The sequence below is a fragment of the Calypte anna genome, chromosome Z (genome assembly GCF_003957555.1).
Source record: "Calypte anna isolate BGI_N300 chromosome Z, bCalAnn1_v1.p, whole genome shotgun sequence".
Classification (NCBI taxonomy): Eukaryota; Metazoa; Chordata; class Aves; order Apodiformes; family Trochilidae; genus Calypte; species Calypte anna.
Genome location: NC_044274.1, coordinates 54,183,847 through 54,255,935, shown reverse-complemented (window position 1 = coordinate 54,255,935; position 72,089 = coordinate 54,183,847).

The window sequence follows — 72,089 nt, the reverse complement described above, 5'->3', positions numbered from 1 at the left end:
TAACCCAATGACAACCAAATCTTGTCTGAAACATGCAGAGGCGATATGGTGAACATAGATGAAAACCAAAAGCAAAAATAGTGCTATTGGTGTGATGCTCTACGTCAACTGCATTTCAGTCAATATCTTTTGCCCAGATAACTGAGGCATCTGGATGAACTGTCACTATTAGAGCAAGCTAACACACACACACACACACTCACACACACAAATGTTTCAGAAGGCTAAGAGAGAGCAGCTCAATGTTAAAATGCTCAGAAGGAAGTGAACTGAAAAAATATTATACCTATCCTGGCCATTTCTTGTTTGCAGAGCATCACAAAGGTATGACTAGAAGGTGTGGAAGTGGGAAAATTATTACCTGGCATATCTCAAAAGAAAGGGCCTTGCTTTACCATATTCATCAGAAGTATTTACCTCCTTCAGTGTGTTTTCAAGCCACTTTATACAGCAAAAGCCCTCCAAGCATGAAACATCGGGTATCACTCCAACATCAGTGACTTCTTCAGGACAGCACAGTGCTTTCTATACATTTCAGCAAGGAAATTTCAGCAAATATAGCTGCATAATGATTTCAGGGGCATTTCTGTCTTCACAGTTGATGGGGAGGACAATTGTAAGGCTACACAAGCTTATTTCCTGCTGTTCTCCAAAAGGCAGAGCTGTTTCTTCCCTTATTAGCTTTCACTGCTCACAGAAGAAATCCCTGAAAGGCTACCAATGGTATGACTGGAAAATAAAACACTGTTTGTGAGTAATAAGTTTGTACTCCAAGAGCTTTGGTCAGTGCCCAGGTATGATGTATAAGAGCAGGACTTATCCTTTTGGGGTGTTAACTGCACCACTCATTTGCATACCTACTGCTAGTGGCATAAATTATGATTATGCCACTCAACATTATCTGTGTCTTTATACAAAACAGCTGAGATAAATTTCTGCTTTTGCCTAGCTCAGTAAATCAATTTAGGACAACAGGTTTTCAGTGTAATTGGCTGCTGCTATGACAAATTTTTGTGTTTCAGAAAGGCAGTAAGAGCTGCTGCTGCTGCTGCCAACAATGAGAAGAGCCTACATGGCCACTTTATCATTATAATATGCTTCCTTCCTGATTTCCTCTATATTCTTCAGTGGAAGAAAAATGGAGAAAAATAGATGTTTTTAATGACACATAGAAGGCACCCCTTTCCAGAATCCTCATTTACAGATAAAAGAAGAGGCTTTTGTGTTTGCAGAAACACCAAAAACATGCTCTTGCAGGCATCTTTAGATTTCCAGAATCCAGTCACAAGCATCTTGACATGCAGCTCATTTTCTAGCAGAAAACCAGCCTGGGCACACACTGAACCTATTCTAGTATGTTGTTTGCATAAGAAGATATTCCTCAGCAAAGGGAACTTGATTTTTTTTCCATGAAACAAGTTGCTGGTTGATTAAAAAATGAGGAATTTAGGTTATTATATTATGCTACTTTATGGTATGCCATTTTTTCTAGGCAGATCTGAAAAAATGTGACGTTGTCTTGTATTACCCTTTCCTATAGGAAACCTATTTATCAATACTAATTTTTTTCTAGTGCCTTCTGAAGGGAACTACAGCAGTCACAGCTATCCCTCAACTAAACCAGACATATGTGTACCCAGTTTCTAAAATGCTTAAAATCTAGAGTCAAATTATATACTGGGCTCATTATTTTGAAAAAGTAATTGGTGCTTCTGCTCTTAGTACTTGAAAGAAATGAAAGTCAGCTCATATTTAATCAAGACGGTTGAGTTCAGTCATGTTTTGAGACCCCAAATAAACCTGATACTAACATAAATTTCATACTAGCAGAAAAACCATCCCAGTTCCAAATAATCTGGCAGTCCAGGTCTAACACATCTAGCCATGGCATTCATGAGAAATTTCATCATTTTTGTGCTAAAGGTGTCTAGGCAGGAAGCAGCAACAGAAGGACACAGACAACAGGTCATTTCATTCTTGTTATCTACTAATTCAGGGACTGTATCTTTAAGTTAGAAATCATGAGGGAATTGCCTTTGGTGACCTCTATATTCAGGTCTATGTCAGTCTGTGAAGGATGGATACATGTGCCTTCATCTGCCCCCCTGACATGGTATCCCTGAATCCTGGAAAACAGTGCAGGCTGACACAGGTTTTGTTTCTTCAAAGTTAATGTTGCACTTCAGTGTTTTGTAAAATTGCCTTGAGAAACAGTTCTTTTTGCTATTATTGTCCTACATCAGACAATGCCACTTCTACTGAGGGGGTGCTGGGTGGCATTTCTGCAGATAATTGTGTGTGTTGCTCTCACAAAAAATGTCCCTAGATTTTGCCTAAGTTTGGAAAAAAGTTTGAATGCAGTTACTGTGAAGCCTGTGCGCTCACCTGCTGGAGTCTGGTACATATTCCTTGAGACCACCAAGGGAATAACATGGCATTCCAAAAGTGCATGCAAACTAAACATGCATCCCTTGGAAGTGAGGAAGAAAATCCTCTACAAGATAGGAGTTTCATACCAACAGATGTGTAATTGACAGGAATCAGATGAATCCTGGTCTGCCTGAAGGTGCTGTGGACAGGACCATATAAAGAAAGCATCCATTTTCCTCCCAAGCCTGTCTGGCTCCCCCCCAGGCCTCCCTCCACCGTGACATGGTCATTCTTTCAGCTTCTCTTTCACCAAAACAGAGAAAAGCTACCAACTCTTTATGCTCATGCAGGTGCATCAAAACACCTGTGCTTACACTTAATTATAGGTAAATTGTGACCAGCAGCATTAGTCCAAGAAACAAAGCCTTAATTTGTGAAGTTGGACACAAAGTGCAACACAGGAGGTTCCTCCTGAACATCGATCGGGAAATGCATTTTTACTGCAAGGGTGACTGAGCAACAATACAAGTTGACTGGAGACATTGTGCAGACTCCATTCTTGGAGATACTCAAAAGCTGTTTGGACCTGTCATGGGAACTGGTTCTAGGTGGTCTTGATTGAGGAGGGGGACTGAAGCAGATGACCTTCAGTGGTCCTTTCCAGCCTCAGCCATTCTGTGATTCTGTGAATCTGGCTGTGCTAGAACAGTGATCTGGCTCACTAACAGAGAATGTCTTCTCTCTTACTAGTGTGACCTTGGGCCTGCCTGTACAACTCAGTGAAAGACAGCCTTTTGATTTGCCATTGTAAACCACCTCCAGCTGCAAAGAGAGCATTGCCATAAATAGATTTCTTTAAAGCATCAGCTTTACACAGCACAACCAATCAACTATTAAGAAAGAAGGTGCAGAAAATCAAGATTAAGCAAAGATAAAGATGTAATTGCTCTTTTTCAGGGTGTTTTTTATGTCCTGCTTCCCATCTGCTGTCAAGAAAAGAACAAGTGAGGGATGACTGAAGGTAATAACCATGTTGTTCTTCAATGAATGTTAAAACAGCAATGGCTAGGCTGTGCAACAGGAGGAGTTTCCTATACATGTGGCAGTTTTTGTATCACTACTCTTATCAGGAGGCATGACACATTGTTTTTTCTCCCTCTATAATAAAATTGCCCATGGTCTACAACAAGGATTTTTTTTTAATAATAAAGAAAAAAAAAGAGCTGCCTCAGAACCTTGTAGGGGAGAGACCCACTCCTTAGAGAATTCATTATGAGTAATCTAGATAGTAGCTCTTCTCAGGTACCCAAGTCTGTCTGCTTTACACTCTGCAGGAGATCAAATATAACAGTTATATTTGACATTTGAGTCAATTTGACAGTTTGAAACAGTTTGAGACATTTGACAGTTGAGTCAGTGGCTCAACAACTTCAGAGCTAGTTGTTGGAGCTACCATGAAAAAACAGCAGAACCCTTCCTAGTGTGCAGATGCACAATTGACCAGTCCCAACTTCCTGTGTCCAGTTAGGATTATGAATATGAGCCTGTTCAACTCCCCCTATTCCACAATGCTCACAAAGTACAGAGAAGCAGCTGGGAATGAGAGCTGACTTGAGATAGAAAGAGTCAGAACAAATTCCTGTCCTATGGCATTATAGCCTGTGCCTCATTGTCTAGATGCCTCATCAGGTGCACTTTGATTTACATCCCTGATAACAATTCCAGGCACTTTTTGGCCCTCTATGAATAGTGCAACAGGGAATGTCAAAAGCTTCTTAAGTATTCCCACTAAGCTCTTCATTCAATCACTTTCTTCCTTAGCTGAACCTGTGGAGGCAAGTTGTGCATTTATTTTTAATATCCTCTGTGTGCATCACTACATTCTCCTGCTCTTTCTAGCCACTGAATAGCAACAATGGTTTTTGTTTTCATTGCTTGAGACTTCACTTCAGCAACCTTCCTGATTAATACAAAGTTCAGTCCATCAGTGTCATCTCCACTCAGTTCTCTGGAGTCCTGAGAAGCAGCAGACTGAATCTAAAGATGGAAAACAGGTCAGGATAGCAATCAGTCAGGACTGAGCTTTTGTTCCAGGAAAACAAGTGGATAGCAACACCTCATCAACTGTTGGAAAGATATTGATCCAACTATGACCTTATGGCAGGAACATTGGGTAGATGTGTGGCAACCATATTAGTAGCCCAGGGGGTCTGGGAGGGAAAATGCATTCACCACTTATCTACCTCTCCGGTGATTATGTGGCATAAAGCAAGGATCCTTCTCCTTCATGCCCATACTGAACAATAGAAACAAGTATTTGCTAGCACAGGGCTGCTTGCACATTAATTTCTTTTTCTTTTTGCTATTTGGAAGCCAAAAGCAGCAATTAGCTCCACTCTGTTTATTGGCAGTTTAATTTTTCTGCTGAAAAAATCTGTGGCAGAAAAATACTGAAACTAGACAAGGCACAGAAAGAGCAGTCTTAGCAGGTGAAGAACCTGTCAGTTTAGCTGGGGTATATTCTAGTTCAATCACAAGCTCTCAAACTACCTGTAGGAAACTGTGCCAGGCCCTGAGGGAAGTCCAGAGACCCCAGAGAGGGACCAGATTCAACAGAGCCCTTTATGTCTTGAGTCCTTTCACCCAACAGAAAATAGTGATTTTGAAACTGCTCACTTCCTTTTTGGGGTCACTTTCCCTGAATACTTAATGATTTAACTCATTGCTGCTAATACTGGCAGACAGTGAATTTCAAATTCTTGTGAATTCTTTTCATGGAAACAGAAGTAAAGCATAAATAAATTTAGATAGATCTATTTCAGTCTGCAGATTGACTGAAGCTAATTTTCAGCAGGACTTTAATAGTTGGTATGCACCATGGGCTGCGACATAACTGACCCAGATTTTCACATGGGCAATGTCATCATGGGACTGAAGCTGTGCTTATTGACCAGTCTAATGAGAAAAAATATCTCTGTGTTACATGAAAAAGTAGAAATTAAGTGAAGGCAAAGCAGTGGAAGCAGTGCCCTACACAAAACATATATACATAACTATACATAACATATATACATAACTATAATGTCAAAGTGTTACCTACTGAACACACATTACTTAAAACTCAGATGGGCTCACTTTCATTCAGTTCACAGCTATTCATCACTGCAAGTGTGAGACAGACAAAAAAACCCAGTAGCATGAACTCAGACAATTAATTTTTCCCTGTGAATTATTTATTTGGCTCAAAAAATAGCCACAGATTTTGCTGTACAAGGAGAAATTTCAAAGTCATTCCACAGAAGCTGCTTACTAATTCCTTGGTGAAGAGAGATCTTGTAGTGAGAGGGTATAAAGCAGAGCCTGAGCTGACTGCTTAAGACACTTCAGGTGAAATGCTGACTTAAATGGGTTTTGCCATCAGCTCTGGAGTCATTGTTTCCCCTCCAGATCAACAGTGATCACAGCTGTCTAATAAACAACTGGCTTTCAGATACTGCAGGCAAACATGTCAATTTTTATACATGCCTTTTCAAAGCCAAAGGAGACAGCTTCACACAGCTGCCTGTGCATATGTACCCTCTGTGTGACACAAACACTTTTTGCAAAACATACTCATGTATTAGGGTCTGATACTGCAGGGCATTGTGCTATGATCCAACACAGCACTTAAATATGTCCTACATTTGTGAATCTAAGCTGTCAACATGGAGTAGGTATTTAAGCATTTAGTAGGACCACAGCAAAGAACCCCCTGCCTTGTAAGATGAGCTCAAACACAATATATATTTTATATATATATGTAAGGAGCAAGACATTTGTGGTAGTTTTGAAAAAAATGAAAACAAAGATTTGAAGGATGACTAAACATAATAGGCCTTTCTGGGGAGAGGGGGATTAATGCAGAAAACAGGAATCATTCCAACACTGATTTTAGATGATGTGCCAGAAACACACAGCAATGATTATATGCTATGTAAGGTTAAAAAAAAAAAAAAAAAAACCAAACAAAAAAACCCAAAACACTAAATTAAAACATGTTATTCAGTCTTCTCTTTACTCTCACACCCTAGTCTGTAAGATTGAGGTTGAAATAATCCAATTCTATAACAATAATTAGGAAGAAAACCTCAAAGGGAAACGTTGTTGTTGTTGATGCTGATAATTATTGTTGTTATTATTCTAAATAATAAAGCATTACTTACAATCATGGGCCATAAGGAGTGATGAGGCATCATGTTACTAGATCAGCTTAATAAAAATGAAAATTTTGCCTTTTGCTTTATAGACAAAAACCAAAAAGCTAAAACCAGACTCTTCACAGCAGATACATAAATTCACTGCTTAGGGATGGATGGATGGATGGATGCCTCCATGCATGGGCTCTGCTTCTACAGCACTATTTATATGAGTAAAATTTTAGACAACGTACCCTAAGGCATCATGCTTAGTGTTTTATTTCAGTCCTTCAGTATTTTTATACTCTAGCTGGGAAACTTAATTTTTCATCCTGACAACTCACCATCTTTGAATATCTGGCCTTGAGACATGTCAAATAGAACTGCATTTTCTCAAGGAAGCTTCTAAGTAGTGTCTTTAGCACGAAACCTAACACAGTGTGTTTCACTGTATTGGGCTTACTGGCCATCATCACAGATAGCACAGACAGCAGGAAATGTGTGTGCAAGCAAGGTGGCAAAACCCCTTTCTGTTTCTGTAGCTTTTCCTGGAAAGAGAGCTAAGCTGGGCTCTCCTGGAACTTCCCTGCTTCTCATGTGCTCTTGGAATTTGGGCAGGTGCTCAGGTTTGGTGTGGTGATTTGAAATATTACCATCACTATGTCTTCATCCTCTTTCCTACATACATTAGCAAAAACTGTGTGTGTCCTGGCCCCATAATGTTAGAATTTAAAAATAGTTAAGAAGAACTTTTCATACAGGGATCTGTGAAATTCCTTCTCCACCCAGTGTAACAACATGGGTAGTCCAAGGGCTACTCAAGTGTCTTACAGTACTACTACTCTGATGTGACAAAAAGCTTCTCTGCACTCTGCAGATCAGTATTTCTCACAGTTTGCTTTACAATTAAGACATATGCTGTTAAGAGCAGTGCTGAGAGAGCAGCTCCTTAATGTGGGGTTCACAAGAAATCTTAAATCCTATAAAAATCAACAATATCATGCTATCAGAAGTGCTGTTGACTATGAATTGTCTTTTATATGAAGACACTTGTTGGGTTTAGGACAGTCTTACAACATGTTACTGGATGAAAAAAAATAAGTTCCTATTTATTGGATCCTTCAAAGGCTTCTCTGAAAAACAAAGACATTTGCTTGCAAGAAGTATGTCTTTTATTAACTGAGTGTCTCTGAGCTGCACCTTCAAAACCAAGCTATGAATTACAAACTGAACAGAAGTGGCTCCAAACCAAACAGATAATTTGAGATGCAGGGATGTAATGACTGCTGAGGAAAAGATCTAGCTATTGGCGTTCATGGTATTCTGCTGCTCTGTAACCCAATTTCAAAACAGCAAATGAACAGAATTAAACAGGAGGGAACAACAGGTTATACCAAAACATCATAATGAGACTGCAACAGCGGGGATATTACAGAAACCAACAATGTGTTAGTCATCCATAGGCATTTGTAGCAGAAAATCTGAGTTGACATGGAATATGCTAATGGAGTTTAAAAACTAAGGAAGTAAGAGTCTGACAGTACAGGTGTATCTATGTTAGAGATACTGATGGTCTAAAGATACAAAAGAGCTGAGGCAGGCCCCATCTGGCACTTCTTTGCTACATACAAACCAAACTTCTGTTATCCGTGCTGTTAAGTTTTATTTGACACAAAGTGTTTCTTGGGCAGACAATGTTAAATTCAGATTTACAGAACTGAAAAAAATATCAGAAGAAATGCAATCCTCTTAGGAGAAAAAAACCTCAAAGATTTCTCTCTATTGATGCTAAAGGCTTGAGTTTCAAGGTTGCAAGAATACAGACCATTAACAAATTTATGCAAAAGAAAGGGATTTGCAGGCAGTTCCTTTTCCATGTCCCTGTTTTCTTCATTATTCTTCCATAGACACTCAGTTGGTTGAGACCAACCCACACCTCAGTCTCCCTTTCTCCAGACTAAACAACCCTAGTTCCCTCAGCTGCTCTTTATGACTTGTGATCCAGAACCTTCACAAGCTTCATTGCCCTTCTCTGAACTCACTCCAGCACCTCAATGTCTTTCTTGCAGTGAGGGGCCCAAAGCTGAATACAGTATTCAACGAGCAGCCTCACCAATATATATCAGTATATGTCAGAATGTGTTCATTACCATTCTAGCCAAGCACTTCACAAAGACAAATGAAAGCAATGCTGTTAGTTCCCCTCTGGTAAATTATTATAACTGACCTGTACAGGAAAATTGGGAATTCGCAGTGCAGAGAAGTGCAATGGCATATGCTGAGTCCCCAGTTAGTTGGCTGTAACAGCTGGGCCACACTGCTGCTCAGAGCATTTTCTTATTTTCCCAGGCACTTCATGTCTGCTCTTCCCTGTCTTGAACACTAGCATATTGTTTCAAATATCTGATGGGCATATTTTCATCATAACCTAATTGCTTTGGTTCTGCAGAGTGTTTAAGAATTTGAGTTTCCTGCTATGCATCTGGAAAAAAATCCAGCTCTTTTATTAATTTAGGTTTTTTTCTTCTCACCCTCCACATGACTTCAAGTAAAGTACCACCCTCCTTGAGCAGGCATTTCAACAGAGTGGTAAACGACCAAAGATCACAAAAGTTCAAGACAAAAGGCTAAATAATTTTAAGGGCCAGCTATTGACTGAATAGATTTCAGTCATTTTTCTCTCAATATGAAACCAAACTGCAAAAGCTTTTTAAAAATGAGCAGAGTAATGTATGTGCATGTGCAACTGTGATTTATGGTGACACAGACAATGGTGACATATTGCAAAGGACCATGACTGAAATTTCATCATAAAAATGATAGCACTGTTTAAATGCTTCCCATTCCATATTCACCCACAAATGTGACCTTAGTGTGAGCAGTGCATGAAATGACAATGACAAGTAAACACTCACATCTCCATCACCAAAGCAACTTCAAAAAGCCAGTCTTTCTTTCCTGCAGAAGCAAATGGGATGCTGGGCTGCATCAACAAGTGAATCACCAGCAGAGACAAAGAAGTCATCATCCTGCTCTACTTGGTGCTTGTCAGCCTGCGCCTGGAGTATTGTGTTCAGTTTTGGTCCCCAGTGTACAAAAAAGGATGTGGACAGACTAGAGAGGATCCAGAGAAGAGCCACAAGGATGGTCAGAGGACCAGAGCACTTGCTGTATGAGGAGAGGTTGAGAAAACTGGGTCTGTTCAGCCTTGAGAAGGCTTAGGAGAGACCTTATCATCATGCTGCAGTACTGATAGGGCAGCCAGAAAAGAAGCAGACTCCCTATTTACAAGGAGTCACATGGAGAAGAGGAGGGGCAACGTGCACAAGTTGCTCCTGAGGAGATTCTGTTTGAATATAAGAGGAAAAAAGTTCACTATGAGGATGGTCAGACATTGGAATGGTCTCTCAGGTGAAGTGGTGGTTTTCCTCACTTTGGCAAGTTTTAAGTCTCAGCTTGATGGGGTTTATCACATAAACAGTATTAGAAAGATCGGACCAGATGATCTTTGAGGTCCCTTCCAATATGACATTCATCAATTCTATGCTTCTATAAGTCATTCTTGGGAAGGACAAAGATCAACAACCATAGCCTGTCCACTTTCAGAGGCAATGAAGGCTACAGTTTATTAAAGCAATGAAGGCTACAGTTTATTAAAGCAAAAGGCCTTTCTGACCTACACTTGAATACGGAAATGGATTTTACTCCACTAAAGAGGTCACTACTTTTTAAGAAAAAGACCACAATTATAGATCTGTAAGAGAACACAGCCTGGCACAAAATATAAGAAAAGAAACTCAAATAAATTTCAGGAAAATGGATCTAAAAATTGCAGCCTGAAGAAACAAGCAAACAAAAAAAAAACCTAATATTGACCTTGAGATACAGATAAACTGTCCCATATATAAAAAGAAACTAAGCTCCCCAAACATCTGCCTATGCTGTACCTATACTAATTATCAATCAGTATCATTCTTCTGCATAAATAAAACTCTAAATCTGTTTCTTCTACTTCTATACCTTTATGTCAGTGTTCCAGGAAATGCATCATATTTAATAAAACTGGTACCTTTTGCTTATGTTTTTCCTGTGTTGTGTAACATGGGGCAGCTAAGCCATTCTCCAAGCAAATTTCTGTGTAGTTCTCTTCATGTTATATGGAGTAGTAATTTTTTGCCTGATTACTAAATACTACGTCATTTTGAAAAAAATCAAATGCCATCAATGTTGCAATAAATATTTGAAATAAAATTTTGTTCAGTGTTTTGCAATTGAAAAAAATATGAAAAAAAATCTGAAAAGAACTGTGCCTCTGAATATGGAAACATAATCCTTTGTGTTATAGCCATGCTGAGAAAAATGCAAGTGAAAAGTAATGGAGAAAAATTATAATTTTAATATTCATCTGCCATTTAACCACTATGACAGATTAATTTGTTGAGAGAAACTTTAAAGATGGAAGTCTGTAATTAAGAGAGACAAAAGGTGGTCACACATTGGAGCATGGTCAGAAAAGTCTTCTTAGTTTCAGAGTAATGTCAAAAAGTTGGATAGATTAATTTCAAAGGGATTTATGAAAGCAATGACACAATACAGCACTCAATAGTTTTTCTGTGTTATTGATGCAAATAGTGAAGTTCTTGAGAGATGCAGAAATAGCCTCTGAACGATGGAGGAGCTTTTTAAAAACAGAATTTTTTTAAAGTCAGTCTTTTTTTTTTTTTTCTGTTATCAATGTCTACTATAAGTAACGATCTTATAGTGTGTTAGGAAACAATGGCAACTCTGAGGTATGGAAGAAACTTCTGAACTCCCGCTATCAATGAGATTAAAGGATGACACCAGATTTTTTTATCTGACAGATCTCCTGGACCCAGACTTGGGAAAATATGGGCAGTTGTAACAGCATTAGACCATGACTATAGCTTTCCCTACATATTTAAATCTCAAAGTCAGTGGATCTAATCAGAAGCATTAGTGTTCAACATCACTAATGCTAATCACCAGAAGAAGCAAAAACATCAGTCCTGCCTGCATGTGCAAAAAGGTTACTCATCATTCCATGTCTGGACAACATTTTCAGAACCAAGTTTAAGATTAGTCCCCTACAACAGGAATTATACATTAAAAGAGATCAGAATTGAAAATTAAAAGCTTGGCCAGTTACAGTTCAAATTCTGAGGCAGGTTTATATTTAATTTGCATTTGTAACTGGACTACTTCTATTCCTCTTGACTCCCTGGCTATTTATCTTCTGAAGACATCTCTGAATACAAACCTAACTGAATTTTTCTCTTGACCTTCATAGCTTGTCAATAAAGTAAGACATTTTCACAGATATAGCAGAACATCCCGTCCTGCCAAAAGAAAATCCCAAGTAAATTAAAGGACTGAAAATCTGGCTCCAAGCCAGAGACAAAACCTTCATTTACCACAATTGAAGAAAAACTCACTCAGGCTGAACGGAGATACTCAACTGCACTGCATCCATCAATGCATTTGCTTTTTTCCTTCTATGTAACAGGAAGAAAGAAGGGTGAAGATACACTTTTATATTTTATGTGGTTTCTGGTGTTATTGAAGGTGTACCCACATCTGAGAGGTGGAAAAGTAGTGGTTTGTACCTCTTAGAAGGTCCTTCACGACACAGCAAGTTATGTCACAAGTCTAACACCAACTACACATGAAAAACCTCTGTGAACCATACAACACATTGCATCAACAAAATTACCTGGAAGTCAAGATGCTCATAATAACTTTACAGTGCACAGACCGTGGGCCTGCTGATCATTCCTGGTTTTCTTTCCTTTAGCAAAAAACAGGTAAATTTTCAAAGACAACAAACAAACACTCACCCTATTTCTCTTACAGCTTCTTAGCAGGAACCTGGACAAACTAAACAGGCTCAGAAGTCCAAGAATACCTACCAGTTATACAGTTTTGAAGTTCCTAGCGAAAGTATTTGGGAAACTTTACTGTATTATATTTTGGGTTTGGTGGGGTTTTACTTGGTTGGGTTTGTTTTGGTTTTGGTTTTAGATTTTTTGGTTTTTTGGGGGTTGTTTGGTTTTTGGGTTTTTTTGTCTGCTTGTTTGATTGTTTGTTGGGTTTTTTAAAGAAGTATAACAAAAAGAATCTAAAAAAGGTTCAATCATCAAGCACAGCAATTTCACCATATACTTATTTCTATTGTAATCTTCAACTCATTGCTAGTAGGAAGCTGTAACACATAAAGAAAATTTTCAATTCCACCTAATCTTTATTCTATTAAAGCATTACTACTCTTTAGAAGGATGCATATGTAAATGTGTATGAGGAGGACCAAAAAATCTAGTTTAACAGTGAATGCAAGTGTTGCCTTTCAGAGTACACACATGTTGAAAGTTTGAGCTATGTACTTTACCAGGTGTCAGGAAACAAATATTATTTCATCATATTCTCTGAAATATCCCAATGTGCCAAGCCACTTTTCAATGCAATTTCAGCTGGACTACAACAATTGCTTCAGAGGCTGTTCTTGTGTTGGCCAAAGTCAATGTAAGTTTTACCACTGACTTCAGTACAGAAGCACATTCTAACGTAAATCAGAATTTTGAGTACCAAATATCAAACTTGGTTCAAATTTATTTATGATCAATTTGCTCATAGTACTTTAGGTTTCTGACATACCAGAGAATAGAAAACAATAGTTTAAACCTCCCTCATCATATGCAAGGCTCAGCAAAACAGGTAAGAAGAAACATCAAGGGCAGGAGTTCTCTCTGATTAAGTTCAAGCATTCATGACCTGCAAGAGACTAGTAGCAACAACCAGCTGTCATAAATAAACAGATGACCAGTGCTCACAAACTTCTGCTCTTGGGCAGTGATGCACAGATACCAGATCCTGCAGAGGGTCCTCAAGAGCCCTGCATCACTTCTGGCTGAAGCAACTGTGGCAAAGCTTCTGATTTCAGCACTGCAGATCAAAAATCAGACACTGTAGCATTAATCTCCACCATCTCCATGGACATATTTTTTGAAAACTATTAATAATGTGGTACCACTATTATTCTCCCACAAACAGCACACTGTGAAACAATGTCCATTCAACAGCATGGACATCCTTCTATAAACAACTTGCTGTCCCCCAAACTCAAAAACACTGGCAAAAGGTGGCAATGATGCAGAAAGTGGTCTAAAGGGACTAGCAGAAACTGCAGATGCTTCACTTTTATAGATAGAGTGGAAGAAGCCACCCACCTCTAAGGTGAGTGAAGCAACATGTGACAGTAAGATACCCTACATGAACCACAAAGTTTATTTTATACCAATCATGTGTTTCCAGAATATGCAGTATTTGACCCTTGAGCATCCATGCTTGAGAGCAGCTGGTCATAATTCACAAAAAAGCCCACTATGAACAGAAATGCTCTTTTTAAACAGTAATGCTGAAAAATTTTAACCACTGAACTGATTCTGCAAAAATGTGTTTGCTGGAGGATGATGTTCTCTGGTAGAAGGAATCAAAATGTTTTTGCTGTCTGGGGTTGGTATGTTTCCCATGGTTATACATTTTCCAGTCCCTCCATGGGCACCCCCTTGTTTTGGGGGAGGAGCTTGCATGCGCTTGTGAGGTTGGAAGCTATGCTGGTGGTGGCATTTGCCTCCAGTAGGGTCTCCCATGCCAGACAGGTGACAACTGAAGGGTCAGACAAAGTGTGTCCTTGGGCAGGATGGGCTCACCAGCCTTCACCCTAGCAGAAGGACAACTCTAACTCCAAACCTGGGCAGATGGAGCTCATTTAGCCCTGTAAGGCCATCCATCTAAGAGAAGGATACTCTAACTAAACCGACGTCCTGAGGACTTCGCCGTCACCATCCAAGGTTGCTGGGCCCTGGCAGATGAACCTTAGGAGTAATGGGTATGACCAGTTCTGTGCACGTTTCACCTCACCTAAAAAAGCCACAGTGTAGGCTGGGAGGGTGAACCCACGCTTGTACAGCCCCTGCAGCAACAGGCGAGGGTTGAAGTGGCAGGGGAAAGGTGCACTGGAAGCTGCAGACCCAACCCTGCATGCAGGTGGCTCAGGACTTTGGTTGTTAGAGACTTTTCAGCTTGCAGCAAGCGTGGGTAGAGCCCTTCTTAAATCTTTGTTCACAAAGCCAAGCCATGATGACATTCTCCAGTATAGGAGGATTACAGTAGAATTAACTGTTCTCCACAATCCTCATACAATGAACTGGCAAACATGAAAGCTGAGAAGGAAGAAGAATGCAGTCACCATGTATGTGGCCTGTCCTCACAAAAAGGACTGAAACTTCTGGACAGCTGTACTAAAACCTAATAGAGTTCCTATTCACCTGTTATGAATCAGATTCCCTCCCCCTGCTCAACTCCCACATGCTCTTTCACACAAAGAAAGTTCAAACATGTAAACACAGATAACTGCTAAAAAACTGACCACTGTTATTGTCAGAAAGTAGGTGGACAATAAATGAATTTTGATTGTTGCCTTAAAAGGCTTGACTGCACAATGAAAAAAATATGCTCTACTATGTAAAAATCAGGGCTTTCTGAATGTTCCATTTTAAACCTCTGCTTAAAAAAAAAAAACAAAAAAACAAAAAACCAAAAAGAAAAACAAACAAGAAAAAATCAAAACAGTATTGGGGAAATACTTTCATAATGTTGTAGCAAATGTAATTTACATCTAAGATTTCAGGGTTTTGTCAAGAATTTAACTTGTTTAAATGCCTGAGAAAAGCAGACATGTCTTTGCTAATGTTTAATATTTTTAGATTTTTCTTACACATCCAAAAGTTCCTTACACATCCAGAAGTGGCTGCTTCTTCCCTGTAAGCGAGAAAATCCCTTTGAATCACAAAGGTAGTATAACATCTGACAGATGCAACAATTCTCAAATTCCTTCTGACTCACATGCTGATTATCTCCTGCATAGACACATAAGTGATGTGGGGCTCACAGCTTGTACAGTTTCAACTTTCCAATTTTTTTTCTCCAGAGCTTGCATACATTTTCCAAGATAGCACATGAAAGTTTTTCTGAGTCATAAAATGCTACTCAGAGATTTTAGCTTGGATGCTGATTTTGGAGCAATCTGTGGTACATACCAGTTGCTAGTTTCTCTTAATAGCTACAGGGCTATCATATACAGAGTTAGGTACAAAGCAGTCCTGTTTTCTATCTGCCCTCTAGAACAAACTGGTATAACAATCTCATTTTAAATCTACATCTTCATTAAGTCAGAATAGACTTTACAAGAGTTGAACATTTATACTTTTAGTTAAAAGTTGGTGAAGACATTCAGCGTGAAAGCACACTTAAAATGTTCACTAGTGAGATCATGCACAAAGTGCTAAATCAAGCACAGAGCTTCAGGGAAGATGCTGGAGACTATTCGTCTATACAACAACAGTTTTGTCTTCCACCGTGAGCTCTGTCCCACCAATAAACTAATATACCAGTTTACTGAACTATTTTAAGAATGAAACTGCTAGTGTGTATGACTCACATTTTATTAAGGTAATGACCATGATGCAGTCTATTTAGATACGTATCTTGTTGTTGAAGATGATCTTGGCATCAGAGCAACAATACATTGATGCTATTCCAGAGCATTACACAATCATAGGTATCTATTTGTGGACAAAATAAGTGCTCACAATCAAATAAATAAGTATTAGTGCTAGTAGAATGTAATCAAAAGACGTTATTAACAAGCACTAGAGCACACAACCTTTATGCAAATTATAGATAGCATGTGCCTAAGTATATAGGAAAGGAGAATGATTTCCAAGTTGTCTGAAAATATAATTATTGAATCCATGTTTCTTGATTTCTTTCCCTTGCAAAGACTTTAATAATACCATTTCCTATTGTCATGTATTATAAACTGAATATTGCAAAGCAGATGGAAGAAAGCTATTCATAACCACAATTGTTCCTGCTGCTGCTGCTGCTGGGAGCACACATGGAAGCAACTGGGCAATGACACTGGCACATGAGAAAAACCAAGGCAAGTTCTGCTTACCTTCTTCACATGAGGCATTCCCAGTCAAAACATTTAATACAGAAGTGTGTGTGTGCATGGAGAAAGGAAGGTCGTGCAACCTTCTTACTTCTCGCAGGTGAATTGAAAAGTAGTAAATTAAGGTGTGTGGCAGAAGTGGGGTAAGATGCACCTTCCTGTTCATGTAAGTCCCCATCATATCATAGACCCTACAGGTACCAGAGGCAATATCAAAGCCCCCATCTGCTCCAAGGGCACAGACCAGGCCATAGGCCAGTAGGGAATGTGAGCACTGCACTTTGAAGGAGCCCTTTAGAACCCACAAAATTTGTTTGTTAAGATAAGGCTCTCTGTCTTAACAAGGAGTAACTGATAGGCAGACTGGGAAGGCTGCAAAATCCAGCCTCCAGAAGCCAGGTATGAATGCTGCCCTCTGACTTGGCAGACAGAGAGAGGGACAGGCAGCTAAATCCCTGCAAGCAAAAGGAAACAAATGAAAACCCCCACAATTCAAGCAGCTGTTGAGGCAGCAACACAGATGACATCACAAAAGGGTCTCCCACGCAGGGTGTTCAACCAGATCAATGTCCAGACCTCCAGCAGAGCACTTATCCCAAGAAGTTCTATCCAAGAAACAAAAAGAAATCATTTCAGAGTTTCCTAACCACAGTTCATTGTTTTCACATTACAAAACAAGAACCTCCTTGTAAACATGGAAAATAACAGAGTATTCTGAAGAGATATCAGTCATGCCTCCACTCTGCATATGCCTGCTTTACATGTTCAGAATTCATATAAATATATATATTGAACACATTCAAATATACAAAATCTGGTCCTGCTCATATCATGCTCTAAACATAGAATTTATACAATTTTAAATACATATATATGAGAATGAAAAAGAAATGCATTCAACCTATACAGCCTCAATTTGATGAAGAACACAGAGCATAGGAACCTTAAATAAGTATTTCCAGAGAGTGCCACATATTTTCTTTTAAAGAGGCATATTAAACAATTTTAGCTAGACTCAAGCTGAGCCTTATAGATAAAACCATTTAAAATGAACCACTGATTTTATTTTCACTAGTACTGGGAAAAGCTACAAACCGTAAGTATAAAGGAGAGCTAAGTATTTAAGGAGGTCTCAAGTTTGCTTCTTCCCCTGAATTTCAACACAGTTGTCAAAGTAACAGTAAAATCATGTCACTATTCAAAGAAAGAGTTCAAGTGTTTATAGTTCAAATAAAATTTTTTATTCCTTCCCTTTCTTCTTGATTAGAGGCATCTGTATGTCAGGGAGAAACATAATTCTTTAGATAGGGCTGCTAACCAAACTAAAATGGCTTAGCAAATCCACAGGCTGGATTGCTACAAAGGAGGCCTGTAACATCCCCCAGGATTGCCTGTGTGCAAGCTTCTGAATAAAGACAAAAATAGACTTCCTGATGCAGACAAACAGCAAGTCAACTATTTTTAACTTGGGTCTTTAAATGCATTTATAAGTTGCTTAGATTTAGGAGCAATCCCTTAAGCATCTACAGGCAGTTTGACTTGATTAATAGGTATGAAAAATACTTCTCACATGTTCTGCATATCACAGACATGCTATATTAAAAATAAGAAAAATCTCTGAATTCTCATTAGATTGAATGGATTTAGGCACCTCGGTGAGCACATTTAAACAAATTTTCATCAGTACAAACATGCTTTCCCAAAACAAATTTGCGCCTACATAAACACAATTAAGCTGTTACTAGACTAATGATACTACTTTGTGGCAAACTCAAGAAAATAAAACTAAAAACAGTTGAAGTGCCAGCCTGTGGTCAACACACACACACACACACTGGTTTGCCTGTGGGGTTTTATTTTCAACTTTGTAAGGAAACAGTAACCTACAAAACTATCATCCATGACTGCAAAGCTGGTGTGTTCAAATATACTGGATACTTAAATTCTGCATATTTTAACTTCCTCTTGAAGACAGTAAAACACGTTACAAGAGGGGATGGGGTACCTGTAATAGGAACATCTGAGCTGCAAAGCAAGCATGACTTAAACAAGTAAACTACAATTCCTTATATCAGAACTGACTTCTGCCAGCTGTGGACCAGTGCCCTCCTTGCCCTACTGCAGCTGTAGTATGGGAAGCATTTTAGAACCATGTACAACTTATGGGAGGATACAGGGGTCTGGCATGAGCAACAAGCAGGCTCAGGTTGAATGTCCTGCTTTGTCATCCACACAGAGGTGACAAGAGCCACTCGAATGCCAAGAGGTGGTCTCTGCAGAGGCGTTGCCTCCCAGCTGATCAACATCTGTGGGTTTCTACATAGATGTTCGATATTTCTTCTCTTTAATCATATAAGCAGTTCATCATGGAAGCTCATAAGATTATTGGAATGATTAATCATGCCAGCAGAACACCTACAGATCTAAGCTTTTGTGATGGCTCTGCCTTCAAAGTGGTAAGGAAATTTTGTGTCCCCGGAGAGGTATCTTTAAAGCCCGCAGAAGCAATTACACAAGCAGAGAAAACAGGGACAGAAAAGTTATGCATGTGAGGCAGCTCATGACTTTCTTGACTTGCTCTTTTTTCTCTCCCACAGGAGGCACAACTAACACCTCGGCAGGCACAGAAGCAACATTTCCCTCAAAATATTTTCAAGCAAAATTACCTATTCTCATATCAGAAACAAATTTATAAATCGGTCCAGTGACATCAGTCAGAAAACAAGGATCAGATATGACTTACAAGCTGGGACATACCCTCAAGTGAAATACAAATCCCACTGACCTACAAAGGAGTTTGGGTAGGCATTGAAGGGAGTCTATATTTTAGTAGCTGTGACTCCCTCAAACCCCAGATTTTCAGGAAGTCCCATTTAGACAGACAGGCTTGAATGCCTGTGCCACTGTAGGCAGAACGTTCAGCTTTAGAAATACACTTTTCACAGCTAAGGAGTTGCCCTTGCCTATGGTCAACATGTCTGATTATACAATAGCCCCATGAGCACACAGTTTAACTCTTCTTGGCCTTTGTTAGGTAACAGGTAAACCTTTACCTGTTCCTAAAAGGTACTTAACAGGAACCTTTTAAAGAGGCAGATTCCTTTCAACTTCAGAAAAACAAAACAACACATTCTTCACAGTCCCATACATTTACAGCAGAATGCTTGCAGAGTTCAGCTCCCACTAAGTCCCAGTGAATATCTAAGACCTGTGGCTTAAACAAATGAAAAAGCATGGTTCCCCCACACCTGCACACACACAGAGCAGTTCAGAGAAATTGGGTTTTTTTAAGAATCAAAATAAACACAATACTAAAAATTCAACAGTGCAGTTCATTATTTATAAAAATTAATAATATTTGTTACAAGAAATGGTGAAGAATAACAAAAGAAGAATGTTTAGCTGCTGTAGGAAAGAAACTGAATATTGGCTGCAAGAAGTAATTGCCTGAAAAGAAGCATATACTCTTTCTTTTACATTCAGAGAAGTCCCCACTATAAGAAATGGGCTTACTCCTAGAAGGCTGTATTGTTCCCCAGCAACCAGCATTGCATTATTCAAGACTAAGAAAATGTAAGACTACCGCAGCTAAGCTTCAGCTGACCTGAAATTCATTTAAACTAAAGCTCAGCTACACCAGATCTATGTTTTTACTTGCAAAGCTGCAGGGTGTCATGGAGCTACTTTATCTTGTCCATTGCAAGCAGATGTTTATCAGATACGGTTAGAACTGAAAACTGAAAACCCCAGCCAGTGGCTGGTGGCTGCCTCGAGTTATGCTTGTGTCACCCTGTGTTTTAGCTCTAGCCCGTAATGAGACCATTACTGACGGTCTCATCTGCCGGTCGCTTTCTGTCATTACCGGATCTCAAACCCCGAGGGCGGACCGATCAAGACTCGCCCAGATATTTTCTTCCCGAGCCCGGCGACCACCCTGCTCCCGCCGAGACAGCACCGGCGGTGCCCTGCACGGCAGGGGACAGAGAGGACAGACCCCTGCCCTGCGCGACCCTACCCCGCGCGTCGCGCCCCAGACTCCCCGCACCCGCCCCGGGGCCGCGCTCAGCACCGCGGACAGCGCCCCGCGGGACTGCCCCGGGTGCCCGGGACACCCCCGGGCGCCGGGCCGGCCGCGGGGAGCGGCTTGAGGGCGGTCGGGGTGGCGATGGCCCCGTGGGACACCCACACACACCGGCACACGCACACACGGGTGGGCAGACGTGCATACGCACGCATTCACACACGAGCACACAGAGACACGCATGCAAGCAGATGACCGCACATTCACACACACATTTACACATAACACATACACACGCGCGCACACAACACACGCACACATACAGGAACACACGCACACACAGGCACGCACACACACACACTCGCACACACCCCGCGGCGCCGCCGTCACTCACCACATCCCCCGCAGGGAGCCCCGCCGCCGCCGCCGCCCGCCGCCCCCGGCGCCGCGGACGCCCCCCGCAGCGCGGCGGCGGTGGCGCCGGGCGGCCGCGGCTCCATGCGGAGGGCAGCGGCGGCGGCTCACCTAGCCCCGGCCGCCCCGCGGAAGCCGCCGCCGCCGCGCAGAGACGGAGCGGGAGGGCGGGGAGCTGCGGCCGCATGGTGCTGCCCGCCGCCCCGCCCGCCGCCCGCCCCCTGCGCTCCGCACCGCCCCCCTCCCACCCGCCCGGGTCGTCCGGCGCTGGATCTCGGCGACAGGGGCCCTCGTCGGGACGGTGAAGAAGCGTCCCGGGCCCCAGCCCAGGCGGTAAAAGGGGATCTCGTCCCTCCATCAGCGATACTTTTCGTTCTCCCGACTTCTTCCTCGTCTGTTGCTTGCCACGCACGTCGCTGTCTCCTTTCGTTATTCAGTGTTGCTCCCGGGTGGTCTAGAGCAACCAGGGTTCGTCCACACGCTTCCGAACAAACTCCGCACTGAGAAAACCCAGCCGAGTCTCTGCTGTGCTTGGCTAGGGTTTAGAGTTGAGAGTATGGGTCATAAGCCCCCAGTCATTTCTACGTGAAGCACACACACGGTGAGAACTCCAGCCCCTGAGGAGCTTTTAGTATAAAGGGAAGCAGGCAAACAACAGTAAAAACACATTCAACAAGATTCAGTATTGGAAGAGCTTTCTGAAGGAAACAGATTTCCCACTTTTAAATTAAACCCTCCTTTTTCTAGTTCATAGATTCATCCCTACCTCACTGGTGCGTTAACCTGGCTTAAGCTGGTTTCTGCAGGACGGGTTAAAAAATGACCAAAAGTGGAGAACCTGCAGCTTTGCTGGGCCGCCCCTGCCTAGGCACTGATTGCCCTCCAGGGAAGAAAGGTTATCTTGCAATCTTCTGTGACTGCCCTATTTCGCAAAGAGTGTCTTGTGTCTTCAGTGCACCTCTGAGAAGAGTGTATCAGTGCCCCGCTGTGAAGAAGCTGATGACAGCTTGAAGACTTCACTTTCGCCATCTTGTTCCCAAGCTGAACAGAAGTACTTCTTGCTGCATGTCCTGCCATGTGCTGTGCTCCAGGTCCCTCTGCATTTCAGCCGCCTCCATTTGCTCCATGGGGTCAATGTCTGTCTTAAGATAGCTTGTGGAACCCAAACTGAACCTGGCATTTAGCAATGCTTAATCCAGGTTTCCATTAGCCCATTTCTCTGGCTTAACAAGGTTCTCCTGAAGAGCAGCCCTCTTCTCCAGCATATGTGCCATTCCCCTCAGTCTGGGAGCTCTTGCAAACTTGCTGATAACACACTGTCCCAACATCCAGGTCAAATCAAGGACATTACAGAGTCATGCCCTCAGTATTTCAGAGAGGCACCACTACTAACCAGACATGAGACAGATTTTGATTTTCTGATTAGAATACTTTGAAGCCTACGCTCCAGCCAATTTTCCATACATCTTCTAGACCATTTGTCCAGTTCATACCTTTCCAATATCCATATCCATTTGCCAGTTTTTACTGTATCTAAAGCCAAATCTAAAATCTACAGTGCATGTGGACAGCTAGGACCAGTGGCAGACAACGATATGGGTATCTGAGCTCAGGTACAAGAAGTAACCCTCTGCCTTTTCCCAGATACAGTCACTTCAGCACCAGCCTCATGAATAAGCCCTTAGCAATGAATGAGAAGGGAAAAAACAAAGAATAATTTTTAAAAATTTTTGCTGAGAATTCTGATTACTTCAATGCATTCCTAATTTGAGCAATGCATAACAAAGGAGTCTGATTTGCACTGAATGCTATGATTGGAACTCAGATATTTCTAGACATCACAGCTTGCTGGTAATTTTTGGCTTTCTGAAAAGGGATGCCTTAAAAACTGATTTTGGTGTCATCTAGACTGCCCCCCAGCAAGCAGGCCACCCTAAATGTTCACAGGCCAATGACCTGAATCCACCCTTGCTATTTGATCTGACTTCTTGATTTCATTATCTAGCATGCTCGGGGTTCCCACTTTTCAGACTCATTTTAGTAAAAAAATTGGTGGTAATTCTTTGAAATATTAGATAATCTAGCAGGAAGTGTTATTTTAGAAAAATATACTCCTATATTTTTTATTATTTTCTTATGTATTTTAATTTTAAAAATAAAATTTTAAACAATTTCTCTCCTTAATACAAGCATGAGTTCAGTAATTTAATCAGGAGCATCACTAAGCTTGTGTTACACTCAGCACTTAAGCAATTACTATTCTGAGGAAAAATCTCAATTTAGGAAATTATTTCAGTGTATGTTTATGGTTAAACACATACTTAAACGTACAGCTATTCAGCAAAGCATGGCAGCCTGTACTTGAGCATGTGCTTAGACATCTTGCTGACTCGGGGCTTTAGTCTGTAGCAAAAAAAAAAGCAAACCTACATTTGATCTTGGAGGCATAGCTAACAAAAACACCCAGAAAAAAAATGACAAAAAAACAATTCCACTTATAGCATGAGTGGAACTACTTAGAGCTACTTAGAGTGAATTCAGTGCCCACAGCACATCTATGTAGTAAGAACCATGGATCATATCAGTGGATATTCCTGCGGCTTTTACGAAATGTCTGCATAGCTTCATGCAGCTGAAAAAAATTAATGCAAATGCTCCATACAATTTCCAAGGCTTCAGTACATGTACCTTCCACTCTGATGGACAAGCAAGCCACAGCTTTTGTGACAGGTGCTGGTAAAACTCAGAAAGCCTACTTGGTTAGCAATATTGTGCAGGTAGCAGTCCTGACAAAGACTCTTCAATGTCAAGGTTTTTATGAACAGTTATCAAGATTTCTGCATCACAAAGCAGTAGATCTTTGCTTGTATGATCAGAAGTCTAAAATTACAAAGCCCTGTGTAAGTCTTGTATATAATGACAACATGTATCAGACAAACTACAAATAAACAGATGCATCAAACTACTGTCATGCTTCTGTATCCAAGTACCAGGCCCACTGCAGAGAGCAATGCCTGTGTTTCACAAGTACTTGTTCACAATTCATGCCAGCAGTCACCAAAAGGTGTCCAGTCCCCCTCAGAAACTGCGTCAACATGAGCATATTGAAGGACTTTCATTCCTTCTGCCCTTTTGTAGAATATACGGAAAACTCACAGAGAAGCAACACAGAAAGAGCAGAAGTTGAACAAATGTTGACTGTTTCTCCCTGTGAACCTGTGTTTGGTGATGTTAGCTCTGGGTGAGCTGCAGCAGCATCATGGGAATCTTCACCACACTATGACTCAGAGAAGCTGTCTAGCCCTCGTGTGTGGCTACTCTGAGTGCAAGGGGGAAATACGCTGATTCTTACAGATCCTCTGTGTCTGTAAGAACTAGACCATCACCCCGTTCAGTATTTTTCAGACTGAAACTTTGCTATTCCCTCATCAGCAGCCTTAGAAAGAGCCTAAGGCCCTAAGATCTGAGTTATTTGCATCTTCTCATAACTACTGTGTATGCACTGCCATCTTCATCAGCTTATTTGGCGCTCTGCGATGTTTTAATTTGATGGCATTCAGAAGCAGAAATACTTTGCACTTATAAAAATAATAAGCTGAGGCCTGGTTTCAACAATTTGCGATTAATGGCAGACCTCCTCATCAGAAGCCAAAATATCTCTGGCACAAAACTGGGTTTTTTTTCAGCTGCTTTTTTGAGTTTGAAGCAGCCACATCAGTTATCAATTACAACAAAAGCTAAAAGCAGCAGAAAAGCAGGGACTTGTTTTGGTTATAGGAGAAGGAGGCCAGGGTCTCTCTAAAACACATGTATGCCATACTTCTATTGTTAGGTGAGAACACAGAAGTAAACATAGTAGATTACACATGCAGGAAGAAGCACTGGGGAAGGGGAAAGGGTGGATGGGGTGGAGGAAGCCTGAGTGAAAAAAGAAGCATCTAGTTTTCCCTAGAACAGTGGGAGAATTTGCACAAGTGAGATTTGCAGAACAAGGGGTCTGCACACGATATCACATCAAGCCCTAGTGTTACAGTGATGGAAGAAAGAAGCTCATGAATTCTGATTTTTAAACCCTTCTCCATCAGCAGAATGACAATAGCAGAGATGGCCACACTACAGCAAGGAATATCTGGAGGAAGGCTGAAGATGAGTCGTGAATGGAAGGACTCTGAGTTGTTTTTGTTCATGTCAGAACATTCTGTAACAGGAGATTCTGAAGAATCACAAAAGTGGTAAGGTGTGAGCTCAGACAGCTATGAAATTTTTTTAATAGTTGTTCTGAGCTCCATTTTCACAGGAGCTGTAGCTTTTGGGACCAAGTACTTCATTTGGAAAGCTTACGATTTTATTTCTCTACCAGTAAGAAATAAACTCTTTCCTCACTTCCATCCTAGATACATGCTTGGCACAAGAACATTTATAAACTGTCTGGCACCATTCTTTATCTGAAATAATACTGTCCTCCCCTCTTCCTGTTCCTCAGTCCTTATGAGAAATTCATCACTGATGAGTCTTCATCCTGAAAGAAGACAAGATATTTCAACATCCTCTTCTAACAGGGACCATTCCTCCTTTCTAATAATTGCTGTATTAGCTTTCCCCACCTTGATCCACTACCTGTCTCTTGTTTTTTTATGGATGCACACCATTCCAAACCCTGTTGCTGATGACCAAGACCCCTCCCTCCCCTAGTCACTGGCACTGAGACCCCACTCACCTTGGTAGCTGACACCAAATGCGTAGAGCACTCACAGCCCTGGTCTGACTACAGTAGCTGGCAACAAATCCCTTACACTGGTTCCCCCAGTAGCAGGCACTTGATCCTTTCAGCACTCATGCACAGGTATAGAACATGAGGTTATGCGGAGAGAGAGTTAGCAAAGGATTTTAGCAAGAAGATAGGACAGACTGCAGTGGTCAGATAGGACAGACTGAATAACCTCAGTTTACAGGCAACTGATTTACTGTGACTGATGATGCCGAATTTTGCCCCAAAAGGCGAGAATAAACTGCCTCAAAGACTTGGTTTGAGTCAAATAGGCAGGAGGTATTTTATTAACGACGCGCGCCGGAGAAATCGCAAGGGGATTTCTGAATTCCCGTGACAAATGCAAGCCTTTTATACATTTTGATTACAGAATTACATCATAGTATATACATAATCATGCATATGTATATAGAGGCGTGGTATAGGCGGGGTGTAGAGTGGAGCCTTTCTTTTGGGGAGCATCTTGGTGGTCGTTCCGGTTGCCTTCATCTTTGGCAGGGGGCGTCCCGTGAGTCTTCCTCCTTTAAACTTTTGAACTTCTTCCTAATTTGGGCAATTTCCGATGTACTTGGCTTGGCCCCCATAGCTTGGCAGAGGCCTTTGGGTCAAGCCGACCTTGTTGGTTCTGAAATGCGCTGGGCTCTATCACTGCCTGTTCCTATCTCTCTTCCCTGCCATTGTGTTCCATTCCTTAACTAATTTATTGCTCTATGTGGTTTTCCTAAACGCTGAGTTTTCTCCAGATGCTCTATATCCTATGCTTTAACCCATTATCTCTTGAAAGTAACTGTTTTAGGGGCTTCACTGATCAGGCTCATCTTAATCTTTTTTGCTGTTACAATTGTCTGCCACCTACGAGTTTCCACATCTCTAGTTCATGGCTTTCCCCCTTCCCTAGTATCTCATTTGACAAGGTCTTTCACAAGTCCTAACTTCAGGCCTCCTACATCCTTGCAAGTCCTTGTGCTTCTTTCTTATTCTTTAACACAGATGAGATAATTTAAAGCCACTGAGAAATAGGAGGCATTCCCCAGTTGGACAGCAAGATTAGTATGCAGTTAAGCATAGGAAAGGCCTCATGCATGCAGCTCCCTTCGTATCCAGCCAGAAAGTCATACATTTGGGATTATTGGAATGTTGTATTTCCATGAAAATAGTCAAAAATAGATCAAATTCTATACACACATATATACAGTGTCACAACTTTGCAATTTTTTTCATTGTGATGCAGAAAACTTACATTGAAACACCTCCACTTTGGAGACAGGCTGAGGCAGATGGGGTTGTTCAGCCTAGAGAAGAGGAGGGTCCAAGGCGATCTTACAGCAACATCTCAATATCTGAATGGGGCCTACAAGAAAGCTGGGGTAGGGCTTTTTGTACGAGTATAGCAAGAGGACAGGGGCAATGGTTTAAAACTTGAAGAGGGAAGATATAGGCTAGACATTAGGAAAAAACTCTTTCCTGTGAGGATGGTGAGACACTGAAGGAGTTGCCCAGGGAAGCCGTGGCTGCTATATCCCTGGAAGTGTTCAAGGCCAGGCTGGATGGGCCATTGAGTCATCTGATCTAGGAGGAGGTGTTGCTGCCCATGCAGGGTGTTATAACTAGGTGATCTGAAAAGTTCTTTCCAAACCTAGCCATTCCATGATTCTAAAACTGGTTTTTTCCCACTACCATCGCTTAGTCTTCCAAACAGTCCCAATTACTTTATTATAAGGAATAAATAGATGTCTTAATTTTAATTACATTTTTGCAAATAGGAATGGCATAACAAAGGTAGAGACAGAGACAGAAAGTAAGAAAATAAAGAATATTCCTACAGAATTAAAAATTCAACCAAGTTTTTGTCGTAACCATCTTCTTAGCACCAACTCACAGAGTATTCTCATTGTAGTCTCTATTCCTGTTTTTCAACAATTGTTTTGAGTGGAGAATTAAAGTGAAATGTTCACTGTAGCTTTTTCAAAAAATGAATTTCCTGCAATACCTTCTAAGAAAGGCAGACAGCAGACTGCCCTTCAATGAAACTATTTCCAGAAGATATTTGCAGAAACTTTCTCTTTCTTTGGATCTCATTGTTAAACACAGTAGAGGAAACAACATATAAAAGATGAATGCATAGCATAGAACTGCAGCTGTAAACTTCTCCTCCTCTACACTGCTCTCATGAGACACCACCTGGAGTACTGTGTGTAATTCTGGAGCCCCCAACACAAGAAAGACACAGAGCTGTTGGAGTCAGTCCAGAGGAAGGCCCTGAAGATGATCAGAGTTCTGGAGCACCTCTCCTCTGAAGGCAGGCTGAGAGAGTTGGAGTTGTTCAATACGGAGCAGAAAAGGCTTCAGGGACACCTTATAGCATCCTTCCAGTACTTAAAGGGGCCTACAGAATATGTGGTGAGGAACTTTTTACAAGGATGTGTAGTGACAGGACAAGGGCTAATGGAAGAGAGTAGATTTACGTTAGACATAAAGAAGAAATTCTTTAGTGTGAGGGTGGTGAGACACTGGAAGAGGCTGCCCATGGGGGTTGTGTATGTCTTGTCCCTGGAAGTGGTCAAGGCTGGACCTGGAAGGCTGGACTTGGCATTGAGCATTGAGCAATCTAGTCTAGAGGCAGGTGTCCCTGCCCATGCAGTGGGGTTGGAACTTGTTGATCTTTCAGGTTGCTTTCAGCCCAAACCATTCTGTGATTGTATGATTTCTCACCAGGGTCCATACCTCTGTCCTCAAAACACTAACAAGCATTTTGGTTTAAGGTTTTGTTGTTGTTGTTTCTTTTCTTTCTCTTTCTTTCTTTCTTTCTTTCTTTCTTTCTTTCTTTCTTTCTTCTTTCTTTCTTTCTTTCTTTCTTTCTTTCTTTCTTTCTTTCTTTCTTTCTTTCTTTCTTTCTTTCTTTCTTTCTTTCTTTCTTTCTTTCTTTCTTTCTTTCTCTCTTTCTTTCTCTCTTTCTTTCTCTCTTCTTTCTCTCTTTCTCTCTTTCTTTCTTTCTTTCTTTCTTTCTTTCTTTCTTTCTTTCTTTCTTTCTTTCTTTCTTTCTTTCTTTCTTTCTTTCTTTCTTTCTTTCTTTCTTTCTCTCTTTCTTTCTCTCTTTCTTTCTCTCTTTCTTTCTCTCTTTCTTTCTCTCTTTCTCTCTTTCTTTCTTTCTTTCTTTCTTTCTTTCTTTCTTTCTTTCTTTCTTTCTTTCTTTCTTTCTTTCTTTCTTTCTTTCTTTCTTTCTTTCTTTCTTTCTTTCTTTCTTTCTTTCTTTCTTTCTTTCTTTCTTTCTTTCTTTCTTTCTTTCTTTCTTTCTTTCTTTCTTTCTTTCTTTTTCTGATTTAATATGAGCATAAATGTCAGCATTGATGGTTAAGAATGTGAGATTATAAAATACGAGATTACTCAGATGAAACGCATGTGGCCTTTTATCTCCCTCTGGTGGCTAGACACCAGAGCTGGCTTGTCTGTTCAGCCGAAAGCACTTTGTCTATCTATGTACAAACACAAAAGGTTCGGCCCCAGTGGTAACTTTTTCTTGGGCATCTTGCAAAGTATTGGCACTTGAGGGTTTTGACTGCTTGGAGCTGCATGTCTTTGGTGAGGTCTCTCCCACAGCATTCTCACCCCTGAATATTTCTATGTACCGTCTAAAAGCCACCCATGGCACAAAAATCCCAGGAGCTTCTGGCTCAAAAAATTGTCCATTTGTGGAGCCTCACCCCAAGGATTATTTCTTGCCTTGGCAAAGATGCCACATGTGTTTTGTCCAAGATGCAAGAGCTGTTAGTGAGATTATAGAAGAAAATGCAAACTGAGGACCATATCTCTTTAGCATATTACTTGTGTTGCCCACACCAGATGGAGAAAAGCGCTTTTCAAATATAATGTTTTATGGTACTGACAGGAACAACCTGATAGTATTTTTATTTTTGCAGCAGAGAAACAGACATGCGCTCTGTATTGGTAGCTGCTTCAAAACAAATGCTCAGCATTGAGAATCTAAAGTTATCTCCACCTTTCCTGTACAGAGATATCTCTGTGCAAATATTGTGTTCTAAAAATGCAGTTTCCAAAGCACCTTTCTGTTTGTGAAGTCCCACAGCACTTTGGTTCTGGTCATTACTTTGCAAAGAGGTTGATAGGGAACAGGGAAACATGGAAACTCTTGTTAAAGACTGAGTCAGACTAGGATACTAGAAGTAGAGCACAATCTACCAAAGGTGGGCTTCAGAATGCAGCATATATTAAAATGGCATTTAAAAAACAATGCTTTTTTCATTAATTTTTTAGAGACAGAAATCTATGCAGTTCACAAAAAAAAGAAAAAAATTAACAGAAGACATGGCAAAATCTCTTTCTTAGATTGTGACAAAAGAAAAAATTTTCTTCTGCCTGTGCAACTCACGTCAACTAGATATAATCTCCTTGTGCATGTCCCTATGGGTAGAGGAAAGGTGTGGTTCCACACTTTCAACCCACAGCCAAGAACTGCTTATATAATATATACTGTTAGTGCTGAAGTGAACTTGGACATGGTATATAACTCCTTAAAAAAAAAAAAAACAAAAAAAAAAAACAAAATCAAAGCAAAAAAACCACCATTTTTGGAAGCTGACAAGATTTCTGCTTTGATTTCTCACTGAATAACTTCAGCAAAAGGAGAAGAAGCAAGGAGAAGACATAAGAAAAAAAAGGCATTTTCTACCAGTTTCAGCAACTGAAGACAGATTTCCTGTAACTAGGCAACAGAGAAACAGGACAGGAACACAGTTAACCTGGGTTATTAGGAAATTCAGGTAGCAACTGAAAAGGGCAACCTGTCATGCTTATTCCTATGTTGCCTATAAACTAGTTATAGGAACAAAAAAGTGGATCTTTTTCACTGGAATAGGTTACTTCAATGTTTGAACTTGGAGCAAATCTGTTCCATATATTTGTGTTTAGACCAGTTCATATGACCAGTTCAATGTATAAAAGTTTTTTAGGGTTGTGGGGTGTTTTTCCTAAAACCTTACTGGAAATCAAACTCGATGTGGCTTTCCATAAATTGGGACTTAGATTCATTGCATGCAAGTAGTTATGTTTTACTACAAAATGGTTTTCCTCCATCTTCAGGCAGGGAAGTGCACCCATGCAATTAGCCTTTATTTTGTAATATCACTCTCTTTTTCCATACTTAAAGAGTTTAAATTTAAATAAAAGTGCAAGCAACTGTGAAAGAAATAAGAACTGATGTTCAGTTACATTAAAATCTCTCAGTCCAGGAAAAACGTAGAAACGTTGTGTAAATGAGAACCAGATAGAGCATTGGTTTATAAAGGGGATGAGATTTCTTTATACAATAGCAGACAGGTTCACAGCTGGACAAGGTTCCTTCATGCATCAGCAATACTGGCATCAGGCCCCTAAGGACTTCAGTGAGACTGAATTAGAGCAGAGCCAGCTAGGCCTAAACCACAGTTTACACACTCTTTTCTTCTAACACATTAAGTGACTCAGTGGTAGCAAAACCTAAGTGTCTGCTTAACAGAAATCCACATGAATAGGAAATCCTTTGAAATATCATGTTTCTCTAGAAGGAACCAGTCTATCATGGTATTTGTTGGTGTACCTAAGGACAAAAAAAGTCCTATTGTAGCAAAAAAAGTATAGAGGTAAATGAATGAACTGCTTTGCTGAGCCTGGGAGGGACAAGACGGGAGCTGCAGCAGAAAACCTCCCTACCTGTAGAACTCTCCCTTGGTCCTTGAAACATCCCGGGTGGGCTGAAAGCACTGGGGAGCATGATTGAATTTCGAGTTCCAAGCCAGAAACTCCTGCAACAAGGTAAATCACGCTACTGATGAGGTGAGAAAAGAGACAAGGACTGGACATGGGGTGAGCAGGCAAATACCACTGCTTTTTTTTGCCTGTTTTTTGTTTTTTGTTTGTTTTGGTTTGTTTGTTTGTTTGTTTTTCAAATGAGAAAGTGTGTTTAAAAATTACAATTTACAGAGAAAGCTGTGGTGGGTAAGCAGGGAAGCATGTGTTTCCATGCTCTTGAAGAATTGTTCTGTTACGGTAGCTAGTGGAGGGAAAATGGTGCAAGGATATAAAGCTCCCTTGGCAGCATACCTGCAAAATGGGGTGTTTTTTTCCAAACACAGGTCAGTTTGTACCACACACTGAACTTAGGAGTCCACTAAAGTCCAGATCTACCCCACAGCTGTGCTGAACCAACCAGCAATGTACATCAGTTTAAGAGTACAGCTCATGCTCTGAACTAGCAGCAAGCAGTAGTTTGCTTCCTCCATGTACTGGGTCCAGCTGGTCATAGCAGCTCAAACAGTTCTGTGTTTTAAATTTGTGATGAAAATAGAGTTAATTACAAAACCAATAGTGTTTTAGCTATTACTGGATACTGTTTGCTCATAGTCTCTGTTTCTCACTTTGCTTACCCACAAGGAATAGTATAGGAATGGGCAAGAGGTTGGAAGGGGAGAGCTGGGACAAGCTGATCTGAATTGACTAAAGAGGTACTGCATTCCACAAAGAATTGTGCTAAGCAATAAAATTGGGAGAGGGGAGTTTTGTCCTAAGTAGCCACTATTTGGGCTGAGCATCAGCCTGCTGGTGGGAAGTGGTGAGCAATTGCCTAAGTACTGCTTGCATTTTTTCTTTTTTAATAATTTACTTATTGAGCTGTCTTTACTTTGATGCATAATTATTTTTCGTTTTAACTTTTTAATTCCCATCCCACTAGGAGGGTGGAGTGATTGAATGACTGGGAAAGAGCTTGGTTGCTGGCAGTCTGTGACACCACAAAAGCAGGCCAAGGATTGGTTCAATGAATCTCAGCAGGTTTTTTGGTGGCCCAGGTGGGTGCTTGGGTGGGTGCCCAGGAGAAAATACATTATATTCAGACTTCTTTTCATTTTTTCTTGCATGAAAGGATATGTTACAGCTATGGGACTCATGTTCAGTGAGGTCATAAAGGGCTTCGACATCTTCTCCTGTTTTAGCCAGACTTCTACCAGGTCCCTTTCTGGTGAGAGTAGTCTTGTTTCTTTCAAATAAATTTACAAAAATCTGTGCAAATACCGATACATTTGTCATTGCAGTAGACACATTATAGCTGTTCAACAGAACCAGACTACTAGTGTCACCCAGGCTCAAAAGCCCTTGCCTGTTGCAGATAAATCCAATTTTGAAAATAAAAAGAAAGTATGCTCAGTGGAACAATCCACCTGCTTTCTTCAGTTCCAGAGCTCATCTGAGATGTACAGAGGTTAAAAAAAGAAAATCTGGCTTTCACAGCAACCTTACTAAGCCAAGTTAACATTCAGAAGTAAATCAGCTAAAATGTCACAGAACTAGTCTGCAGAAGTCATGTTCTACTTGATTTTGAAAACCTAATTTGTAAAGAAGGTGCTAAGTGTAATTATGTTTCCTTCATCTGGAAATCTCTTCCAATGGAAATAGTAGCAAGAAGCTATACATAATGAATGAAGAACTGAGAGAAAAGTTTTTAACACAAATCATACATCCTTATCCTGCTTTCATGTATACTTGTTTGTCTCTGGTGCAGTGGTTTGCTTTGCCCTTAAATACCACGAACAAGTAAAGTACTTCCTGAAAAGAAGCTGTTTATCAGGAAGACAATTGCTTTGAAAACATTCTTTCTGACCAAGAGTTGTGTTTGTCTGCCTTCTCCCTTCCCATTTGCTCACCTGAAACAAAAGTTTGGTGTTCAGTCAACATATGTTTGGGGGAAGTGCAGTGATGTTGCCTTTCTGTGTAGATGAGAGCCAGGACTGGGAGTACTTACTCTGGTCTTGTGCGTCATAGGGAGTGAAGAGTGATACCAGCTTCTGTAAATCTATCCATGTCCCTGAGGTCATGTTTTATGCTGGAGATGTCTGAATGTAGGCAAAATTCATGTGCATCCATCAAGCACTGGAGGTCTATTCACTTGTTCTTGATTTGCGAAACAAGAAGGCTCTTGTAGGTTTATTGCTACAAGACACTACTTAATGCTATCTAAGAAGAAGATAGCATTTCTAGGGGAATACAAGCAAGACATCATCAAGTCAATGCTTGCGTCCCATCACATTTTCTTTAGTCAATGTAAATGGAACATTACACAACAGCAGAAGGAGGTGCGAATGTATACAGACACATAAGTCCTGCAAAGACAGCAGGAAGAACACTTTATTACTACAATAACACAGGAGACCTTTAGGAATCTAAACATGATCTCAATGTATGCAAAGCAAGAAGTGTGTAGATGTCACAAATAGGGACTTGTTAGTGTTAGGTTTATGGTTGGACTTGATGACCTTAAAGACCTTTTTTGATCTAAATGATTCTAAGAGAAAACATTCAGTAGCAAATGAGAGCAAGCCCTTAACTAAGCTGCTCTCCTAGGATTCTCCAAAATGGAAGAGAAACTCCTAAAGAAAGCAGTAGGACTCTTGCCTTCTTCCAATAGGACACTTTGCTTAATCCTTGGTAAGGCTGAAGACAAGTGCCAGCTTTTGAGCTAGCACTCCAGTTCCTCAAACAACAGGTGGTCCTTGACAGTTTAAGAGTATCTGGAAGGTAAAGGCTGTGTAATATTTCTCCTCCATACCATGTATCTGATGGACTCACAGGGATACAGTAGGAGAGTGACTGAAGAAACCAAAGGAGTCACACACAACATACATTGCATTTCCTGGCACTGCTTTTGTTCAGACAAAAAAGACCCCACAAGATGTTCTTCAAACCAAGCCTTGAGATGTATTTGAAAGTGGTATTGTTAGAAAATTATTTTCTTACAATGCAGAAAACACTGCACTGTTTCCTTCCAGCCCAGAAACTAAAAATAACTACTTCTAGACTTATTTTTTTCTCATTATCCAAGTACAGATCCTACCTATTAGACATATAGCTGTTCATAAATTGACATTTCATTAAATTGGTTGAAATACATGCAAAGAATGAAACATTAATTTTCCTGTGTAACTGAGGCTTAGCCTTTCTCCTGTCTTGAAATCTATGACCTGAGCTTCCAAGGCACTAGCATGAGGCTTTTCATTTTCAGGGCAGCCATCTGGATGCAAAGCCTGCATGCTTGTTTTCAAGACCATTTCAGGAAAAATCTACTTGTGTCCTTTCTAAAAAGGACAGCAAATAATCTTTTAGGACAACCACAGGAGAGCCAGGCAAACAAGACTTGGTTACAAATGTTTGCCTTTCAGAAGACTGATGGGGCCAAGGTAGTTTGGCTGAACAGGAGATGATCTTTGTACCCTCCAACTGTTTAAGACTATCTTAAAACTCTAGTGAGATTTAGGTGAGACACTTATATCAGGCATATCAACATTTGGAAAAAAAGAATGATTAAACTTTTTAGAGTGAACTTAACGGGCAATAATGTGGCAAGTAGCACTAATGGAGAAAAAAGCCATATCATGCATTAAAGCAGACCATTGGTAAAAAATAATAATTATTTTCTGACAGATATGAGTTAACTTTTTTCCAGCTTTTAGGGGACAGAGAGAAAGAAAAGCAATATCTAAATGAGATTGAATTGTTCTAGTTTTGACTTACATTAATTTGTTTCTTTAAAAAAAAGTTAAAAGAGAGTATTGCAGATCTAACTTCCCAAGCTTGCAGTCCCATACATTATATGGCTTTAGGCATTCAAAGTCCATATAATTTTAATATTTTCTGAATTGCAGTCATGTCAGGAAATGCCATGGTCATTTGAGACAAGGTGTGCCAAATAACCCTAAATTATTACTTGTATAGACTTCCATTAGAAAGAAAGAAACATTTTCTGCTACTGCTACTGACTGTGTAGAAGCTTGTATTTAAAAGTCTTAAATTATTATGCAGAGACATAATTTCTCTGCCTAGTTTCCTTCTCTGTCTCCCAGCAACAAGGGCATGAGACTACAACTCTGTACGATCATCTCTGGCCATCCCACCACCAACAACCAGAACCACTAACTCATAATGTATTAACACTTAAAGCTTCAGTACCCATCCCATCCACCATTTGGCTTTCCTTTAAAATCTCTGTGGTCTTCTTCATACCAGATATTCCTATCCAACAGGATACCAAGTTCTTTTGGTGTCTGCTAATTAGGACAACAGCAGCCAACGTTTCACCCATCTTTAGCCTGGCTTCCTGGGGACAGTTTTCATCATTATTCATTGCCAAATAGCAACTATGGTGCTTGCTAATCATTTGTGATGTAGTGAAAGGTTTTCAAAGATTTCTTTCCTGCCCTTTTAATAAAGAGAATAATATAATTATAAGAAGAATATTCTATTAGTGTCTCTGGCCATGGAGAAAATTTATTATGCAGACTTAGGCCTTGGACAATAAAAGTTAGAATCATAGAATCATTTAGGTTGAAAGCCCTTTAAGATCATCAAGACCAACTGTAAACCTAACATTGCCAAGTCCACCACCAAACCTAAGTCCCATATCTATATGACTTTTCATCATATAGTGTTGATTCAATCACTTCCCTGTGCAGCCTGTTCCAGTGCTTGAAAACCCTTTCAATGAAGAAATTTTTCATAACATCCAATCTAAAGCATTCCTGGCACAACTCGAGGCCTTCCCTTCTTGTCCTATTACGTGTTTCTTGGGAGAAGAGACCAACAGCCAAATTGCTACAACCTTCTTTCAGATAGTTGTACAGAGCAATAAGGTCTCCTGTCAGACTCCTTTTCTCCAGACGGAACAAACCCAGTTCCCTTAGCCATTCCTTGTATGACTTTTTCTCTCAACCTTTCAACAGCTTTGTTGCCCTTTTTGGGACATGCTCCAGCACCTCAGTGTACTTCTTGTAGTGAAGGGCCCAAAACTGAACACAGTACTCGAGGTGCAGCTTCACCAGTTCTGAGTACAGGGGCAAAATCACATCCCTAGTCTTGCTGACCACACTATTTCTGATACAAGCCAGGATGCTGTTAGCCTTCTTTGACACCTGGGCACACTGCTGGCTCATGTTTGGCTGTCCCTCAACCAACACCTCCAGGTTCTTTCTCACTGGGCAGCTTTCTCACCACTCTTCCCCAAGCCTGTAGTGTTGCATGGGAGCCAAGTGCCAGATGCAACTTAATATATGTGTGCTAGCTATAATGGAAAGGAACACAGATAGCTTTCCAAAACGAGGAGCTTCATGTGGAGATTATAAGGCTACAAAATTGATCAGAAGTTTGTAATACATCTCCTATGATGAAAGACTGATAGACCTGGTACTGTTCAGCCTGGAGAAGCGAAGGTTCCAAGGAGACTTTATTGCAGCCTTTCCCTAGTTAAAAGATGGTTTATAAGACAGATGGGGACAAACTTTTTAGCTGGACCTGTTGCAATAGGACAAGAGGTAATTGTTTTAAACTAAAACAGTAGATTTAAACTAGATATAAGGAAGAAATTTTTTACAATGAGAGTAGTGACACACTGGAACAGGTAGATGCTCCATCCCTGGAAACACTCAGGCTCAGTCTGGAGGGGACTCTGTGCAACATGATCTAGTTGAAGATGTCTCTGCCTATTGATAGGGAGTTGGACTAAATGACCTCTACTAGATGACCTTCTATCTTCCTATTGATTTTACTGGTGAGGAAGAAAGCGAAAAAGGTGTCTAAGATTCTTCCATCATTTATTTTTAAGCAAACTGTAGAGCTAGGTCTCTGAAGTGCTAAAACATTGTCTTACATATTGAGAGTTAGAACACATGAAAGGTAAAAAAAAAACTCTGGTGAAATCTTCTCTTCTTCTGCCAGACCTACAAAGCAGACCCAGGTCTGGAGGAGGTGGTATTGGCTCTTGGGTGAGTTAGTCAGCATCAGGGTCCCTCTAGCAGAAGGGACCAATTAACGGTTATGCCTGAGTGGACTTTTGTGGAAATGGAGCAAGAGAATGGAAGTTGCCATCACAAAGCACTGAACAGCTCAGACATCGGATGCAGGGGGACATCTGGGGATGGACACAGAGCAACAGTTTTTTACCCCTTAGTGCTTCATCATGTAGTTATCATGCAAGAGTACATTTGGTGTGGCATGTGATGTGCTATCTATAATGTAAAAATCTTGACTACAAGCCAGCTACCTAAAGCTCTGCTGACACCTGTCACTGAATAGAAAATAAGTATACGAGGTTTTAGTGAAATTAAGTTATTAAGTTTGATGCAATACCTTATGGGACAAAAGCTGCATTTCTTCTCTGTCTCCCAAAGCAGCAGTCTTTGACACAGTCTGTCTTGCATGCACATATGTATCGGGAGTGTCAGTTCAGAAAGATACTTGTCAGGAATATCTGAAGTGAACAATGAACTGGCAACAGAATATCACGTATTAGTCAGTGGGAACATCTGATTTTTGTTGAGATTTTAAGTTTCTCATAAACCATAAAGTTGATTTTGTAATTGAAGATGGACTAAATTGGGATACATTTTGTAGCTTGCAGTATACCTCTTGAGAGAACTGACTAAACTGACAAAAAAAATATTTATGATTTTCCTCATCAAAGACTTGTGTGCTTTCATCTTCAGGGTATTTTTGAAAAAGAGCCTAAATCTGAGTATGAAAATTTCCGTGGATCCTGAAGTCTAAGTTTTCTGTCAAAGTTTGGGATCTTAATTTTCTTTCCATTAATTTTTTACTGTGAAATCTGCCCTTGGCAGTATGAAAAGGTTTGTACCAACATTATCTAAGCTCAATCAGCTTTTGTTTGTAATTCAGTGTACAGAAAATGTGAAACAGAATACTCAGTACAGTAAAACAGGTACTCAATGTAGGAAATACCACAGTGGAACATGACAAGACTTGCACATTAAAGAGAATTTTGGGGGGCTTGTCCCTATCGTGAAGTGCTTAGAAGTAGTAAAGGAAATTTACTACTATCAAATGGTAGTATTGATAGTCAATCAAACAACGTAATACATGATTTAGTGGTCAGACTATGATCTATCTACTATCTTCTTTCTAGCATCTGGAAGAAAATGCTTTGGATATAATGATCTGCCAGAGGCTGTTATTCCCATCAATATCCATTCTTAAATTCCAGGTATCGGTGGTTTATTAGTTAAGACTACCCCCAACCCTAAAACCTATTCCTCTTTGCTTAGTTGGTCTAACAGCTCCAATTATTCAGCTTATTAATTTTTGAACTCTTTTACACATTTGACCAACATGATGCCCAATGTCAAGCAGTTCCGTAGGTTGTCTCTGCATATTTTACCTTAAAGAAAAGCAAGAGACACTCCAAGAGAGATACATTTTCATAACCATAAGATCAACATCTCCGATACCTAGGGCTGAATAAGGGTTTCTAGGTAGTACTTTTGCACAAAAGGCACCATTTTAATTCTGATAGTGAGTTAGCCAGAACTTGCACTACTTCTTCAACCTTGATTTTGCACCCATTTCCGTACTTTTAAACACAGCAGTTGCTAGGTACAGGACTCAAGATGATTTATAAGTCAATATTAATTTTTTAACATTCCATTTTTAAGACAGTCACAGAGCAAAATTATTTCAAGACAGCCTTTAATTTGTACTTCTCCTGTAAATTTCCAGAAGGCATGAAGCTGATGAAATACATCAGTTACGGAAAGAAAAAACAACAAAACAACAAGCATTTCTAGAAATAATTCCAGGCTCCAAGAAAACTGTTCTTTTTCCTTTCTGAAGAAAAATGGTGAGCTACCTGCCTTTAGGCTATTGAAGCTCATGTGTTACACAAAAACTGAGGGTAAAATCATACATTTTAGTGCAAAATGGCCTGAAACAAAACCTAGCACCATTTCCATGTAGGAAACTTGTAGCATATAATAGAAACATGTTAAATAGACAAGCTAGATATAACCTCTCTGGGTTTTAAAATGCTTGTGAGAGCTTTCCATGGGAAATCTGTGAGGAAAATACATAGACATGGAGTGGAAAGGGGAAGTGGTGTGACAGATAAAACCAATGAGGAGAAGACAGATCAAACCAGCAGAATGAACAACCAGCCCTCAACATCACAGTCAATGGCGTATTCAGACATGGTTTGCATCAGGAAGGAATTAGTTACTACATAATGGCTATGACTGAACTAAATCTGAATCATTGTTCTGAAGTGCAAATGAACCTTTGGCAGGGGATGGGGAGGGATATTCTACCCTAAATTATGTTGCTATTGCTTTTGCTGGGAATGAGCTTCAAGCCAAATTACAAATAAATCTAGGATTTAATTTATGAAACCTAATCTTAAAAATGGGTCTTTTCACATTATGCCAAGTTTTTGTCCACACTTGGCTCACTGGAATATTCATTTCATAATGGAGTAACCCTTTTCTTATACTTAAACTCACCTTTTTTATTTTTTATTTTTATTTTCCACATGATATTGCCAAATTTCTGTATTTTTCTAACAGAAAAATTCCTTTATTGACAAGGAACAGATGCAAAATGTCCTGGTAACTTCATCAATAACCATGCTCTCACAATGTTTAGCATCTCTTATTCCTAAGGAAAAAAAAAAAAAAAAGCCATAGGCAAGGAATGCAATTAACCTTCAGACTGTACCTCTTTCTGCAGTGCTACTCTACCTGTCTGCAGCGAGGACATAATGTAGCTTGCCTCTAAGAGCAAAGAAATTCTTAGCAGCTCAGAGAGGGGGATCTGCAGCACAGCCCCAGTCCATAGCCACAGGACCACAGAGCCACTACTGAAAGTATGCAGTTCCTTAAAGTAAAATTTTCATAGACTCATAGAATGGCTAGGGTTGGAAGGGACCTTAGAGATCATCTAGTTCTAATCCCTGCCTATGGCAGGGACATCTACCACTAGATCAGGCTCCTCAAGGCCCCATCCAGCCTGGACTTGAACACTTCCACCGGGGGGGGTATCCACAACTTCCTGGGGCAACTTGCTTCAGTGTCTCACCATCCTCAAATTATAGAATTTTTTCCTAATGTCTAACCTAAATCTCCACACTTCAAGTTTTAAACCATTGCCTTTTCTCTTCTTGCTACACATTGGTGCAAAAAGCCCTACCCCAGATTTCTTACAGGGCCCCTTCAGATATTGGAATGCTTGGAGCCTCCAGGCTGAACCCCAATTTCTAGCCTGTCTTCATAGAGGATGTGCTGCAGCCATCTGATCATTTTAGTGGCTCTCCTCTGGACATTCTTAAGGAGCCCTATGGTCTTATGTTGGGGATTCCAGAACTGGACACACTACTCTGGATAGGGCCTCACAAGAGCAGAGTAGAGAGAGAGAATCACCTCCCTTGACTGTCTATGTTTCCTTTGATGTAGCCCAGGACACAGCTGACTTTCTGGGCTGCAAGCACACACTGATGGTACATATTATGCTTCTTGTCCGCCATCACCACCAAGTCCTGCTGCCCACAATCCTTTCCCCTTCCAACCTTATACGTGCATGGGATTGCCTTGACCCATGCGCAGAACCTTGCACCTGGCCTTATGCGACTTCATACAGTTTGCACGAGTCCACCTTTTGAACCTGTCAAGGTCATTCCAGATGGCATCCCTTCCCTCTAGTGTGTTAATTTCACCACACAGTGGGCTGCCATCAGGAAACTTTCTGAGGGTGCACTTGATTCCATTGTCTATGTCACCAACAAAGATCACAGAATCATTGAATGGTTAGGATTGGAAAGGACCTTAAAGATCATCAAGGTCCAACCATACTCCACTGAGAGGGAGACCTTCCACTAGACAAGGCTGCACAATGCTTCATCCAACCTGGTCTTAAACAATTACACTTTAGTTTAATATCAGACCACATGCTGGTCTCAGTACCAACCCTTGAGGAATACCAATTGTCACGTTTCCATTTGGACAACAAGCCACTGATCACAACTCTGAGTGCTTCTATCCAGCCAGTTCCTTATCCAATGAGTGCTCCATCCATTCAATCCATATTGTTCCAGTATTGACACCAGAAGTCCATGTGAGACAGTGTTGAATGCTTTGTGCAGGTCAAGGTAGATGATATCTGTTGCTCTGCCTTTGTCCACCAAGCCTGTGACCCCATTGCAAAAGGCCACCAGATTAGTCAGGCAGGACTTGCCCACAGTGAAGTTGTGTTGGCTGTCACAAATTGCCCACCCCTTTGTTATCTGCATGCCTTAGCAGAGCCTTCAGGATGATCTGCTCCATAATCTCACCAGGCACAGAGGTGAGACTGATTGGCCTGTAGTTCAGTGGTTCTTCTTTGTTTCCATTTTTTTAAATGGGGGCTATGTTTCCCTTTTTCCAGTCAGCAGGAATGTGATCAGACTGCCACGACTTTTCAAATAAGATGGACAGTAGCTTTGCAACTTCATCGACCAGTTCCTTCAGGAGCCATGGGTGAATCCCACCAGGTCCCATGGACTTGTCCAACTTCAGGTTCTTCACCTGGTCTTGAACCTGCTCTTTGTCTATAGTAAGGGTATCTTCCTTTTCCCAGTCCCTGCCTTTGGCTTCCACAACATGAAGGGTGTGACCAGAGTCTTTGTTGGTGAAGACTGAGGTGATGTATCATTGGGTACCTCACCCTTTTCTACACCTGGGATGACCATCTCTCCCCTTTCCTGGAATGGGCCCGCATTTTCTCTAGTTTTCCTCTTGTTGCTGACCTACCTACAGAAACTTTTCTTGGTACCCTCAGCCTCCCTTGCCAGATCCAATTCTCTCTGTGCTTTTACTTTCCTAACCTGATCTCTTCCTTCTCTGAATACCTCTCTGTACTTCTCCCAGGATACTTGTCCGTGCTTCCATCCTCTCTAAACTTTGTTTTTACAGCTTAGCATGTCCAGGAGTTCCCTGTTCATCCTCACAGGCCTCCTGGCACTCTTGCCTGCCTTCCTCTTCACTGGGACACATTGGTCCTGGGCATACAGGAGGTGATCCAGATTTCCTGGGCTCCTTTCCTGTTGGGAAACTGGAAGAAAACAGACATGTGAGCAATCCTGACTATTTAGCTTTAGCTAGAGTAAGCTAATGGCCTTGAGGCCTAGTTTCAAGGTTGAAAGATGAGCTATGGGAAAAAGATAAAGGAGCTGGCAGCAGAAAAAGAGAATAACACGATAATGATGTAGCCAGCAGAAGTTCTGTGAGAACAGGATTTGTGGCCAAGATATAGCCACCTGCAAGATATCGTTATATAAACAAGGGCTCTATATAAAGTGAGTGTGAATTGTTAATGGATGACTTCACTTTAACCATAGTGGTGACTGCGTGTTGTCCTTAAGCCTCCGCATTTTTTTCTACATTTGGCGCCCGAACAGGGACCCTCTCGCTGTTGCTTCCAGGAGCGATGAAGACAGCTGGGATGAGAGGGTAGGGAGAAAGCCGACTGAAGGAACGGTGTGGCAGGAGCGGAGAAGCCAGTCGAAAGGAGACTGCAGCCCCGGTGGTCTGTGTAGCTGGTGCCCAGCTACAGAATGAAAGAGGTACCTCGGAATTGAATCTCGACAGGAAAAAGGTGAGCGGCTGGGGAAGAGATTGGATCTACACTCTCTAAAGAAGAAGAGGCAGTAGTTAAGCTCCTCCAATGTATTCTCTCTAAGAGAGGTTTATCATATGAAGGCAGGACCTTATGTGAATTACTGAAGTGGGCACGGGATAGAGACTTGATCCCCTCGATGGGTACCATTTTTGAGTTACCTACTTCGGAAGCCATAGGTACTGCCCTATGGGATAAAATTAGTGATGGAGATAAGGAGGCACGACGCTTAGCGACACTCTGGAAATTGATTAGAGAAACCTTAAAAAAGATGGAAAGTAAAACAACAGCAGTCTCAGCATTTGCTGCCTTAACGCCTGATCTACCAGTACCAATGAAAGCTCAAAATATGGACTTGACCTCTAAATAGTTATTTGAGACACCTAAAGAACCCCCACCAGGACCTGCAGGGGCTGTACTGATTCAAGCTCAGCGAACTGTGCCGTTTGACCCTGTGGGTCGGGTGAAAAGTAAAAATGGTACCGAGAAACAAAACCAAAAGTGACCGAAAACACCACCAGAATCATCGGAGGACCCAGAGGGAGAGAAGCCGGAGAACACAGGCAAGGAATCTTGGAATGCAACCCCCCCCTCGCGCCTGCCTGCTGCGGCTCCCAGCCACTGCCACCTTTCCATCTCTGATGCCTGATTTATCTTCTTGACCACAGTTGCCATCAGTTAATCCTCTTCACCTGTCAACACCATCAGTGCCTGCTATAGAGCTACAACCAAGGAAAGAACCAAACCCAGGTGGAGCTCCATGGGCAACACCTCCCCCTTTTCTGCCCTTCCTGTCCTTCCTAAACAGTTTGTACCCAGCCATCCCCACTCTCCAGTCATAGGATTTTGTTTTATGAATACCTCTGCTTGTGAAGAAGTATTGCTGCCTAAGTGGTCATGTTTCTCAAGCATTTCAAGCCGTCCATCAGGGGCTGTGTCTGTTCACAAATGAGGACAGGAGCAGGGTACACAGATGAAGGGCAGAGTTAAGACAGACGGATGATCAAGAAATAGGGGTCACTGGAATCAGAGAGCAGTTCTAAACCCTGAGTGCTGGCTGATGCACAGCATCTGTATGCATCTAGAGAGCCAGAATTTGCCATTCCCTGAAAGTGTTAAGGTTATGCAAATTTGGTGTAGGATACTCCAGGAGGAAGGATCCAAACTGTTAACAACTCAAAGAGAAAACTTCACGAAACAGGAAAACAAAAGTTGTGAAGGCATCAGAACAACTCCTTGATTACAGCTCTTTGGTTCTAATACACAATGCAAGCTATCTTTGAAAAGCATATATAAGGAAAAGCTACTGTAATGCTAGTTCTTTCAAAATGAGATCAAGAGGTAGAAGAATTCATTCATATCCATTTTGATTATTTTTTTTTTAAATGAAACCTACAGCAAAGGAAGAAGGCAACTTTTTAATAGCAGAAGGGTCCTGTTCTCATCTTCACAAATGCAACTGAATCGTTTCTGTGGAAATAGTACTTTGGAAGAACAATTTAGTTTTGTAATAACTCCTCTGATTGTGATGAGTCAGTGAAAGCTCCCATTTTCACATCTTCATTCTGCCACTGAAAAACATTTTGTTTTCATATTGCTAGAACACTCCAGCAAACTCTGGTACTTGGTAGCATTGTGGCAGGTACATACAGAGCATTTTTTGTGCCACAAGGCAGTTGCAGCTGCCTGCTGAATACAGACAGAAAGCAAATGTGTTGCATTTGCTGCAGATCTACACATATCTTCTCTAGGCTGCTCCAAGCCACATTGTTCAAGGCAGGTTTAACTCAAGAAGAAGCTTTTCTGACAACTTTAGGAATAAAACAGCTACAGATCTGTGTGGGTACACAAGCTCTGGAAGAAAGCGATGGGGTCTCTACAGCCAGCACTGGTTGATCATCCCAAACATTTAACCCAAGTCATTCCCAGATTTATAGATATACAGGATCCAGGCATATTCCCCTATCCTTGAACCCCTTACGGTCTTGCAGTGCTCAGCAAAAAAAGTTGTCACTCTGAGGCTGTTCTCTGGTGTTGGTCATTAGGACTTCTTATGCACTGGTCTCCCATGTAGTAACAATCCATGGGAATAATTTTTTTTTTTTTTTTTTTTTTTTTTTTTTTTTTTTTTATAGCCAGAGCTGAAAACAAAGTTTTCCCTTGTAAGCCACCTTATTTTATGACAGAAATGTCTCTTCTGGCAGGTAAGTCTGGTCTCCTAGCAAAGGACAGATTGTTTTAGCTAGATAACTCTTCTGTGTTCATTTGCCTATGAACGATGTAAGACTAAGAATCCTTTGGAAGGTCTCTTTCCATGATTTCTATGTATTTTTTGATGTCCTGCTGTGCTGGTTTGAGCCAGGACAGAAGGAATTTTCTTTTTTCGTAATTTTACTACACTTAAGTTTCTTACAAGTGACTTACTTTCTGAAATTAATAGCATGTTTTTCATCCAGTGTCTTCTTGGACTGATAACAATCGATCGTGGTAGTTATTGCAGAGCTAATGGTGTGAGTGGTGTTCAGGAAGGCTCTTACTTACTCCTTTTAAATCAAAGTCACTGCTTGTTTCTGCCACACATCCTGTGCACTGGAAAAGAAAGTGAGAAAAAGGGGTCACACCTGCAATGCTTCTGTGGGGAGAAGCTGACCAGACAGGTAACCCAAAATTTACTTAACAAAGTATCTCATCCCACATGCATCATATTCAGTTTAAAGCTGAGGGATCGCAAGGGTAAAGATCTCTTAATCTGTGGCTGTTGTTCAGTTGTTACTGTTGCAATGACCAATACAGAAAATCCAAGTGATTTCTGCATTCAGCCTAAACCAAAATCTCCCTGTCCCAAACCTTAGACTCCATCTTTGCTATGCAGAATCCCAGACAGTTAGAAATGGTAGCTTCATTTGATCCCATGACAAGTTTCCTTATTAGGTGCACTTATAAAATTAAATTCCAGCCAACAATTACAAGTTCTGCTGCCATTTTCCCTTTCTTTGACACCAAAAAGTTTCCCTCAAGTCCTGGACACCTGTAAAACTTCACTCACCTTGTATATCTTTGCTTCATGTTACCCACATGCACATCCTGTTAACACTCATCTATTTATAGTATGTCTTCATCCATACAAGATTATTATCAGCTTCTATTTGTCTGATACAGCAACATGCAGATGGCACATGCTGCCATACCAGAGCTTTCTAATATGGCAGAAACCTCACACTGGCCCACTGGGTGAGTCTTAACAGTCACCTTCCAAAAGTTTTCCTTGCCACTCTTACCACCTTCAGAGATGCTGTGCAAGTACCTGAGTAATGTCAAAACACTTTTCTCTCTTCTCCTTTTAGTATTATCACTAATGGTGACAAAGCAAAATAGTATTAATAATTACCGTTGGTATAAATTAGCTCCACAGTGGATGAGTTAATCACTTTTGGATGAGGCCACATATCTGCAACAACTAATTTTACATTCCCTGCTTGCCCCTGAAGCCAGGTTAATTACAGAGAGCTCAGAGACATCATACTGTGTGAACCACTGTTTTGAGTAAAGAAGGTGTTGTTTTGGATTACTTGGAATTTAAAATCCTACTTACATCAAACATGAATGGCTCTCAGACAGGATTATTGGGTTCAGTGGCTTTGATCCCAGTGTTGTAGATGTGTTTTAAGAAAACAGACATAAGAAACAGACAGCTTTTTGGAAAGTGGTGCCTGGAAAGTGCTGCCTCCTCAGAAAGTATTGAGTTTCCTCCCTAAGAGCTAAAGAAAAAAAACAATATAGGCTCATTTGATTTATAAGCATACTAAGCCATTTTAATGCAATCAAGCATTCACTTGATCTAAGTGGTGGTTCACTTTTTTCCAGCAGGGTATGTGATGCAGCGAATCAAAACTGGAAGATGAAATATTTCCAGTTCAGCCTTCCTGTATTCTTCCAGTCATCCAACACTTACAGGTTTAAAGGAATGATGTCCACCCTGAAATATAATTAATGGAAAGAACAGGTCCAAAGAAATCTGCAGGTCGCTACAGCCTTTACACTTACAGCCTTTCTTCTCTGCCAACTCACTTCTATCCCAGAAGCAGTAGAACCCCAAAACCAGACTTTTACCCCAAGAACGAACAGTTCAAACTCCAAGCAGAAGATGAATTGTATAATGTCACCAAGAGTCTGCTTTGTTGAACTTAAAGGACTCCATGGACAAAAGAGCTGAAGTCTGTTAAGAGCTTTTTAATTCTTGTAGAACTCTGAGAGCTCATCACATGAGTATTTTAGATCCATTCCAAATCGGATGTTTTCAAAACACATTACTTCTTCAAGGGACTTGAGCTGTAAGGACATTTTCTTTAAGAGATCTGAGTATGAGGACAGCTGGTCTGAGCTTTGTTGTGGGGTGCAGGCAACATGTTCCTGAACTCACCAGAAATTTTGCCTCTTTTCTGCCTTAGTGCAGCATGCCCACTGGGGTCTTCCACACTGCTGTCCTCAAGAACTTTTTGTCATTAATTTCTGGAGTCAAGAGTTACTGTGTAGAAGCTTCTTGAAGATAAAAACTGTGGAGTAAGTATCTGTTCTACTACTGCTACCTCTTTGTTTCTCTGCAACCTCCCACACAGACATCATTCTTTCACTAAGTTTTCCCATCTCTGAGTGAAATGACCTAGCTTGCAAACCAGCTGGCATTGCCTCATCACCAGAAATAGCCTGAAACACCAGACTTTGGAGCTCCTCAACACCTCCTTCTCAGAGCCCTAGAATGGCAGCTTTTACAGTCCATTTTTTTATTTGCTCTAGAGTTTGGAGTCAGACCTAGAGTTCCCAGTGCTTGTTCAAGTGTCCCTGATCTAGAATGGTCCACAATGATGTGGGGAATCCAGAAGAAATAGACCCTTAAAAATAGATGGAGGCTGAAGTTCAGGTTGACTAGAATAGATGAGCAAGATCTAGCAGTGACTAGGTAAAAAAAGACTTACATCAATAGCTGTAAATCATTTTCACATGTCTGATGGGCTTCGCTCCCCTGCAGGTGTGCCAGATGGTGATCAAGCCCTGGCGTCTGAGACTTTTGCCCTTTGTGATACACTCTTGCCTGAAATATTTTGCTCCATTACATTTGAGAATCATACAATAAGGACTATCTATAGAAGTGATTTTAGCACCACAAAATCTGAGCCTTCACATGAACTGTGCAGTTTTGGGGAAGAACCAAGAGGATTCAGAGGAGACAGAAAGATTTTTAGTGACAATGTCCTTCTGCCCACCATGTGCAGATGAATAGAAGCAAAGGTTTTGTTGGATAAGCCTGCATGCAACCTGTCTGTTTTCGTTGCTTCTCTCACAGTAGCTTCAAGCTTGTCTTGCAGTTTAGATCTCTTCTTAATCAGGCAAAATTTTGCTTTTGAGCTTAAAAGCTCCTCAGTCTTTCTGGAAAGCTCAGTAGAGGATAGGCTAGGTGCATGTCTCCTTGGACACTGGTCCATATGAGGCTTGATGGCAGCTCTCCTGTCTTCCCAAATTCTGAAAGAAGCTGTTGTGGCAGTAACGGCAGATTCATATTACAAAGTCACTCTTGCTTTTTTTATATTGTCAATCTCACTGCTCCATTTCCACCTTCAGACAGGAACTATCAACTTCATGTGTGACTTTCCAGGTATCGCAGATGACAGTGTTTCATTCTCATTAAATCACATCCTGTGAAAAATTGCCACAGACCAGGTACAACTTTCAGTAATTGTCAGGCTAACCGTTACCATCAGTACCAGAAGTATCTCTCTTCACATTTTAAAAAGTTCCCTCGTCTCCTCACACAATTTTATTTATGGATGAAAATATAGGTGAAATGAACACAGAGCTACTTCCATGGTCCTGCTTTCTTGACAGCCCTGTATATTCCTACTCTGAAAAATACCAGGCTTTGACAAACTGTAGGTGAGCCACTGAATTTATTTTGCATTTGTTTCCAAAGCTCATGTTCTAACAGCATCAGTCTGACCTTCTACCTTCTCTTATAAAATAGAAAGCTGAGCTAATATCATAGGACAATCAGGTGCAGACTACACAGATTTAGACATAGGGAACAAAATATAGGTCAGTGGTGGCAGAAGACACAACTTGGTGGGCTATAGTATATCTTGCTGCATTTGGACATTATCTTTGCAGAGCTGGCATGATTGACTCTGCTCCATGTTCTCGGCAACCAGGTTTCTCTATAAATAGAGCATCAGTTGCTCACTATCCTCACAAAGGCATTTTGAAGGCATTCCAGATCTATTGATCTTGCCTTCTGTTTTGCCTGTTGAAAAACAGCTATTCTGTTAAGGTACTGTTTTTATTTGGAAAAGACTGCAAACTTTGTCACATACCATGCATAGCCTCCCTGATCTGTTCATAGAAAGGAACTCAAGCTCTGCACCTCACAACTATTCAGTGTTGCAAGTAGTGAAACAGAACACCACCTTTCTCTGTGAAACTCCAGGCTGTGTATGGCCTGAGCTAGCAACATCCATTAGTTTCAATTTTCATTTCTCAATCCATCTGCCACAACTTACCTGAATAGCTAAGCAAGAGGTAAGGAACTTTCAGGCTAATTTGGTCTTAAAAGTGTCATTTCATTGCATGTAGCAACTGAGTTTTCTGGGAACACATTTCTATTCTCAGTCAATCATGGAAGAAGCTTTCCTGATAATATCTGACTATGCTCAGGATTATCCAAGTAGTGTGCATCAAGTGAGGAGGGTGAGAAACATCAATATTAGTTGAAGACATATTTTTACCTTCTTCTACCTCACCTTTTTAACCTACTTGGGAAGTAATGAACATCAAACTATAGATGATGTATCAATTTTAGTTTGCACAAAATGATAATACACACCATCAGTGAACTGATACAACAAGGGCTGAGCAGCCTTCATGTATCTGAAAGTTGGGCTCGGGTGAAACTGCTAATTTGGGGGAATACTTGAATGATTTGGCCCAAGCTGAAAAGACCTTTCTTCAGAATTAATTTAGCTCCTATACTCTAGGAATCAGCTTTGTAGACCATGTAAAATGCACAGAGGATGTGAGTAACAACATGCAAAATGAACCTTAAGTAGAAGAGGAAAACTGAAGGAAGCAGCACTTCCAGGAGTTCTGGCAAGCAAACATCACACCTCTGCCACCCTCAAATCCTGTCCTTGGTATCCAACTCGAAGGAGCCAGATGGAACTTGGCTGGCTCACTGATACATATGCATAAACCTAGATGATGCAAAAACTTTTCTGTGTGCCAGGAACCCTAGCCAGGTTGCTTATGGATGAAGAAGACGGGTTAATGCCTTCAGAAGAACGGGGAATTTAAGAGAGTGCTACCATTTTCACTGAAAAAAAAAAAAATCAAGAGATTATATAACTGGAAAATGTCAGATGCCAAACTGTAAGCAGCTAGTTATTATTTTCCTCATTCATCTTTTAGTGCATCATTCTATTTGTTGGACAAAGCAGAAGCTACTGAATTTAGTACCAAGCTTAAAAATATTTTAATTAAAATAAAAGTATTGCCTTCTCTTTGGAAAATCAGTGTTATGACCTTGTAGAATCTTTGCTGCTAAGCCCTGAAGCTTTCCCATAGGACCACCCTCATAATTTTAGATAAGTGGTATTTGTTTAAGTTAGCTATGTGGTATGACAGATGGCTTGCTTCTCTTTTGCCAGGGATTTGTGAGTCAGAAATCCTCCAATGTCAGCATATCACAGAAGTGGTTAAATAAAAACACATCAGGAGCTACATTGAACAAATCATCCAATCAGAGTGACCTGTTTTCCTATCACAAAAAAAGAGAGCACACTCTGAAATTCAGCGCAACATATAGCTGTATCTGTGTTTCTTGAAAAACTACCATCTTGCAGCTTTGCTTGCTTATAAGGTCTACTACTACACCTTTTCCAATGTCCTTGGGAAAAGAGGTACAAACAACACAGCTGTTCCTGGAAAAGTTTGCACTCCATGCAGCTCTTCCAGAAACCCATAGCTACATCATTGTAATGCCCAACTCCCTTTTGCAGTTTGCTGGAGTAAGTTGCTTTCCTGTGCCATGCCTTAACTGATACTAAGTCTCTTTTGGGACATCTCTTTTTTAAAAAAGAAAATTCCCTTCACTCTTCATTGAACAATTTAAATATATTCCAACAAGCTGCCTGATCACTTTGGAAGGAATATTTTTGTCTAGTACTTAGCTGTGTTTTCTCCTGGCAACTGTATTATGTCACATTATTTCTGCTGTAAGTCTGACATTGAAACCCCCCAGAAGAGACAAAAATGTCTGTGTGCCAATACTGCAGTCCTCCAGAAGAGGCCAGAGGACTCTGCTTATGTCACTGTTGTTTTCCAGCAAGAACCAGTATATTTCACCATCTGCAATACCTTCAGCCTTTCTACTTCCACACCATAAAAGACTAAGTACTGAAATACTACTGACCTTCTCTGAAAGACCTTGTATAGTGGAATCGTGGTTAGCTGAAATTGAGAAATTAATTACAACTGCTTTCAGTATAAATTCTAAGTGTTAGGATACTACTTGTCCTCAATAATGTCAACAGCAGTTATCTTACACACTTAATTTAGGAACCAAAAGGGGCTCAAGTAATGACATAGAAGAGCCACTACATTCAAGCAAGTCCCTTCTGGCAAAGAAAGCCTTAAACTCATCAGAATAGTCATGTTTCAATAAGGCACTTGGTATCAATTTAATTCATTTATTTCTACTGCAATTCAATATATTGAAGTTTTACCATGATAGGTATCTGCACCAAGTATACCAAAGCTGTCACATACACTTACAGAGACATAAATACTTTAAATAGAAGTACTTTAGAGGGACATACTTTAAATAGAAGTATAGGCCTTTGTTGTTTTGGTTTTTTTTTACTAGGCAGTAAAAAGGCAGTCTTAGTACTGAAATATTCCCATATTTTTCAATATAATTTTCATTATAGCAATGGGTATCAGACACAACAAATGTTCCAGATGATACTCCCCAGATATATCACCTATTGTAGCCACTACCAAGGGCACTTCATATAGGAAATTATGCTTTCCAAGGAACTATTCAAATTTACATAACTTCACTGTACACACTGAATCACTGTACAATAGCACAAAACAGTCTGACCCCCACAGAGGTAAGTTACTCAAGTACAGTCCACACTAAAGGGAATGCTGCTTGGAGTTAGCCTTGTAAATCCTTGGCTAAGCTTTATCATGACTGGAAGCAGAAGCCAATTGGCTCTTCAAATGTCAAAATTGATTGTGGATGCAGGTGAGACAGAACCTTCTGCCTCTTCTAAAGGTGCAATACTCCCTAAGTACCCTCAGGAGTCTGCGCTGTGCCAAAGGGCTGAATGAAGTGAAAATTCAGGGGAAAGAATGGTTCTGGTTTTGTGATAATGCATGGTCAGAGGCTCCTTCTTCTCAGCAGGTCACACACACAGGGTTTATGTATTCATTGCTGTTAAATGGCTACAACAGATTTGGATGTCTAATGGTACTTTAACTTCAGCCAGGTCCAAATGCTCTCAGTACTTCTTTACCTTCAAAATAAAGTTAACAGCTTTCCCAGTTGAGTCTGTAGTTCAGTAGCATCCCTCCAAACCAGAAATTGGCATTGTTTTGCTATTAGCTCTGCCTTAAAAAGCTCTTTGGGGATTATGCTGGTAGGCTGAGTCCACAATTCCTGAGATGAAGGTCACTGATAAAGGAATGAGCTAAACCACAGGAGTAGCCTCTTCAAAGAGAGATCAATTCCTGATTGCTCACATTGGCACCACAAGTCTGTGAGTGAGAAAAGGTTTCAGAGGAAAAAGTGCTTGCAGCTTTTCCTGTCCTTTACCCAACAACACCTTGTCTGCCTTCCTGGAGGTGTTAAAAATCCACTTAGATGCTGTAAGTTATTGTAAATGAGCCTTGGAGGATTAAGAGTCAGTTTATCTCATCAGGCACTGAAAGAGGGCAGAGAGGACAAGAGAAATGTGAATGACAGCTTGTTTTCCTTTGCACCCAGTTAAATGCAGTCAGCATGTAACTGGATTGGCAGAAAATGGGCAGCTCTGAACAAAAAGAGCAGAGAATGAAACTGCAGAAGAGGAACAGGGAGAATCATTAGCTAACTAGCTAGGTACCTGGCTTTGTACACTGCCTACCAATGACACTGAATTGACATGGCTCACAGCAAATATGTATCTGTGGAAGTGAAGACCCAGAAGACAGCAGGACTGCACCTCAGCTTTACCAACTTGCCATTGTCCAGGACAACAAAATGTCCAGAGGTGGATCTTTCTCATGGCTGTGCAGCCTTTGGCCCTCCATGAAGTAAAATACTGTTTGGGTATCATTATGCCAAGTGTAGGGATGTGACTTGAAGCCTCAAGTGTCACAGTAGCCTGCTTTCAAGGAAAAGCAAGAGTAAGGGTGTCTATAAGTAGCTCTAGGGGACAAACAGGTCCTCATAGACCCAAGGCAAGTCACCAAAGGAGTAACTAAGTCACTTAAACCCCGATGGAAGCATAGCTTTCAAATAATATGGCAAGGTAGTTAAAGGCAAGGATGTTAGCATAGGAGTGGAAACTGAACTCCTCACCTCCTGGAAGATATGTTAGCTTGCATTTGGGAGCTGGGAAGTCCTTTTTCAACTGCAGAGTGGACAGAAACACAATTCCTGTTGATTAGCTTGTACTGCACAAGTACAAGCATACCATCTTGAGTTTCCATCGGATCTACTCCTTGCTCCTGCTTGTCAGTTTTTGGCTGGAAGTTTAGGATCTCAAAGCCTCCAGAGAGGAGATAGAAGGCTCAGGGCCTAAGACCAACTCAAACCAAAGTGTAGGCAAACCTACAAATGCTGTTCAGAAATGTAACTCAGCTTCCCAGTTCTCAGAGCAGAAAGCACAGGTCTCACATCTGTCTTTGCCCTGATTTGGGAATACGAAGTGTAAGAAAACTCAGACCTTTCCATACATGCACTTAATACGGCGCCAGTTGTACACACAGACCAGGATGAGTGTGACATACAGGTAGTCGGGAAGATTGCTATTTCACATACTGCTCTTTGCTTTATTGATACAGGACTGAGAAGATATTTGAAGGGACTATGTGGGATCTGGACTGAGAAGCCAAGTCAAAGGAACATGGTTGATATTGTAAGCCTGGCCATTCAACCACTCAGTTCAGTTTCACCACAAACAGTCAGCTCAGGCCAAGTACACTCCACTGTGGATTTACACCCCACTGATGTAAACTACCTTCCCTTTACTTAGAAGCTGTTCTAATTGACACACTGTGGGTGCCTGTCACACTACCTTATAGCTTCAGACAGATACCTTTGCAGAGAATGGTGTGTTTGTAATGTATTGGATGCTTTGTGAATCACAGAATAATGAAAGGCAGGAATCATCTGCAGTATAAACTGCACACAGCTCCAAACTGCTCTGTATCACTAATTAATGTCACTGCCTAACATAAATGTTTGTCACTAAGTGAGCACTCCATGAATTTATTACATAAAGTTGCATGTCAGCAGGGAATTAGCGCTCAAAAATGCTGACACCTCTGGCTGTAATACTGTTCAAGCATTGCTGTGACTACTCCAAAACAGGTGAGAATTGACAATTGTAAGACACATGCCTCAGTACTTCCATATTGAAATTACCACTGGAATAAGACTTGTTTGTCTGCTTCATTTACCATCTACAGGCATCACATTCCTGGTGCCTTAGTCTGAAACAGTCTATCAAAAGCTTCAGGCAGAAAGGATTCGCATCTTACCCCTTCCCAACACATCCACACCCATGGTGGGATGGGGATCATAGGGAACCATGCTACTTTTAAATTAAGGCTATCCCATCCCTGAAGCCTCCCTCACCCCAAGCACTCTGTAAATGACAGTTATGTCTTCTGGACAAGAATGTAAAAGGCTTAAGGAAAAGAGAAATCTTGCTTTCTGTCAGGCAGTCCACCTTTCTATTTTCATAAAATAGCATGAGCTGTATTGATACTGCAGGAAGTATCAGCTTTCAAGAACATTTATGTGGCTCAGGTAGCACTGGGGAAGGAGAAGAGACGATAAGCAGCAGTGGAGGAGCAATGGAGAAACAAAGGTGTGTCTTGCCTACACCCATATGGCAAGCAGACACAGACACAAGGAAAGCTGAAGGTAAGGAAATTTCCCCTCATCCACTGAACAAAACTGAAGCAAAGTTTGCTCTGCTTGCTTCTTTAAGCAATGGCACTTTTACTCCTTATACTTCTATCTTTGTTCTTACAGATTTAGCATGAAACAAGATTTTGCAGAGTAGGGTTGTAGTGTTCTGCATACAAACTGCATGTAAACTGCAAGTTTATTTCTCAGACAAAAATCCGAAAACTGGTAATTTTCTGACTGAAGAGACTTCCTCACTCAGCTATATCAATTCAGACATTCAGTTGGTCCAGTTTCAGCAAGTGAACAAAAATTTGGTAGTTTGCTGCAGGGACATGTAGTAACCCCACTAATAAAATTTTCTGCTTTCATTACCTTTTAAGCCAGGACATATACCAGTCTCTGCAATCCACATCTCTGTTACTGGCTTCCTGGCTTTTATCATCTACTTCAGAGAAAGGACTGAAAACAAATTAAGATACTGCTTTTCTCATACACTATTACAAATGAGAGTTAATGAGTTTCCTGCTCAGAGAAAAGAAAAAGTGGGTAGACTTAAGCCTACATGAAAGCATTACAAAGGAAAAAAATAAAATAATAAAAATAGTTTCCTTTTATTAATGCTGATTTTACTCAAGGCAATGTGATTTTCACAATTATATGAAGCAACACTGTGATTACAGATTATAGTTAAGATACTGCCTACAGAAGAAATAGCGCCTTTATAAATACATTTACATTTTTTTTCTCAGATCAGTGCTGAATTGCCCAATGCCCCTGTGATAGGTACAGGAATTGAATGTATTTTGATTATGCAAGGTAGTAGTGTTGAGGTATATATGAAATATTTATATGGTGGTGGTACTGCCAACAGACGTACAGGAGTTTCAGCAATGAAGGCGCTGAGTTAACAGCAGTCAGGCTTTTAGATCCTGGCACAAGACAAAGCACAAGACAAAGTTGCCCAGGAAAATACAAGCAGACTGTCTGTCCTTGGTGCCCTCATATTATGGTCTGCATCTATCTGTGAGAAACTCCACAGCTGTGGTGCAGTACAGTATGTTCCAGTCTTTGAAATCTAACTTTGCATCAGATGCTGGGCTCAATAATCCATCTCCTCCCCACAAGCTCTTTGAAGTTGTAAATTTGAGCCAATGGGGGTTTATGAAGTTCTTTTACACAAGAATGAAGGGTAGATACTGATCGACTAAATTCATCTTTGCAAAGCAAAATAGATCACAGTTCACACTGAAGCTTGCAAGAGTAAGAAACTTTATAGGAAACTTTATAAAAGTTCAATCATGCTAAATGCTGACTTCTTTCAGGGAGGGCTTATCCTCCTCCACTCTTTTACCCTTGGCTCCAAGGCAGAGCTTTTCACTCTCCTAGAACAAGATGAAAGGCAGGCCTGCCGACCAAGCATTTCCAGGGCTTAAAGTTGTCCTCAGACATTCATGATCCCCACCCTCTCACACGATCATGTCTGGCTCTGTAGGCATTATAGTAAAGAAAAAGCTCCAGGTGAAAGTTAGGCTAAGAGCTGGCAGAACTTAAGTTCCAGAATATAAAACAGGAGGAAGGAGGAAGAGAAAAACTGGTAAAGAGTAAATCTGTTACTGGTTCAAAGCAAGCGTTAGGAAGCATGTGATCAGTAGGAGTGACTAGGCACAGTGGCACAGTGTCATTACTCACACCTATTACTCACTACGTTGATTTCACAGCCTAGAAATTGACAAGGAGACCAGAAGAATGGCTCATCCCAACCTGTTTTCTGCTTTGCTTTGAATATTGTCTGTGCGAAGGGAGCACAGCACTGCCCTCTGCTCTGTGTGGCATGGGTAGCAGAGGAACAAATCTGCCCAGAGCCGACAGTGTCAGGTGGTTCCCTGCCACAGCCATGTTGCAGAGGGGGAGGTCCACCAGAACATTCACACAAATATTGACATACAGGTTTGTGGACACCCGGGCCACTGATGTCCAGTTTGTCTACCAGAAGGAAAATGCTGCTGGAGGCCAGAAGTAGTTCCTGTATTGTAGCTGCACTACCTTAAGGTTATGTGAACTCCCAAAAGGTGTAGGGAGGATTCATGTTCATCTTTTCAAATACTGGTTAATTGAATAACATATTCCTGTGCCCACAACACCAGAGCTCTAAGACACTGCAGTGGTCTCCATGGAAACAGAGAGTACCAGTATCAGTATCGGGCCTGTCCCTGTCTGTTGGTGCTAACATTTTCATAAATGAAGGAATTAACATTTTAGTTTTGAGATGTACAGCCACTTTGGACTTCAACCACTTTATCTTTAATTCTTCCCAGACTCCTGCATATGGAAATAGGTATGGCAGCGACCCACAATCTCTTTGCTCCCTGCTCCCTACTTTCCTTCCCCAAGCAAAAAATTATTCTTTTCTGGTACTGGCAGTTAGAAGATCTTGCTGCTGAGAAGCTTAAAAAGAAGTCCTCTTAAACTTTCCACCTGCTGTATATCTTATGCCATGGAAATTTTGTATGCTAGATATTTATGAAAAGAGACCCTGACACCCCCATCCCATCCTAGTCCTTGCATTTACCATTTTAAACCCTTTTTTGTGGATTACTTCCTTGAAGTACATGAGGGAAACTGGTGGAGCTCATTGAGGAAGTCCCTAAGGCACTCCTTCTAACCCATTCTTACCTGTAAAAGCAGATATGGATAAGTGATCTTTCATCTAGACCAATGGATTAACTGAGTAATTTTATGTCTAAGCATTAAAAATGCACGACTGAAGAGTGATGAGAATCAAGGCACATGTGCAGATGCCAGGCGTTCTCTTCCTGGGAAGCCAGCAGGACTGCAGTGGTCAGATGAACACATTACTGAAAATATCCATCTGAAATATTCCAATGACCACTGTAAATTTTGAGTGTTTGAAACTGCCGTAACAGATTTGTCTTTACCTTCTTTGGTCTCAACTGCAAAACTAGTTGAAAATGCAGCTGTCCATCATGTGATTGCAGCAGTGGTTTCCTGCTTCCTGTGGTTTCATGCCACAGAATAACTAGAAAGACTATTCTGGGTACTGGTGATATCACCATCCCTAATGCAGCATTTTGTATGGGAAAAAATTAGCACTAAAACTTGCAAGTATACTCCTCAAAGGAGAAAAAATCTCTCTCCTAAATCTATTTGATCCAGTTTTCCTTGGAGACATCTCTTTATTTTTGGCTTGCTTATACAAGAATCTTGTCAAGCAAATAAGCAGGCAAAGCTTCAACAACTTAGAACCTATCCTTTAAAGTCAAGTTAGAACACATAATTTTCCTGTTGCAGCCAAGATTTTTTTTTTTTTTTTTTTGGCCTTGAAAATATAACCAAGTAGTAGAAGCACTAGGGCTGTTGAAATTTCATTTAAAATTTTCTTTCTGTTTTCTCCAAACAGCTCTGATTTTTCCAACTGAAAAAGAAAGATAATAACTCTGGTTTTTTGAACCCTGCTAATTCTTGCAGTGGCTGTCTCCCAGATAAAGGGCAATGGGAGATCTGAGTCTGAATACCTTGCAGAATACCTCTTGAGGAACCGAGTGGAAGAGTAAGATTTTCTATTTTATTAAATATTGATCACTGTTTTCTTCTAGGGAGTTAACACACAGTCCATTATAAGGAGCAAAAATAAAGGCTTTAAGAGTCTTTTCCCAATAGTCTGCCCAACTTTATTGCAGAAATGCTGAATTCTGCTTTCTTCCAGCCATTATACGTCATTCCATTTCTCCCCGGGGTCTTTTTTCTTAGCATTTTCAATTACATTTCTTCTGGTTTTAGGGAAGAATCCAATAGAATTGGAGGGAGAGTTATAGAAAAGGTTGCTGAAGTGTTTTGTTGTACTTTGGAACATGGCAATCTCAGAACGACAGAGATTCTGCAATTTCCTCAGAAGAAAAATATGTTTCAGACTCAGCTTTTCTGTGTACCATTGCTTTTACTCCCAAGGTGAATATGAAAAGTAAAATTGTCCCAATTTTTGGTACAAAGCTGCATGAATTAAGTTGAGCAAATGACCGAGACCAAACATCCACATAAGTCTGTCTGATAGCAAATAAGCACAAGCAGCTGGCAGCCTTTCTCCCATTAAGTCTCAGCTTCTGGATGTCATGGGCTCAGGCTTCTTCAACAAGAGAAAGCATCTTCTTACATTATAGTCCTTGGACTTTTCACCCCTGCACATATCTTGCAGTTCTTGAAGATTAGGTTTTAAATATGTTCAAAGTACCTTGTGATTATAACTTGATCAAACTACATTTTCTTATGGACAGAACCTGACCCTGAATGCCTAGAGCAACATGCACCATGTTGGGCATGCACAGAGGTCTGCTATCTCTATATAAAGTGCCTTCTTTCGAATTCCACATTGAAATAATGTATTGTCCTCTTTAAGCCCAGCTGTGCACTGAGATCTGCAAACATCTCAGTAGTTGCGACACCCCCACGACTACTACAGATTTGCTTTTAGCAGTGATGCATCAGCTGCAGCTAGAGCAACATTTTGCTGGTACTCATAGAGCCAGCTATTTTCCAGACCATTGGTGAAGCCAATACACATACATACAGCCAATACCCACATACAATTCAGAAAAGGGAGAGATAGAATGAATGCCACCAGACAACTGAAGATTTACCTCAATTATTCTGAGCTCATCAGGAGTCCAATGTAATCACAATCAAGAGAAAAGGAGTTGGGCCAATGATGAAGGCTTAAGCAGAGCAGGCTTAGACAGAGCTGAGGTAAAGCCTATTCCTGAATTCCTACAGCACACTGTATCATCTCCTTTTCTGGGCAGCTTGCTGTAGTGAGTAGTCTTAAAATTAAAAGTACTATCAGGTCCACTTCTCAGGTAATACTGAAACAGAATAGCAAGAATCAGTTTTGCATATTTGACTTTCTGATGTAGAAAGAGTTGCCATATGTTTGGGAACATCAAGTCCTAAGTGTTGTACAGAGAACAAGTGATCTGGACACAAGGCAAATTCTTCTCAGAAAGTTTGCCAGCTGCTTTATTAGATCACTACTCCTAATGGTATGCACATCTCAATAGTGCCAGCTTCTGTAGTCTAGACGTACCACAAGGGAAAAAGCAGTAACTGCAGTTTCCCTTTTAATGGGGGGAATCTCTGTTACCCTTCTAGACATAAAGTCTTCTCTGGGGCACACTCTCTCCTCATTGTCTTGCCACAAGTAAGGAGACAAGCTCTATATTATTGACAATAAATTCAAATCCATATCTCCTGGAGCAACCTTAATAGTGTTTTGGAAATTGATCTGGTTTTTAATTGGAGTTTCAGGAATTTAAAATTGCACTGCTGTCAGTGGAGCCAAGCCAGCTGTCTCCCTCAAGAAAGAAAAAGAATCAAAGGATACGGTCCTAGCTGTGTCACAGAAGTAACAAGGAGCCACAGTTCTGTACATGCCTTCTTTGAGAAGCAGCAGCACGAAGTGGGATGGTGCTCTGACCTTAAATAGTTCTCAGATGCATGAGGGATTTAAAACACGATGAAGTGCCTTGTGAAATAAAAAACATAAATAGAATGGCATTTGGCATGACTTTAAACCATGAAGCTTGGGTTCAAACAACCTGCCTGGACTCAGGAAAATCAGGCTTGCTCAGGAAAGTCCTGTTGCTCCCCTCTGGTTGCCACATAACCAAAAAAGATACCTCCTGCCCTGCCTCAGGTTCCTTATACATTGATTTGGCCCTAATAAGTCACCAGTCTTACATATTTTCCTACAGTAATCCATATTTTCAGGGAACCCCAAACTGCTTCAATTCTGCTCCTGCTTCAGATAGGATTTCACTGGCAGTTAGACAAAGAAGAATTTCAATGCAGCTGGCAGAGAGCAGAGTCAGGCCAGTGCTGGAAGGGTTTGGTAATGCAACCCACACTGTCATTACGATAAAAGGCAAAGATTAAAAGAAAAAAAAGGCAATCCAGCTGCATGTCATTCATAACACCGAAGGCGGCAAAATAATAAATTTAGTTGAGTATGCGAGTGTCACAAGCAGCAATAGGATTGCTATGTTAAATTAAATAATGGTGTCACCACGTCCTCGCCTCTTTGCTGTTCTCGAGTCCCTGCAATGCATTAGCAACCTTCTTAGAAGAAGGTGCTTCTGACTGTGGTAGGGGCCCTGGAAGAGAGTGAGAGTTTCACTCGCCACCATTTTCCAATGCAAAAGGGAAAATCAACAAGTTTTGTTAGTTAAAACAGACCTCCTCTCTAATTTTTCAGCAGCTTCTCTTCCAGAACAGCAGTCAACTCTTCCCTGCCCATTCCTATGTTAGAGGAACCTTCCCTGGCCGAGCAGAAGGCTTGAATCTATTAGCAGGACAACAGTGATCTCTATGGCAATAGTGATCTCCTCTGAGATATCTTCACTGCAATCTCCATGGATTAGCTTGTGGAAGAAGAAATAAAACCCTGGATGTCCCTATGAAGACAGCACTTCAAGTTCTTCAAGCTCCCTCCAGTCCTGAGCAGCAGAGAGTGCCCACTTAGGATTTAAACCGCACAAAAGCAAGAGTAGAAGGAGAAGTAATAAGTCTTTTAAAGGGAAATGCATACAAGTACTTGTTGCTTATTTGACTGGTGGATGTCTATTGCAATCCTGCTGATATCCTAACATTGTACCAGCTTCTTTTATAGATATAGATAGAAATCAGTTTTGCTGCTATATCATAGCTTTGTCAGTCATAAAAGATCAAATAGGCTCTTAGAGAGGCAAAAGACTGGAAACACAGCCTAGCAGGACTATCTGTCTCCTTATCTAATACTCAGCTAAGCTCTGGTCCACCAGTAAGATCTGTGACATCAGCATGGCTGAAGCACAGGATACATCCTGAGGGAAGCATTAGTGGACTGCAGGAAGATACTGGTTACAAATCTCTCATTAAAAAAAGCTAGTATGAAGCTATGACACTGCTCTCCTGCACCAAACTAGAACTCTAGACCTTTCGGACTGTTGAACTGATAGCAGTTTGCATTTGGTTTAGTTCAACCCTTCGGAAAGCTGGATTTCTTATTTTAGATGCATATGTTAATCATGAAGCAAAGACTTCCTTGTAAAATGTCATCTTGCCCTTTTCAGCAGAGATCTAAATTTTCAGTCTAAGGAATAAAATTATATTTTAATGGCTTAATTTTTTGTGTATGCATTGCATTAGTTGATTTGAAGCAAAGCTTGACTGAAGCAGTGCAAGATCAACTTACTAGAAGAGCTCTGCAAACTACTTCATAAATTGATGGCCACTCAGTCTGTTTCCGCACCCCTTCATCATCTCTTCCCCACCACCAGCACACAGAAACAGTCTGCACAAAATAAAGGATGAAAATAGAGCTAAGAAGGAAATTTATTAAAATTTTATTCAAGTGCCCCCTCATGTGGATGTAGAGCTACATGCAGTCATTTACCATTTGAGAGGCAATGAGTATTACTCAATTTAATCTAACAAGAAGTATCAGAAATATTTTTGGTGGAGAAACTTGGACCTGTGAATGGCTAAGATTAAACTGGTTGACACCAAGAATTTGGCTTTGAAAATACCTTTGATTCTAAGACCCTGATTAGTGGCTGCTCTTGTAGGTATTCCATATAGCTAGACCTCTTCTAAAAATCATCACTTGTAGAAAATATTCTGGAATATTCTGCAACTCCTCACAATAGGCAATGATAAGAGCACCAGTGACAGGCAGTGAGTGAATCTGGACATGATGAAATGGGCTAAGTGCAAAAAAAAACCATCCAGTGAATAAACGATAACCAGATATTATCTACTATTTCTACCACAGAGTTATCTAGAGACAGAAGTTCTGCCATGATACTATGCAGTTGGTTCAGGAATTCAAGAGAATTTTTCCATGGCTCATCAGGGAGACCATCTTGGGGCCACGGCACAGGGTGGCAGCTGTGGTGGGGATTGTGCCAGCCTCGAGCCCCCAGGGAAAGACCTGGCCAGGAGTCAAGCACGGGCCAAGGCTGGGGAGGAGGGACGGTGCCAGCACCACTGGACCTTGCTGGCAGAGGTCCAGTGGGGGATGCATGCCTGAAGGCTGGAGAGCCCCACCAGAAGAAACAGACATGCAGCCATCACTGTCCTGTCCCTAAACAATGTGGTGAGCAGTTCTACTGACAAGCTGCCAGATTAAGCTGAGATTTGGCAGGAACACGAGGTGATGAGCTCTCCTCTGTGGGACCCAGTGACAGGAAGCATCAAAATGGTTCAAAGCTGCACCAGGGAGCTCTGGAGTGGACATAAGAAGCATGTCTTAACTAAGAGGTTCATCAAACACTGCAGTAGATTCCTTAGAGAGGTGGTTGGTGCCACCAGCCTGACAATGTTTAAAAGGGATTTAGACAACACCCTCAAGAATATGTTTCAACTTATGGACACCCCTGCCTGGAGTGGCCAGGCAGTCAGACTGGAGGATCTTTTAGGTCCCTTCCAGCTGGAATTATTCTAGTCTAGTCTAAATCATTGTTTGTGAAAGATTCTGAAGAAAACCAGAAAGTGGTTATCTGACATTGCAGGTAAAGGAAGCTGTGGAACCTTTGGAAGCTTTCCTACATTTCCTATGGGCAATGCTTTCTTTTCCAGGACTTCAGTGAGCATCCTTTCTCAGGCTTGTAGCAGTTGTGCTCTGGGCTGTAGCCAGGTTGTGACACCCCTGAGCCATGGGTTCTCCTGATGGGCTGCGGTTCTATGGCGTTGCTGAGTCATGCATCCCTCGGTGCTTCTACCTGGGCACTGAGTCTCACCCAGCTGCCTTGTACCTGCACTCCAGCTGAGCAAGTTTGCAAGGCCTGCAGTGGAGCAAAGCTTTTGCTTCTGGTGTCATGTCTGGGGAGATGTTCCTTGCAGCTCTCAGTGCCTAACCCCAGAGCCATCAGAGGAGTTTAACCCAGTCTTGCCAGCTTCAGGCATCTGGGGCACTCAGGAGGTATGCTTACAGCAGCAGAGGTGAGCTGGGAGGGGACAGTTCACCCCAGGCCCAGCTGGGAGGTTTTCCTTCTTAAGCAAACTGGGCATTTCTTCCACCTCTCCCTGGGCCGTCACATAACCATGGCTTCTCTTCCCCTTCTAGTGTGACACCTGTTGCTGAAACGCCAGTGAGAGGGAGCAGCTTGACATCCCCAGCTTCCGACAGCCCATCACAGCACATAGAGAGCCATGGAGCTGGGGGGACATGGAGTATATCTGGACAGCTGTGAGGAGACCAGCTATGCAATGCCATGCCTCCTTAAATTCTGCTACCAATGTATCTTGCAGTGGGAGGATCCTCTGCATCATTCACTCAATGTGGACAGATGATGACTTTGAGGAGGATGTTGTCACACCATCTGCAGCACACTTAGTGGCTGGCCACCAGGCAGAAGGTACTCCTGATTATCCACATGCCCACAGCCCTGCAGCAATGCAAGCTCAGTCTGTGCCCAGGGCTCTTTTGGGTGGCCTCAAGATCAGCACCTGGGCATTCCTTTTCTGGGAGCACCCAGTGCCCCTCCAGCTCTGTCTGCCCTTGGCGCATCAGAAGCTGGGACCCAGTGTTTTCAGGGAGCCCATCAAGCCCCTCCTGCTCATCTTCAGCCTAGATGAAGAGGTGCTGGCCCAGCTGCTGGGGCCCTCCCTGGAAAGACGTGGCAACATTTGTGCACCAGCTCACTGATGATGCTGTGTGGCAGGGAGGCCCATGGGCCTGGGGGACAGCCGCGTTAGCAGGGGGAAGGAGAACAGCCCCATGGCTGTTCAAGGACCTGCTTTCTCACAGGGAGGGTGTCCCACACCTGTCCTGGCCCTCTCCAGCAGTCCTGACAGAAACAGCAAGGACAACCTCTCCAGAACCTCAGCAGCTGCCCTTCCAGCCAAGAAAAGGCCACCTCACTGGCACCACCGGAAAAATGCCCCAGACACTGCTAAAACCAGGGCTGGGCCAGCAGATGGGACATGCCCCAGACCTCAAGGTCTCCCAGTCCTTTAAATAAAAGAAAATAAAGTCCTGAAAACTGCAGAAAAAGTCTCCCTGTTACTGACATATACCACAGCTATTCCCCAGCCCCTGCTGTGTTCTTCTGCTTCTCCAGGGATGATGCCCAACATTTCCTCTTGCCCATCATGGAGCTTCATGGAGCTTCTCCCTCTGGTCTTGCACAGCCTCCTCACCCTTCTTGGATGCTCTGTCAGTGGTCTCAGAGTGCATCTCTCCCCAGAGCACAATGTGATGTGTCTTGGCCCTGTTGTCTTGCAGGAACCCTTTCGCTTGAACCAATCCTCTTGCAGGGGTGATGGTTGAAGCGTCATTGAGTCGGGTGTTTTGGTCTTCCTGGGTCATCTTTGTGCTCCTCAGGGATGTGATGTGGGGTTAGCCAGCACTGCTATGATGTGGGGACACATTGTCCTGCAGCCTCCCAGGGGGGCACGAGGTGTTATCCAATGGACCTGTTTGCCAAATGTGCTGGGAGATGTCTGCCCTGGCCAGAGTGACCTGATGGGGCCTTGGGAAGACAAGGCCAAGGCCTCAATGACAGGCGTGAAACTCCAGTACTGTGCAAAAGACAAGAGGTGGGGGATGGAGTCAGAAGTGGCACTAAAGTAACCTAGGACATGCAGTACCTGGAGTACTGCAGCCACTTCTGGAGCCTCTTTTACAGGAGGGACATGGATGTGCTGGAGTGTGTCCAGAGAAGGGCCAGGAGGATGATCAGAGGGATGGAGCACCTCTCCTGTGAAGACAGACTGAGAGGGTTGGGGTTATTCAGCCTGGAGAGGAGAAGGCTCCGAGGAGACCTTATCGCAGCCTCCGGTATCTGAAAGGGCTATAAGGAAGCTGGCGACTGACTTTTTAGGATGTCAGCTAGTGACAGGAGTAGAGGAAAGTGATTCAAACTAGAGGAGGGCTGATTGAAATTGGAAGTTAGGAAGAAGTTCTTCCCATGAGGGTGGTGAGACACTGGAACAGGTTGTTCAGAGAGGTGGTAGAAGCCACATCCCCGGAAGTTTTTAAGGCCAGGCTGAACAGGGCTCTGAGCAACCTGATCTAGTGGGAGGTGTCCCTGCCCACGGCAGGGGGGTTGCAACTAGGTGATCTGAAAGGTCCCTTTCAACCCTGAAAATTCTATGGTTCCATAGAACCATAGGGGCCACAGCACTGCTTGGGCAGAGGATGTCCTGTTTTGATGTCACCGAGTGACGGACAGCGGCATTACCAAGCAACGAGTTCTGACGTCACCCTGTGTAATGGATTCTTAAGTTGTCGAGTCCCCAGGGCATCCGCTGTCACAGAGAGATGGAATCTGACATCCCCAAGGGATGGATTGTGACCCGCCATCCCTCACTGCTTATAAGCGGGCACCCCCAGCCTCACCTCGCCGGCTCGTGCCCACACTCCAGCGGAGCAGCTCGCGAGGTTGGAGTGTTGTGGAAGGCAGGCTCTTGTTGGTGCTGGTGTCGTGCCTGGGGAGTTACTCCTTCAAGTTCTCCCCATTTGACTCCAGAGCCCTTAGAGGATTTTCCCCGGCCCTGCCAGCTTCAGGCCGCCGGGCACTCCGCAGGTGCTCGCAGCAGCAGAGGTGAGCTGGCAGGGGACACCTCACCCTGGGGAGCTGTGAAGGTTTCCTTCTTGAGGGACCCGAGCATTTCTTCCACCTCTCCCCAGGCCAGCCCATGACTGTGGCCTCTCTTCCTTTCCTAGCACGACACCGGCTGCCACATCGCCGGTGAGAGGGAGCAGCTCAACCTCTCCAGCTCCCCCCCAGCCCACCGCAGGAGGTGGAAAGCATGGCCACCGAGCAGGACAGCCGCTGTCCCATCTGCCTGGACAGCTGGCAGGAGGCCAGCTACGTGATGCCATGCCTCCACCAGTTCTGTTACACCTGCATCCTGCGGTGGACCGAGAGCAAGCCCGAGTGTCCCCTCTGCAGGAGGAGGGTGACCTCCATCTTGCACTCGGTGCGGGCGGACAACGACTTCGAGGAGCATGTCATCCCACCACCCGCAGCCCCGACAGTCGTTGTCCAGCGGGCAGAAGGACACCCGTCTGCCCAGAATACCCATCCCCCAGCAGCAGCCCAGCCCTCAGCTGCAGTGCTGCTGCTCAGCCACCGTGTGGGCGGCATCTATCCCCTCCTCTGGGCATTCCTCTTTAGAGTGTACCCAGCTCTGCTTCAGCCTGTTCTGCCCTGGCTGCAACAGGAGCTGGGGCTGATCTTCGAGGATGCCCAGGAAGCGGCAGCAGCAGCGCAGCAGCGAGTCCTCTCCAGCCTGCACTTATTTGGGCTGGATGAGGGAACCCTGTGCCAGCTGCTGCAGGACACCCTGGGCAGGCACACGGAGACCTTCGTGCACCAGCTGACCAACACCATCGTGGAGCGGTGCAGCAGGGAGGCCCAACAGCGGATGGGCATGGCGGACGCTCCTGCTGCCAGGGGCCGGCAGCGCAGCCCCGCAGCCGTCCCCGGCACCGCTGCCTCCCGACGAGGGTCTCCTGTCCCCCACCCGGCCCCCTCCAGCAGCCCTGCTGGAGCCCATGAAGAGGAGCGGCCCAACACCTCAACAGCTTCTCTTCTTGGGGGTCCCAGCAGCCCTCCTGATGCCCCCGTTCCCACCCACGGGGAGCAGCAGGAGCTGCACGAGGATCCGGGGGAAGCTGTGGCAGGTCCCTCCACTCCCAGCCAGGGCAGGGACCGCTCGCCTGGGGGGCCACGGCGAGCCACGAAGCGGAGGGCCAGCAGCTCCCTGGACTCTTCCCAGCCCCGCAAGAGGCCACCCCGCCGGCCCCGCTAGGTCCAGGCCCCAGGAGCTGCCAACACCTGGGCCAGGCCAGCAGCTGGGGCACACGCCGGCCCACGAGTCCACCAGAAAATGGAGGCCAGCCCGTGCCCCGCTGACCAACACCGCAGGCCTGGCCTCCTCCCCACCACACCCTCTGCACCCAAGTCCCAGGGCTCTGCTCTCCTGCCCAGTGGCAGCACTCATATCACTTCTCCTGTCTGGAGTCACGGCTTGGTGCTGCTTCTGCATCACCCTCGGGTGGCAGGGGACCAATGAAGCTGAGGAGCCTGTCATGCCATCACCTGTAGCCCCATCAGTCATCATCTACATGGCAGAAGTAGCTCTTGGACACCCAGCTGCTCAAAATCCATCATCCTGCAGCAGCTACACTGCCTGTGCTCAGGGCTCCTCTGGACAACCTTTCTCCCAACATATGGGCATTCTGGCCAGCAGCTGGGACTCACGCTGATCCCCAAGAGAGCCCAGGCCCCTAAATCTACGGATTGGGCAATAAAAGAAAATTATGGCATGAAAACTGCAGAAAGAGTTTCAGTATTACTATTACATCCCCAATGCAGATAGTTTTTCTAACACACAGAAAGAGGGCATTGTGGTTTGGGAATAGAGGGAGGGCTGAGAAAACATCAACTTAGCTTCTCAGAATGAAGAACCAGTGTTTGCCACACAAGCATCATATGCTTCTATGTACACAATGCCGTGAAGACAGAAATGAATAGCATCACCTGGAGGTCACAACAGAGTCAATGTACCATGACTCCAAGGAACACACCTTGTGGAGCTGGTGCTGATTAGAAGCAGTTATGTTTGTTCCTTAGAACAGTTTGTGTAGTTCTGTTTGAGACTTGTTTTCAAATTTCTGCAAATACACAAACTAAACCCCTGGAGGTGTGCCCTATGTCCTGCATGCAGCCACACTCGTGGGACAAGCAGGACATGATGTGGAGGTGTTGTGTGCCGCCCTGCACAGGGGGGGAACCACACACCCTCCTGCTGAAACAGAAGGCTCAGTGGGTCCAGCTGCCATGTCCTGCCCTGCTGCCTCTTGCTGGCTCCCGCCCATCCTCACCCCGCAGCCCCTCTGCCCACGCTACCTCACGGCACCACCACCTTCCCCCCGCCCTGGGGCCAGGCCCCCAAGCCTCATGTATGACCCCTCTCTCTGCCCCATGGTTCTGCCTGCCATCTGGTACTGCCCAGCTGCACATTATGGCAGCCGTCTCCGGGGACTCAGTTGCTCTCTGGTGTTCGTGGCTGAGCGTATGCAAGGGCCTTTGGTGTCCTCCCCAGTGCTGCACAAGTTGAGATCAAGGGAAGCTTGTCTGGTGCCTGAGAGAAGCCTCAGTGTGCTGATGGGCTGGGGGCTGTGCCCCTGTGTGCCCGCACCAGAGCCCAGGAGCAAGGAGACAGGACAGAGGGGTCCCCATTGCATGGGGAATACCCCATAGCAGGACAAATGTGCCCCAGCCCCATAGCGAGAGGAGGAGGGAGAGGGAGTCAGTCCCGCCTCCCCTGAGGCAAGGACGGCTACATGGAGTTCTAGTGAAGCATTAGGGTTCCTGAAGAGGGGGCAATCAGGGCCCTGCAGCTGACATTAGGGTCAAAACCAGTGTTGTCCAGCAAGTAGAACAGGTCAAGCGAGATAACTGTTCCCCCTCTGCTCTGCTCTGGTGAGACCCCATCCAGAGTGCTCTTTGCAGTACTGGAGCCTCCAAGATAAGAAGAACATAGATCTGTTGGGAGTTAGTCCAGTGGCGGTCCACAAAGATGATCAGAGAGCTGAAGCACCTCTTCTATGAGGACAGGCTGAGAGAGTTGGGGTTATTCAACATAGAGAGGAGAAGACGCTGGTGAGACCTCATTGTGGCCTTCCTGTGTCCCTCGCCTGAACGGGGTCTACAAGAAAGCTGCAGAGAGACTTTTTACGAGAGCATGTATTGATAAGACAAGGTATAATGGTTTTAAATTGGAAGAGAGTAGATTTAGGTTGGACATTAGAAAGATATTCTTTAGTGTGAGGGTGCTGAGACACTGGGCCAGCTCGCCTAGGGATGTTGTGTATACTCCCTCCCTGGAAGTGTTTGAGTCCGGCTTAAATGAGGCTTTGAGCAACTGGGTGCTAGCGGAAGGTGTCTCTGTCAATGCAGGGGGGCTGGAACAAGATGATCTTCACAGTCCCTTCCAGCCCAAACCATTCTATGATTCTATGGTTCTATGGTTAGTAGGGATGCCAATCCCTTTAACTACCTCCTGGAATAATTTACATTCAAACTTGGGATATACTGGATGCCAGTCTTTCAGCCAGTATCCATACTGGGACTGGTCAATCCCAAAGAAAGAAACAACAGGACGGCTGATGGAAGGCAGTGGAGCTGGCAGACAACAAACTAAGATCTTACGTGAAATTCAAGAGGGTGATACACCTCTAGGATTTGACGAGATCTGGGGGTGGTTAGCTTCCTGATTCCCTGACTGAGCCTATGGCTCAAGAAATTGTTGATGTTGGTGAGAATAATTGTGTTAGGTTTTGTATGTTTATATCTATTCCTACACTGCACCTGTAGCTGTTGCTTGGGACGCGGCAAACAGCTTGGCACATTTGATTAAAACTGCATTCAGAAAGGCAAACAATTAGTACTGTAGCTGTCACTGAGCAAGGACAGAACTCAAGCTCTAATTCAAGAGCTTTTAAGGGTGTCTTGTGTAAATCACTGATTTGGCAAGGAAGATTCAAGGTCTATATGGATAACCCAGCCTAAGGAATGAATGCAGGAGGTGATAAAGAACAACTAAAATCAAAGGATTGACTGTAATATGTTATTACAATGCCCTTCAGATAACTCCTTTTCAGATATAAAAGCAAAATTACAGAAGCCATACCCAGAAACCAACCCCAGAGCTCTTCTCTGGAGGAAAATCTCACCTTTAGACAGCCACCTGTCAAGAAAGGTCTGTGCTGGGACTTTTTGATGGAGGAGCTCAAACAGTACTGTGTTAGTTCTGCGAAGGGACCTGATACCAGTTCGTTTTGATACATTCATTTTTCCTTTGCCTCACTTAATGGAATTAATTTTGGTGATGACATTTGATGAAGAAACTGACTCCACTGCCTCAGGGGTGGAAGCACAGTCCCACCACCTGTCATGGACTGCACTGGAGAAGGGTGGACCTCCAGACCATTTCCAATACATAGATGATATTGTTCTATGGGGCAATACAGTTGATGAAGTCTTTGGAAAAGGCAGGAAAGTGATTTGCCTACCACTAGAAGCTGGTTTTGCTATAAAATGAAAAAAAAGCCAAAGGACCTGCCACACAGATCCAGTTCCTGAATTTAAATGGCACAATGGGTGCCCGCATATCCCTAGGGATGTGGTCAGCAAAACCGCAACCACATCTTCACCCACTAATGGACGATGGACAGAGGGGCGAGGAGAACAGGGGGAGCCGAGCAGGCAGTGCAGGAAGGACAAACACTGGACAGGATCCGGCAGAGGGATGGAGAGGGAAACGGAAGGGGGCAACACAGTGCAGGAAGGAAAGTAGTGAGAAGAAGCCGGAGTGAGGAAAAGAGAGGAGGAAAATGGCGGGAAGGAGGGTGGAGGGACAGAGAGACAGCACCCGAGCGAGGGAGCGTGAGACGCTGTGCCCAAGCACGTGACGGGTCTGCACGCAGCCACCCCCGCTGCCAGGCAGGGAAGGGACGGGAGGCAGGAGCCCCGGGGAGGCTGCAAGGGCGGGGCATGAGGAATCCACCAATCACGTCTGGGGCAGACATGATTGACAATGTGTCTGCCCCATCATTTGGTGGGAAGAGCAACGGAGGGCGGGCATCTCCAGATAGCCCGTCCGAGATAGGA